The following is a 72,089-nucleotide window of genomic DNA, read 5'->3' as shown; positions in this document are numbered from 1 at the left end:
TGACATCTGCAAATGTGTTTCTGTTTCTGTCAGTGAATGTTTGAAATCATAATGTGGGAAAAATATGAAGTCTTATGTAATTCGGATTTGCAGAACTACGAAAGCACATTCTGAGGAAATTCGGGATGTAAAACTGTAAGTGTATTTTTTGTCATTCTTATTACAAGTTAAAGAAGACAGTTTAGGTTAACACTTGTATGTTATTTGTAAGGACCCAAGTAATCCAAGTAATTTGAAATAACTCCAAACCATGTAATTTGAAATAACTCCAAACAGCGCAACATACAACGAACACTTTAACAACCCAACTTCTACTGATATTAATTCTCCAAAGTATGGGTTATATGGGCTTTCTAAAACGTAAACTAGGGTCATCTTCTGGTAGTTTATAGAAGCAAGTACGTGTTACAGATCACGTTTACCCATAGTGACGCTGACGAAAACCAATCCTTTTTACTCTAAGAAATAATTACAAAAATGTTGATATATTAAATACAAAGTCCCATCATGACCTTGGAAACAACCATTCATTTAAAAATGAAATATAACTTGTTTACGAAGGTTGCTACAAATTCTGAGAAAAGGTCTGGATTTAGATCAACACCTTGTGTTTATAAACTAAGAGTCGAAGTCAAATTATTTTCTAAAAAAGTATCATCTCTAGTGAATAAATTTTACTTACAATATGATGTAATGAAAATTAAAATGTTTAAAACTGACAAACAAATAAATTGAAATAAATATATATTAAATCAGATATAATTAAATCAAATATACATAACACTTCCCCATAAAGAAAAAGAAAGATTTATACATAAAGCTTTTTTTTTTTTTACCACAGACTAATTATACATGACGTTTAAAGTAACTTACATTATCTATCCCTTGACGTGCCCGATGTCAAGATTATATTTCTGTAACAACAAGCTCAACCTTAGTAATCTTTGATTTTTATTTTTCATCTTGCTGATGAAAGTAAGGGGTTGTTGTCACTAACTACAGAAATCGAGGAAGGAGTTGAACTAAATGCTGTAATGCCAATATCAGAGACAAACATTCTTTCTCGATTGTTGAATAATTCCTTTGGTGCTTATTTAATATTTTGGAAAAATGGCACACTGGATGATCAAGACCACTTTCATCTTCTTGAATCAAAACTGCTCCAACCCCAACATCACTTACATCAACAGACAGTTTAAAAGATTGGCTGAAATTTGGAGCTGTAAGAACTGGTGCGCTTTTAAGTATGGTTTTCAACTTGTCAAAAGTCTCCTGACATTTTTCAGTCCAGACGACTTTTTCTAACTCAATATATTTGTTTAGAATTAAGCAATTATAGAAAAATTGGAACACAATTTTCGATGGTATTCGGCCATACCTAAATATTGCATCAGTTGCTTTTTATTAACAGGCACGGGAAATTCAGAGATAGCCATTCCCTTAGCATCTATATGTTTAACTTGTCCATGTCCCCCGATGTGTCCTAGGAAAGTTACACTAGCACGGCAGAACTAAATTTTTCATAAATTAATTGTCAAACATGCATCTGTGGGTCTGTAAAAGAATTACCGAATTGTTGCTAAATGTTCTTTCCAGGTGTCGTTGTAGATGATGACATCATCGATGTAAGCATCACAATTGTCCAGACCAGAGGTAATCATATTAATGAGGCGCTGAAATGTACTTGGCGACCCTTTCATCCCAAACGGCATTACTTTATATTGGTAAAGTCCATCTTGAGTCACGAATGCCGAAATTTCCTTTGCACTTTCCGTTAGTGGAATCTGCCAAAATCCTTTCAGAAGGTCAAATATGGTGACATACTTGGCATTCCCAATCTTATCAATACAGTCATCGATTCTTGGTAATGGGAATGAATCTGTTTTTGTAACACTATTCACCTTCATATAATCAGAACACATACGGAAAGTTTTATCTGGTTTTGGAACAAGTATGCATGGTGAACTCCAGTCACTTTTACTGGGCTTTATAAAATCATTCTCCAGCAAATATTGAATTTCCTTTTTCAAGTATTCATGTTTGAGAGGGTTCATCCTGTACGGGTGTTGTGTGACAGGTCTGGAATTTACAATTTCATCGTCATGGAAAATATTGTTTGTCCTTGTGGGAACATCTGGAAATAAGTGCTCATATTCAAATAATAAATGTTTAAGTTCATTTCTTTCTTGCTCTTGCAAATGTGAAAGTTTCTGGTCCAGATCTTTCATAATTTCTGAATTCCGAAGACTTGTCACTCCTATGTCAGTAGAATCCGATGATATTCCTTCACTTATATCCTCAATGAATGAAACAGGTACAACTAAATTAATTGCATGTTTAACCTGGCTATCTCTTTTACTATAATTGTACTCGTGTAATTTATTTAGATCCCAGGAGCACTAACATTATAATTTAACTAATTAATTTTCTTCCTAACCTTGTAAGGGTTGTAATATCTAAACTGAATAACAATTTTAAGAATGAGCAAGAGAGACAGAACTCCATTATTACCAAAATCAAACGTTCTCTCCATTAAAGTTCTGTCAAACCATACTTTCACTTTTGACTTGAAAAGTTGAATGCCAAATTCAAACATAATAGGCTGCAAAGTTCCAGACCTAAAATTTAACCCTTGACCCGACTGGATAGAGTTAGAATGGCCAAATTGAGTAAAAGACATTATTAAACCTCTTAGTATTATTTTAGATTTTATATTCTTCAAGGGAATCGATTCTCAAAACCTTGTTGACGCACAAATAATGGTCAACATGTATTGGTCACCTGACTTGGTCTTTGGTAAGGGATCAACACAATCTACCATAATTCTACTGAATGGTTCATGAAAGGCAGGAATATGTTGTAGATGAGCCTTTGGAGTTTTCTGATTTGGTTTTCCTTCCATTTGACAGGTATGACAAGATCTACAGTATTTACCAACATCACCTTTGAGTTTTGGCCAATAGAAGTGAGTTAAGATCTTGTGATAAGTTTTACTGATCCCTAAATGACCAGCCAATGGAGTTTCATGGGCCAGACTAAGCATTTCCTGTCTGTAAACAACAATTTGATAATTCACTGACCATTCGTCATCAGCAGGTACCTCGCTAGGTATTCGTTTTCTCATACGAATTCCATTTTTAATGAAATAACAGACAGGAACTTCAGTAGCTTCAGATTCAATAATGGCTTTCTGAAATAAACAGAAGATCTCAGGATCTTTTTCATATTCGACGAAAGTGATTGTCGTTTATCACCCTGATTAGAATAAAGAGAATGAGTCGTTAAAAGAGGATCACTGTGATCAATAACGTGATTGATCCAAACAAGGATTGAAAGAAACCTCATCAAACGCTTGACCAGTACATGTGTCAGCTAAAGGAATACTTTCATTATCAACATCATTCTCAAGAGCTTTCTTTGCCATAGCTCTGGTAACTGCACAAGCTGGAAATACTTCAGGGAATTTATTTTCAATTGGATCGACTTTCTAATCCAAGCAAGGCTTGTCAGTTACAAGTGGATTAACCACAACCTTGTTTCCAGCTAGTTCGTTGCCTAGTAATAAATGAATGCCCTCAACGGGTATAACAGAGATCGTTCCGACTGTCACTGGACCTGAGACTAAGTCTGATGACAAATTTAGATAATTGAGAGGAAGATTAACAAAGCCGAACTCTACTCCCTGATTCAGAACACTCTCATTAGAAGAAGACTTCTCAGAAAACGGCAAAGTACCTGACAATAAAATACTCTGAGAAGCTCCGGTGTCCCTTAAAATTTTATTAGGGGTGTTATTGGCTGAATCACCCAAGACTGATATAGAAACCTTCGATATGAATGGTGACCTTGACCTCTTAGAAATAAGAGCACATGAAATAGGTCTGTCTTGATTCTGATGCCTATTTTGCAGTTTGTAGCAATCAGAAATAACGTGTCCTTTTTCTTGCAATGGGTACACGTAGGAAGAAGCAATGATATTGAATCAAACTTATCCAAAGTTTGATTTTTAGAAGTTGTGCCAGTTTGGGTTTCAGAAGGGCTTGTTTTAGGCTGAAAAACTTTTCTGCCAAAAGACTGTTGAGAAGAAGTCTTATTTACAAAAAGGAATGTTATGAGTTCAAGAATACTCATCAGCAGCACGAGCAGTTTTCCAAGGTTTCAATCGGATGCTCATAAAGATAAGACTTAATGTCACTATATACAGTTTTTGTTTAACTCTTTAAGTAATACAAGTTAAGACTTTCATAATCTTGTTCAACTTTATTGGCTAATCACCGTCTATCAAATAACTGCTCTTTTTCTCTAGCAAATTCGATATGAGTTTCTCCAACTTCTTTTCTGTAGTTTCTGAATGTTTGCAGATAAGGTTCAGGGACTAAATCATAACCCCTTAAGATGCATTCTTTGACCGTATCATAGTCACCACTTTGTTGAACTGACAGTGGACGGTAAATATCACTAGATTTACCAGTGAGTACACATTGTAAAAATTGAGTCCAATGCTCCCTTGGCAATATCATATTTTCAGCAACATTTTCAAAATAAGGAAAATATTTGTCTACTTCTTTTTCTCTGAGAGGGGGCACTAATCTAATATTCTTTTCCAAATCGAAACTTAAATTTGAATTTGAAGTATGAATGTGTTTGACACTTGCCAGTTCCATTTCTTTCATTCTACATTGATATTCCCTCTCTTCCTTCTCTCTTTGCATTTGCATTTGTTCTTTTTGTAACTGCATTCGTCCTTCTTTCTCATTTTCATCTGCTTGTAAATGCATTTGTTTTTCTTTATCTCTTTCCTGTTTCTCTCTCATCTTTTTCATAATGTAACTGCATTTGTACTTTTTGTAATAGCATTAGTTCTTTTTCTTTTTCCAATTTCATTTGTTCTTTCTCTTTCTCCAATTTCATTTGTTCTTTCTCTTTCTCCAATTTCATTTGTTCTTTTTGTAATAATATGTGTTCTTTTTCTTTCTCCAATTTCATTTTCTCTTTCTCTTTTTCTAACTGTAACTGATTTGCATTTGTTTTTCCACTTTATTTTTCGGAAGTTCTAGCTTCCTCAACTCCAATTCCATTTTGTATTTTAATTCTAATTCCTTCAATTTTGAGTCTGATACAGACTTACTGACTGAAATCAAAGCACTTTTATCCAAAACATTCTTTTCTACCAAATACTGAACCAAAATATTTCTTTTTTCCTGTTTCGTTAAGGAAGCCTTCACTTAAGATCGTATTTTCTGGCAAGTTGAACCAAATCATCTTTTTTGAAAAGATCTAATTGTTTCTGGGTAGGATTTGGAAGAAAGATTTCTACTTTTGATGACATTTTAGAAAAAGTATGCCGATTTCACTCAGATTTCAAAAACTAGGGGAATTCAAATTCCAAAAAATAAAGTTTTCTGAAATATTCTATCAAAACTTCAAAATTATCCTGGAGGAGCCCCCAATTTCTCATGTCACTTGTTTAGTTTCGAATAAACAGTAACACAAGAAAGAGTGAAAACGACAAGCTTGTAAAATACAATAATTTATTTCCCTGGAAAAATTCTGTACAAATGAAAAAAATATGAACTTACGGTTTTATAGAATCATATCCAAAAATAATCTGTTAATAAAATTTTAGTAGTCATAATAACAAAATGTTCTAATAATTTCACGTTCGAATCCCGACAAAAACCCAAGATGGAAGACGATGAAGTATGCTGCAATCCGTAGTGTTGAAGTCTACAGTTCCTTGTAGAAATAAGAATTATCACTCCGGTTTCTGATAGCTGAATACATTTTTATTAAAGAAATGTTCTTGTTCCACAATATTACATGAGCACACGTATTTTCCAGAAAAATAACAGAATTAATCCTTTTGAATCCAGTAATTTGAAATAACTCCAAACCAAGTAATTGGAAATAACTCCAAACAGCACAACATACAACGAACACTTTAACGACCTAACTTCAACTGATATTAATTCTCCAAACATGGGTTATATGGGCTTTCTAAAACGTAAACAAGGGTCACGTGATCATCTTCTGGTAGTTTATAGAAGCAAGTACGTGTTACAGATCACGTATACCCAGTGTGACCCTGACGAAAACCAATCAGTTTTACTCTAAGAAATAAAAAATAAAAACAATTGTTTATATCTTAAAGACAAGGACCCATCATGACCTTGGAAACAACCAATCATTTTAAAATAAAATTATGAGACAAGGTCAGGAGTTAGATCAACACCTGGTGTTTATAAACTAAAAGTCAAGGTCAAATTATTTTCTAAAAAAATGTATCATTTCTAGTGAATAAATTTACATTACAATATCATGTAATCAAAAATATAAAAAATTAAAACTGACAAACAAATAAATTGAAATAAATATATAAGATATAATTAAATCAAATATAAATAACGCTATCATATTTAATAAAATCTGGTTTGTTGTCCGCATATTAGTTCAAATCAAGCACAATTATGTCTTAATAGCCAGCATATTTAGCTTTAAAGTAATCTATTTGATTTTCATGGGGGTGAAATATTATTGACGAGGTGAGGGGAAGGAGGGATAAACAAGTAGGCGACCGAAAATCACGGAAGCGAGTCTAACTGTTCAAAATAAAATTTATTTTAGGAAACTTTCTGGCTGTTTCGCGCTAATTTTTTAAGAGAGAAGGTTGCCTGCTTCTCCTCTTTTCTTCCGCCCTTGATTTTCTAGGGCTGTAGCTACATTTTTCTCAGAGCGAACAGAACAGTATTCAGATGAAATATATATAAAAACCAAAATGTAAGTTAACTTTGTCTCGGATGTTCTTACCAAATAACATTTTTTTGCATTACTTGTTTCTCTGAATATATTAATATGCAGTTTATATAATCTTCCAATTGAAACTAATCCGCATTGTCTTCCCATTTTTCAATAAAACCTATCAGATAAATATTTTCAACGTTGTTAAGAAAACGAGACTTATTTTCTCTTGAAAGTTTCCCACCTATTCCAAATATATTCTTTACTAAACAGAATTATAAAAGTTCTCATCATGTATATTTTGTAGGCCTCGACTGGGATCCTAGATTTTGTGTACATGAACAACATCATTTCTAATCTCATCAAAAACACACGTGTAACCGTTTATCATTAACTTGTCATATTTGTGAAAGGTTTTGTTTCCTTGTTATATAACTTTTCCATAGTTGGGTACACGTTGATACGATACTGTCTCACTCTCAATGGAACAATCCTCTGCTATGAGCACATAAACGTTAGGAAAGTAAGCTGTATTGCCATTCTTAGTGGCCAATCCGTCAGCTAATTCACAATATTCCTCCCTGAGCTCTCTATATCGTCTCAAAACTCTCTCTTTGCCCTTATATCTGGAAAATGGACTCTTTCAACTTCGATTTACTCCGTATCCAACCCAAGCGCATGTTTCATATAATCCTTAATCTCCCATTTCTCTCGATTTTCATGCGAACCATAAACACTAGGTTCTCTTGACTGGAAGGGGTCTCCTGTATATATTAGAGGTGCGAATAAATCGCACTTTTACCAAAACTTACCCACGTGTTTAATAAAGAAATAACATCAAATTAGGAAATTCTAGTGACATAAATTACCGTGATTCAAACCATTGCAGAAAACTGCTTCACACTTCTGGTACTCGAGAGACGCAGAGAGTCAATCTGATCATCGCTTTGGCATTTCCATCAAGTTAAGAAATTACCTGTTGATGTTCAAATAGAAATACATACAAATTTGATGGATTTGGCGATTCGCCTATCGCGCAGTGCACGACATGTGTAGCGACAGGAAAGGCCGACATTATTTTATTACGACGATATGGTCTTAAAGTTAGTAATAGAAAAGAGCGAAAACCAACAGGTTTTGTAAAATTCAACAAATAATATAGTTCCCTGTAATACAAAGTGAAAATGTAAAGAGAACTTACGGTAGTACGAGTTAAATCCTAAATAATTCTAGAATTACTCACATAAGTCCTAATGAATAGAGTTCTGAATAAATTTTAGTGGTATTCCAAATAATTTCCAATCCTGAAGGTGTTGATGTGCCCGAAGTGGCCGATAGTCTCTAATTTACTAATGTAACAAATGGTCAGTACTGTAATGATGTTCCAACAGTAGTATAATCCAATGTTTTCTTTTTTGAATTCACTATAATCCCAAGTTAATGTCTCTTTCCAAGAATGTTATTGAAAACGTTCTATTTACAGAGAATAATAATTTGAATGAAATAATAACATATATATGAACACAACAATGATTTTGCCTTAAAGGTTACAGCCAGAGTGAATAATTCTTCCAGTAAACAAGATTATAAAATCCTCTACTTGACCTATGTCACAACTAACATTTTCTGTAAAGACTATATCAATAGAATTTTCCATTGTAGAACGTTCTTTGTTAATAATATCATCATATAACATGATAACATAATGTCTTTGACTCATGACAAAATAATGATCTTAATATTTAACCAACACTAACAAAGAAATATAAACAATGTACAAGCTGTGTATAGAATTAAAAACAAATAAATGATTTTGATCAAGTAGAAAATGAACTTGATTTTGGACAGGGTCAGTGCAAAGTAAAACTTGACATAACCCAATGAATATAATGAATACAAAAACTTACAAACAATGCAAATTGTATACGTATAACAATTCTGATTGTGATTTTGGCTCCTCCCATTACTATACTGTACCGTTTTGAATAAAAGTAGTCCAGAACATAGTTCTCAACGGCGGCGAATTGCGTCCGATGTGTTTTTCTGGACTTGACGGTATAGGCTGAGAACGAGCATTTCCAGCAAAGTAATATTAATAAATCTCTGTACTTTTTGATCATAATGCACAGCGCCCATTAATCTGGTTCCCTGATTTGTATGCTCTCTGCTACCCATTCGGCTACACAACTAAATAACAGGGAAACATAGATTTTACTAGTTACCGGCCTATGATATTGGCTTGCCAATTGGACATAGGACACAATTTATTTTACTATATGTTCTCTACATTTGTTTCTCAGTACTGACCTTTCCACTGTGTGACAATCAATACAAATCATATGTTAATCTAAAATACCTTCAAAGATGACTTCACGGTGAAGTTCTTGTCAAAGGTTGACCTGCTCCTTTTTTAGATGCTGAACTGTCAACATAGCAGCATGTAAACAGAACACAGATTTCACTTCCGGATCATCACCAAGGCCTTATTACTCACTGTGCACTGTCGCCGAAATACACACAGACAACAACACCCTGAGCTCATATTATCAATAATAAACAGTTACCTTTAAATCCCTACCAAAAATGCATAAATAAAATTCTTCTATCACCACCAAAATGAGAGAGGAAAAAATGTTCTAAAAATAGACTAGAACTACATTCGTGGGTACTGAACTGGAAGTATTAATTGTGAACCGATTCCAATTATGGCCCGACTCTACCGTAAACTCAGGCTTCGTATTTCTCGAGCTGATAAATTAGCCTTACTTTTCTTATCTTAGTCTGTTTGTCTCAGCCAAGTTGTCTCACTAATGTTGTACACGTGATAGGAACTACATTTCAAAGGAGGCAACAATTGTTGTCTACTCCACTGCCTGACGAAATTGTTTTTAAAAAATCAAACGATAATAATAACAAGAACAGCAACAACAAGAGAGATATAACAAAAAGACCTTCACTCATAAATCAACTTAAGGTCTCTCCAATTTTGATAACCCACAATACAAAACATTTTGACACACACACACACACACACACACACACGAGCTACTTTAAACTGTTCACGGATTGTTGAATCTGTACTTCCATCGGCGAGTACAGAAATAAACTTACTCTTTGATAAGCCTTTGATAGCATCACTCTTGATAGTATCAGATAGACTCTACAAAACGTTTCTTAAATCATGGGATATGATAGGGTCTTTTCAGTAATTGTCATTCCCTACGGAAAATTGATTTGCTATCCCGTTTCTGCCTTGAGCAGCTTTGTGATATTTTCTGCAGTGGCTGTTGAACATTAATTCATTTGCTGATTCGCGTTCTAACCATGGACACACATTAATCCACGATGACTGAAACTTCTTGCACTGATAGCAGCATTATAATGCTTATTTGTCTGTAAACGGGTTCATTAGAGCTAGAAACTTCGTCAAGTTTCCTTTTCTTGCCTACATACGTTACTACAGCTACATGAAAACTAGTGACTCTTGATAAGGATTAATTTTTATCATCGCAATCGAAAGATTTATTACCACTGATTTTATCAATATACTTCACAGTTATCATTTAGTCACCTTGAAATCACCAACATGGTTCAAAATATTTGATAAGCAGATTTTCTATATCGAGAATACGTACTTTTATCCATTTAATTGTTTGCCAGGTAGTATTTACGTACTGGTCTTCTCTTAATTACCACATAAACAACAGATCATAAACACCGCGTGTGGGTGTTATATTTTTTGTTCATAGATCATGCTTTGAATGAAATCCAAGTGGTTAATCGTTAATGACGATTCCCTGTTATTTCCAAACACATATGTCAATGAAATCTCACAAGTTATATTCTTAACAATTGCATCAATTACTCACATAAAGAGGGCGACATGCATGAAAACAATCTTTATACTCAACCAGCAGACAAACTTGGAGAGTGAAGGTTAGCACCTGAACATGGCTAATTCCAGATACGTACAAATATTACGATTAAAATGTAATTGATAAGTGTGTGTGTGTGTGTGTGTGTGTGTGTGTGTGTGATTTGGATTTTTAACATAGCTTTAACAATCTTTCAGTCATATCTCTACGATGTCTGCAGTCGGGTAGTTTATAATGATGTCTAGATCTGGGACATCTTTTGGGCACACATGTAGCATCGTGTTCCACCCAGACACATTATCAGGCCAACCAGCCGTAGAACTAACCTCTTAATGTTGAGCGCCAAGCGAGGCACCCGCTAGTACACGCAACCTGCAACATCCGATACGGATGCTGTAACCATTTACACCACCGGAGCGGTGTAAATGATAAGTTCGAATAAAAATATTTAATCCTTATTTGCCAAAACTGGCTTCAATTAGTAAAGAACACTGACAAACATCAACGCAGTTGTTTTAATTGGTAACTTGATCTTGCCCGAGCGGAATCTGAGCTCGTCTCGGGAGTCGGGCAAGTCGATTTACAAATCCTTATATATAGTGTCTCATTTCCTTGTAATGAAAAATTTATACAACGAGTTATCACAATTTGATACACCAGCAGTATTGGTATATCAATTTGTTTTTACCAACACTTTAAAAGGCGTGTTTTTTTAAAGGTATGTGATATATATATATATATATATATATATATATATATATATATATATATATATATATATATATATATATATATATATATGAACTCGTGTATAAAACATCCAGCGATATCAGTACGCGTAAACGCGCCGACGTGGACATTATCCAGACTTGAATGCATTCGCGGTACTAGCTGTTGAAGAATCGCCATATGTATTATCAAGAAGACAGGAAGTTCATACGGCTAATTTATTTCATTAGAGTTAAAGAACATTGATATATGTTGTTGTTGTTATGAGTTTAACGCCATCGTTTAGCACATAATAGGCTATACATGGCGTCTAGTATATATGTATGAGGTTAAACCAGGAAAAACTCTGGAAAAACCCTCGACGTATGGGAAGCTTCTGATACGTTTTCTCACATACCCACGTTGGTCGAGCCCGTGAATCGAACCCACATTGACAGAGTTGAGATGTAAGTGATCTGTAAAGGCAAGCACCTTGGATTCTTGGCCTCCAGGGGCTCTGCCACATTGATATAATAAACAAGGATGAGAACTTAGCCACCTCATACAATAGTCTACGCAGTTATTGGAAGGACATAGCAGCCGTTGAAAAGTTACTTAAAACCTCGCCAGAGCATGGATGGCCAACAAGCGTTGTGACAGATTTACTTACACGCGTCAAGGAAAATTTCCAGTGGGTGGTTTGATGTGAGGACCCCAAGGAAGTTCCCCAGGCTAACTTTGTGTGTCCCAGGTATTGGGGTACACATACCAATACGCGTCAACTGTCATAGATGTTGCCTGCAGATAGAAAGAAGCCGAGCTGTTGACGTCTAAAGAACCGCTTAACAAGCACCCGTGTTAGACTAACGCGGAACAATTTGGTTCGGTAAATGTATGCCCCGGAGGAGTTAGAAGGTGGACAACGTTGTGCTATTTACCGTGTGTGTAACGTTGATATGTTTACCATCACAGACCGAATCGATATTCTGGCACCAGCGTGGATAAAGTCACTGATACGAGTTGGCAAGCCACTGAATAGAGCATCTGTGCGAGAGGAATTACAAGTCGTCGTGTGCGCAAGTGCATATGCTGGTATGCGTACGTGGTGATTCCATTAGAGAAAATCCATCGCTTGGTATCCCGCTAGGACAAACGTACCGTTGTGCAAAGATCGACACCCATGCAATGTTTCTTAAAATAAAATAAAGATTCCGCTCGTACGAACTCATGTCGTTGCAAAAGACACTTCACGGACATCTTGTGATTGATCAGTTTTGCGACCACAACCATGAGAACTCCATTGCTCTTCCTGATATTTTTGCAACTATAGAGTACATTATGGGTCACAGTCCCACGTATTCCTTGATGGACTTGTCCGCACACTCCCCTTTGGATTTTGCCGCAACTTTCTTGTTGAAGTTGCTAAGCAGCGGATGGTCCTTAGGGTACTCGCACTCGAGTTTTGTCACTCCCATATCCGCCCAGACATCGTTGGTGGTAATATGCATCAGCAACGAGTTCGTATCCGTAAAGCATCTTGATATTGTCATCGTACTGCGGCTTGATCGAACCGTAGTTGAATTCGTACATGAGCAGCTTTGACAAATCAAACATAGACACGCAAAAGTAAATGGATTTCGTCAACTTCAGAGTGAATATTTTCCTGTGTCCTGCAACGAGTCCATTATCAACTATCTTACGTCACTCGAATGCCAAGTCGGCAGCCAACCTGTGAAGTTTTCGTTCAATCACTGTTCAGGACAAAGTCGACGCGAATTCGACTTCGTAAATTTGTCATGTGTTTCCCGAACACGGAATTGTTCATCAGCACGTAGAATTCTTTTTAAAATTTGCTCGTGGATCCGTTCGTAGATCCTTTTTCTTGTGGGTGTAAGAGCAAACAATGCGTTTTGATGAAATCGTAGCACCCGATGGATTCACGACACACGCATTCCCAATGGCAGATACAACTGCAAGTTTCGTACTTGGTTGTTATTGTCGAGCTTCGGGCGGTGAATTACACCGGGAATAAATCACAGATCCACAATAGTATGGTGACTATCTCTCGGCGGAAACTGACAATGCTTACTGTGCTAGGGATAACCATTGTAAGCATGCATTGAAGCTTATCCGAGTATTCCAAGTCGACTTGCAAAGAAGTATCCGTGGTTGCTGTTGCTGTCCTACTTGCGAACGTGTTTGTGGACATCCACGTAAACTAGCCTACATTCATCGGTATCATCAGCGCCCAATCCTACAGCTTGTATGCGTCAAGGTACATGGTGTAACTGTTTGGAACGACAGGATCGTGTATGTCCACGTTGGGGTTCATTATGGAAATACCGCCGTGAATACAACGTTCGATAAATAAACTGTAATCGATGCCAGTAAACAGTTCCAGCTTGATCTTGGTTTTCAATAGCAGTTCATCCCAAGCCATTTGTGGCAATGAGAAGTAATGTGTTGGACCCAGCTTGAACAAGCGCATTGCATTAACTTGGAACATTTCAAACACATCAACAAACAGAACACATTTGTACTCACGTATAGATTGTGGAAGGGACCACAATTTCGACAAACAAATGCAAAGCAAAACTGTACGCGTGCTCGTAGTCGTCGGCAGAAATGCGTTCATGGGGCAACGGCGAACAGAAGATCTAAATCGGCGGCGATCGAGTCGCATACACTTCTTATTGCTCACTTAATTCGTAGTGGTGGATTCCTTTGCGCGTTAGCAACTTGAACCTTTAAGGTGGAGCGCCACCGTATCGACGATTGATTGTAAAGCGATCGTCGCCTCTTGTCTTTGGGTAATTGACGAGTTTGTTCCGGCTGGAACTGAGAAACTGCAGTGAATCAGTAAACTGCAGATGGCCTCGCCGAAACGACATGCTCTTTAAAACTATGCCAGTAATGCACCAATAAAATCCCCTTGAAATATTTCCCAATACATGCAACAAGAATTAGTAATATTTGTTAAAGCCTTTGACAGGAGTTTTTACATTTTCAATATCCCAAACAATTTGAATAGAAATAGTTCATGTCAACGGCAGCTTTATACTTCCTAATGCTAATACAAATAATTATACATTGTTTAAGATCTGAAAGTAGAAATTAATACGACTCATTTCAATTAATGTCTTTCGTTACCATTGACGTTATTCTCATGTCATTTATGCTATATACATGGGTACCAACGATCTCTCTCCAAAATGCCTTTGTAACATATTCACTGTAAATTTTATAAATATTTGCCAATAATCAACAACAACAAAAGTAATAATAAGAATAGCGCCAATAATAATAAGTATGAATAATAATAATAATAATAATAATAATAATAACAATATTATTATTATTATCATTTTAACTACCACAACTATTATTGTTACTTGTATTATTATCATTATTATTGTTATTATTATTAAATAAGAATTCATGGGGTCGGCATATGTAATAAGTACAATAAAAAATACTATTATGAATACATTTTAAAATATTCGTTAATTGTGGAACGAGTTTCTCTGAAGAAAAAAAATCACAAGTGATAAACGAGAAAGAATGAAAGATAATCATTTGTACACATCTTGTATAAGTCTGAGAGAATATCGCCAAGAAAAGTACCCCAAAATTGTTTCACGGTTTTCGTAGAAAAGGGGATGAAGGCATTAAATTAGACTGTAATACCTTCTTTATATCCGTCCGTCCCACTTTCTTTTCCGCACAATAACTCCATTGATTATTATATTATAGACAACTTGGGTATGCTGCTTCATAGTGATGAGGCTTTAGCCGAGTTCAGTTCTCAGCACTCTGCGTCATTATTTAATGGAGGTATAGCCCCTTATTGTCGAGTCTACCAGTTTTAGTTTCCACACACTAACTCCCTGATTTATTATTGCATTTTAATTTCTTTACAGACAGCATGCTATTGAGAAGGCCAACGAAAAGCGGAAATATCATTTCTGGAATTACTTCTTTCTGTTTGAATTTGAATACTAAAGACTTAATTTTTCGACTGGTGTAAAGTCCTTGTCTTTGTAAACTTTTATTTTAGAATATATTATTTGAGTATTGAAAAAGTTCCTTTTTGTAAAATGGATATTTAGTCTACATGAAATATTGTAATGACAAAATGACTGTATCGATATAGAAGGCATAACAAAAACAAAGGCACGGAATTTATATTTAAAAAAATCTTGTTGGAACGTGTCTTCTAGTGTGCCACATACTAAATTCCAGGGAAGTAACACAGCCTGGACATTCAGAATAAAAGGGTGATCTTTTCTTTACTGGCAACATACCAGCGTTCCTTGGATATCCGTTGTTTGTCTATCTTTGTGTGATATTCACTTCCTCGTCTATTAATAATATTCATGGAACAAATTATATCGCAACCTCCTCCAAAGTTTACTCAGGAAAACAATGGGAATTATCCATTTAAGATACTGAAATGGTACGTAGAAATTTATTGTCATTTGAAAACCATAACGTTCCACCTTTTTCATACGGAAGAGGAAGGGTCTCAAAGAGGGGCAGGTCAAAATAATCTCTTGAACGTTGTCATGCTAGAACTTACATATTGATAGAGATTTCCAACACGAGTGTTGACAGTAATTTATAGCGATATCATTTTGGATTTTGCTCAAGGTAAGGTTTCTTGCATGTCACTTGCTGAGATGCACGTGAATACCAATTGCAATGATTGCACATATGAATCTGAATATGGTACATAGAGAAGGGGTGGATCAAAGGATGAGAAGGGCTACGCTTGTCAATCTATCCCCTGACACAGTCATATTATTTTTTTAGATGTTTATTTTGCATTGCTTTCTGTTTCTACACTGATCTTCCACTTTTATTTTTTGTTTAGATCAGGCAAACTCACAAGCCAGACATTACATTAGTTGCTGGATTTTGATGATAAAATGTCTTTTTCTAGTTTGTTCAATGATCATACCAATTATATTGATGATGATACAAGACGGGTATGAAATAATTAGCTTAATGTCATTAAATCTGGGACCATCAGTATTTTCTCTCTGGTCTATTAAAATTAGCATCATTACCACTGTTGATAGAACAAATCATTAATGTAGAATTGTATTCATAAATAGATAGGTAACACACACACACAGATATATATATATATATATATATATATATATATATATATATATATATATATATATATATATATATATATATATATATATATATATATATATACGTGTGTGTGTGTGTGTGTGTGTGTGTCTTACCGAAGACTCCCTTACACTATCAAGTATCGCTTTTACAAGCGATATTGGTGTCCCAAACCTTCAGGTTTAGCTTTCTTTTTTCTCTCAAAAATAACTAGAAAAATGACTGATACAAGTTCATTAGATTATCAGAACTTAATACACGAAAAGTATTTTACTTGTAATTGAATACCTAAATGTTTCGTGCGCAATCTAGATCCCACTCTTGTAGCAATGAAGGGTCCCAATCAGAATGTTCTCGTCGTAAATAGGATTGTGCAGTGCACGAGTTGGAATTTTGCAATCGAGGTCGGCCGAAAAGTAATGTTAGTCCCATTATTAAAATTGAGAGAGAGAGAGAGAGAGAGAGAGGGTCTCCTTATACCACCGGAAGGAACTGGAATACTCTTTAACCCATTATAGTAAGTTTCGTTGAAATGCAAATGATTCCTAGTGGTGCAAGTAGATATTAACTCTTACTGGTGCCTTACCGACATCATCCATCCAGGTCATTCCGGTACGGCCGTGCCGTTTAAATTCTTAATAGTACGGCGCAATGTACCTTAGGTGGCATGTTCCAGTTTCGTAATTTGGCCCCTGTCAAATTTCTTAACTAAGGCTATGGTGCGACTTTTTCAGATAGTATTGTTTACTATTTAAAGATATGGATATATTTGTGAATTAGGTGTTTCGGGCTTTTATTGTTTTTGAAATTGATATCAGGCATGTACACCTTCCATAGCTGCTCTGCAGTATGTTGATAGTGAAATACCAATAGTTGGCTAGAAAGAAGAGCTAGCCTCCCATAACAGTAAACACATGGGTTTGGGGCAAGTAGAATATATCAAAAACGGCTTGGATGACAACTATTTTCAATTGCATCAGCCTGTTTAGTACACACTGTTTTGCAGAATTGTCATCTAGGAAAAGGGCTTGTGTTTGCACTATCACATTGTGTCAAAAATGACCTTCGGGCATGAAAATTACTGGTAGAAATTCTTCTTCTGTTATTAACTGCCATTGACTTCTCTGGTTAAGGAGATAGTATTATTAAGGCTTTGTTTTAATATAGGTATCTAAAATTATGGACCTTTGTGTTCTCACTCGTGTATTTGATTTTTTAAGATTTTTTTTATACTAGGTTGCGGATTGCGGCATTAAATTTGTACATAAAAAATGTCCCCTGCCCCCTTATTGTACATGCTTACTTGCACCATTAATGCTTCCCATCATGCACTTTCAATATACGTGTAGATGTCTCATTCCATCTACTGTTCTTCTGAAAACATTCACCATGTTATCTCTACAGTTATTTGATAACTAGACAGGCATTAAGCTTGCGCTTCTATGCAGTGAATAGGCATTTAACTAAAACTCTTGAAGCATTCTATTTTGTATACTTTATAATGACATCATACACACAATGTACATGTGTGATGAAAAAGGTGTTGATATTGCTTCATGTAATGCAGTGGTTCCCAATCTCCAGGTCGCGACCGTGTAGTAGAGTACTCTTCTCTCTGGCGGCGAAAAGAAAAAAAAAATGAAAAGAAATAAATCAACGCGAAGGAGGGGCAATAAAATATCGTTTGCATGTGTGTGCCTCTGTGTGCATGCGTGCGTGCGCGCACGTGAGAGAGAGAGAGAGAGAGAGAGAGAGAGGAACTGTCAGGTCACTAAAAGATCATTTAGATAAGGTCATTAAAATTATCGAAAGTTAATCAAATCGTGCAACGGACATACAAACCATGTATAGAATAAGAAGTACTCGAAAGAATGTAATCTTGAAAGTACCCTTTGACATTCTGCAACACTATACCAAGTTTAACTCTGAGCACGCAACTTGTCCATTTATCAAGCAGTTTGTAATGAACTGTTCAAATTTCGCTTTTTTTTTTAAAGGCAGTTTTCCTCTATAACACAGATTTATCCAGCTGGTTATGCTTGTCTTATGCCGCAAATGAGTTGAGATTCGGTGGTTGGAGAATATTGGAAATATTCCGCAGCAATTTTTATCTGACGAGTTTATTAGTTTAAGTACACGCGCAATGGTAGTCCTATAAATCAAACCCCAAAATCTTTGTTGAAAGAGATAGGCGATATGTGGGTCTGTTTATTAAAATGTGCAATTTTACCTCATTCAAATCATTCCGGAAAACACCTGCTTAGAAAATTATACACTTACCGTCATTTCGTACTTGGCATATCTAGCGCGAAATTCAAAATGGCAACAGTACAGTCGGTTGTGTTATTTATTCTTCGTGGATTTACAGGTCGCCGAACACCGGATTTTATCTGGAAATAGTATGTACATATCGCCAAAAGAACCCTTCAGCCGGCGGTAGCTCAATAGCCTCAGAAATGCACGTAAATGTATCAAATGAACACTGTTGTATTCAGACAAGATGAGCTGCAGTTTTTGCGGGTTTTAATTAATAAGCAATATCATCCCCTAGGGCTGATTTATCGGCCTGCAACAATTTATGTATTGACAGTTTTAACTACGATGTTGTAGCTCCGTTTTAGAGAACATACCCCACACATGTTTAATATTGAGAAGAAAAAAATCAATAGCCTGAAGGAATAAAATCATATCAAGTGACAATTTTCTTCAGATTATTACTATGATCTGTTCTGACACCGGGCACCGTCATACATATATTATATAGTAAGATACACAAAGTCCGATGTCATCAAGGATTTGGTGAACCTTTTGTCACTCGATATGATTTTCTTTCCTTTCATTGTATTGCCTATTTTCAACATATAACTCGTGTCATGCACCCGTGATATCCCGTATGAAAGAACATATATTGTTTCTTTCGACGAAATAATAGCGGTCGCATAAATTTTCGCCCTCTAAAATAAACATTGGAACTTGATAAATTTTCAAAGTATATCTGAGAGAATTATTTCTGAAATCAAACCTTTCAACAAGATAAATAACTTGAGATAATATAACTTTATCATCATTCTCAACCTTTCCTTCGAAAAGTTCCAACACTTGAGAGAAAAAATGAGTTCTTCGTCTTCTGAGAACGGATCTGCGCTGACAGTTTTATTGTCTAATAAATGTTGAAGAGTTCGGTAACCAATTGTCATTATCACGTGAGTAATTAAATTTGAGTGGATGCCTTCAGGTAATCATTTGGACAATGCAATAATATTTTATTGCTGAGCGACTCCAACGGTATGTTCAGAGAAAACTCGGACGCAAAAACAACCCTTTACGTCGACCCATACTACAATGTTTCTTGTATTTCACACAATGCAATATCTTATGTATTGTACATGGGCATATCGTCTAGCATAAATGTATAGATAAAGAAAGGATAGTCATAACAGGAAAATCTATGAATTAATTAAAATGTTTTCCATTTTCTCTGTTAACACCATAGGATTTTGCATTTTTCGGTTTTAATTCGAGATATACTACTTTTTCAGATTTACTCGGCGCATAGTAAATTACTTCAACACAATACGGAAATTATTTGTTTAGTTAATCTCGTGTTGATTGATCTGAGAAAAAAATACACTATTAGAATGTGCTTGAGCGTTTTGTTTTATTTTTATTGTTCAGGATTCTGTCAGACATTCTGTTCAATTAGGGACAATCTACCTCAACTTCTATGATACTATCAAAATTGCAATAAGTAACATACGGAGCTTTTTGACTGGTGTCGATATATCATGCGTGCTACAATATATGTCTTTCTGATGTTATATTTATTGAATGATTGAGCTTGCATCCATTTTTGTGTTCTGAAAATATTTATGGTGCATTGAAAACATTGAAGAATTTCTTTTAGAGATATTTCAATGGGCACTCTTTAATTAACTTTGATGACACCAATTAAAAAAAGTCTTGTATTTCAACATATCAATTCCTTGTATCAGTGTAATCATTAAGACTACCTTATTGAAATACAATTAACATATCTCCATGTATTATTCTCTATAGTCATCTTATTTCTGAAAGAACCTATGTGGTTTATCTCCATTCCAGTGTGTTCCGATTCCAGTATTTCATCAACGGATATATCAAGTTAACTTTTATATCTCCTAGCCGCGTCTTTTCTCATCGGATTTTTGTAAAACCAAAAAATAATTGCATTTATCTAAGTTGTATTTTGATGGCCTATAGGACTCACGGTACTAATTCCACTCCAATGGTAAACATATGGAAACACTATCATATTCAAAATTCAATAACTTAAAATTTATGGGTGCTGATAATGACACCTATAATTTTTCGTGCACATCTAACCTTGGTGCAAGCTTATGTGTGGAGAACACCATATGACCCGCGGCAATTTGTTTACATACATGTGCATGAAACACGTGTTATTGATTCTGCACCAAATGAATCAGGTGCTACTTTCAGTATTGAGTACTCCTGAGTCAAGCCTGTAAAAATGCTAAAATTGCATCAGTAGAAATTTGTCAATATTTTTTTTACATTACATATAGGATAAGCTCTCAAAAGATATTTTTCCTAAAATTTTAATTTTCATTATTTTCCAATTATGGACCACCAAACCTGTAAATACTCTATTATTTCTTCACCCATTTCTAGACTGCTTCACAGTTCTTCCGTATAATTAGTACCGTGTGTCCTATATACGCGATCATCTGATGTATTTGATGCATTCTCTAGCGCATAAAATAAACATTTGCATTCTTTTTGACATATTTTACAAGCCACTCAGGCAGGTCAATGTATTTATAGGTTACTGCATTTGTATGGGAAAATATGAACGAGTTTTTTTGGATGGAATACTGCACGACCTTGGGAGTGCATTATATCCATCCGACAAAACGAGTTCATATTTCCCATACAAATGCAGTAACCTTTTTATTATATGCTCATTTTCTTTTTACCTAAGGCTTAAGTATATAAACAAAATACACTACAAGAAACAACGTAAATGAATGTATGCCGTATTCCAAACTAAATACACAAGCGCAGATTCATCACTACACGACAGCAACATTATTAATGCGCACATAACTCCGCCCAGATAAATTTGAACTTAGTCGCGCGCTCGGCATAACTTTCGAAAGAAAATGGTGTATCTATTTAAAATTGAAATTTGCAATCATATTGTGAATGAATGAGCATTGCAACAACTTTTCCATTTGTTCTGGAATGAATAGATTTTGGTATTTTGTTTCGATTCATCTGGATTCATCTGTGCAAATTGCACATGAAATACATCGGATTGAAGCAGTGTGGGAGAAGCGTGTTTACATCTGCAAGTGCGTTTGTTCTGTCATTGACTATTTGAAATCATAATGTGGAAAAATATGAAGTATTTCAATTGCAATTATTACAAAGACGCTATTGAATTTAATGTTTATTTCATTCTGAGTGCAGTAAGGAAGACGTAATTGTACTTGGGATATAGTGGAAATTACAGGACAATTTTGAAATGTGTAACCAAGCTTGAGAACTCATGATATGGCTCATGTAATTCGGATTTGCAGAACTAAAAGGAAATTCTGGATGTAAAACTGTAAGTATATTTATTTGCCATTCTTAATACCAGCTAAAGAAGACAGTTTATGGCTTTATAGCTTGCATGTTATTTGTAGGTAACAAGCATTTTTATGAAATCTGGTGTCTATTGCAAAATCTGAAACAATGTATCAAAAAGTTAATGTGTAATGTAGCAAAGCAGTTGGTATGTTGCAGTCCACGAGACATCTGCTTTAGTTCATTCAGAAACAAAGTAGTTCCTAATACAATATTGGGCACACGTGTCCTGCGCGTGGGTGCAATATGAAGGTGTGCATTATCGTAAAATATTGAACGATTCTGATAATGTCAAGTTAACGGAGAAAAAATGAGCATATAATAAGAGCGGTTACTATCTTTCTATGTTCAGTGTTAAATATTCAATGTTGTCAAACATTGCTTATTATCTGTCTACATTTGCTATTTTAAACGTCAAATAATCATTCATTGATATTATCCATTTCTCCTCTGTTCAGTATCTTTATAAATCATATCATGTAGTCAACTTGCTCTGCCCCTGGTTTGGTAATTATCTATGTCTGATAGTTAAGTCTAACTGAATTTTACTGAACAAATTTTCCAGTGAATCTCTTCTTCAAATGAGGTTCCGTTTCACTGAATATTTGATACAAATATTTTTTGTACCGCCTCAAGTTCTATACTCTTTTAAATTTCTATAGCATCAATCAGAAAGTATTGTAGTGATAATCTGGTTAAAGTTTGTTTGTTTATACGTTTAAATTCTTATCTACTTTGAAGACCTATCAAAGTTTCCTGTCATTTCTCTAACCTGCTTTTTTTCAAAGAAGTCCTAATTTTCATCTGTTTAAATAAGAAACTAATCACTGTACATTTCATTAATTTCAAACATTTAACTAGATATTCCAAGTATGTTTAATTATTTTGTATTTTATTTAACTATACTATTTCAAAATATATTTAACTACTAATTGTTTATGGTGTATTAAAAATTAAAGTGACCTTCAAATATGTAAAACAATATAATAGATTTACCATACATTTTAGCAAAAGCCCAAGCTCAGTGACTGGGTGCTTGGTTCTGCAGTTCACTGTAATTCAGCAGTTTAAGGAGAACCTCTCTTTCTTCTTTCTGATATTTGTTTCCCAACACCAAGGAACTCGCACTATGTCACTGCTGTCACCAGTCCAAAGTGGGGGCGGAAGGGTAAAGGTACCCGGTCTTTTAACCTGTGATTATCAAGTTATTGGCAATAATGTAGGTTATGCATTATCTCTCATTGCTTGCAGATTCTATAGCGTGTCTAAGCCCATTAAACCGACATGTGGGTACAAGAGGTATTCTCACAGCTACTTATCTTTTACGTTAACGATTGAAATATGAAACATGACCTGCGCCGCTGATAACGCATTAATGCTATAAATAGCTGTAATCCTTACACCTTATGCATGACAGTTCCTGACGCTATAAAAAAGTACCTGTTTCCTAGCAGACGACAAGGCCTGTTGCTTCGGGACAACGGCATTTAAATAGCACAATAGTAGCGATCTGTGCACATTCGCTGTAGCGATACAGAGTACTATTCTTAAATTAATCCTGATTTGCGGATATTTATCTCTGTGCAATATAATTTGAAACAACATGGAGAATCATTAACCCATAATGCAACTATATTGTCTACAACTAAAGTAGAAATCAGAAACATTTTTTACATCTTGCTTATTTTTCAGACCAGAGTCTTTAGCAAACTATTTATTTGAGCAACTAATTTTAGTGCAAAACAGTTTCAAAGTGTTGTTAACTGTGAAGACCAGAGCCTATTGTAAAATATTTACTTAGGTAATAATGCCTTGCTGCGGCCATCAACAATGAATAGGTCATTGAAAGTGACTTTCATGACTTTTAATTGCTTGGACTGGTCTTGATGTGGAGTCAAGACCTAAAAGCATGTATATACCTGAAGAAATATGGCAGACGACAGTGTATGTACGTATTGTATGGTCTATTCATTTTCAGTTTTGATTCACAAAGTTATCCTGTCTGAAGATGAGATATTCCTATGGAATATCACATTACTATTTCGATTTCAAAATGCAATGAAAACATTTAGTCTAAAAATGTCGTATATGAAGGCGATGTAGTCCAATTCAACGTCTTGTCCTCACCTGGGATGATAGTACAAAAAAACAACCTATTTCCTTACTACTATACTGGATCTTCTCTTGGTATTGTGAATAGAGTAAATCTGACTCGAGTACCGACACTGCTGGAAAAAGAAAACACTGGTAAAATTTATACTATACCCCTGTATCGAAAGAGAACTGGTCTCTTGTATTGAACAATAATTGTTGAAACATTCATTTATCTAAAGAAGCTAAATTTTTTAAACAAAATATACAATATGGGGTCGTGATGCTTGAATTTTGGCACCGATCGAAAGTTCAGTTGCAAGGAAATAGGTTCGAGGGGTAACGTATCTAGAAATAACGATTTATGATTCTCTTTATAGGTTTCCAGGAAATCCAATAAGCTTCTGGTGGCGGCTATTGACTTTGGAACAACATTTTCAAGTTGGGCGTGCTCTTTCAGGCATGATTACGAGAGAGAACCAACAAAAATACTTGTTAAAGAATGGAACAGCGGAGTAGGCATATCTTCCAAAGCACCCACAACAGCTCTCATAAGACCAGATGGCAAAACTTTGGGTGCCTTTGGTTATGATGCTGAAGACAAGTATGCAAGGTTGGCAGAGAATGACGAGCATAAAGACTGGTATTATTTTACAAGATTCAAGATGTCCCTTTTCAAAGACAAGGTAATTTGAAATTTATATATGTCTGAATGGAAACTTTCTCTTGGGTACAAAATCTTTTCTCAGAAAATAGTTTACGTCCACCACAAATATGTAAATACGATTCAAATCTGATTAAATGATGACAGAAATTTTTAGATGGAAAAGATTTTGACAAAAGTGAGTATACAATTTTGCTCAACGCTCTCTAAATGTATATTGCAGTTTAAAGTCGTAAAGGTAACACTAAATAACCAATATTATCATCATAGCTGATGAAATAATGTCGAAAATATCGATATTGCTACATAGCAGAGCTTTTTACGCCAAGTAGAAGAGATATCTGATTTTGTACGTAGTGTCGGTGGTAGAATACATAAATGGTACAACCTACAGATGCAAAGAGAAGATGAATTAAAAAAAACTATTAAGATGAAAATAGGAAAGTGCCTAAAATATTCTCAAAGGTTACTATAAGCTACTATGTATTTTATGCTAAATTATCTTTGTTACAAAAGCTACAGTTAAAGATGAATACTCAGAAAAGGACATTCAAGATACCTTTGTAGGGAATATGTGAGAAGAATACATTCCTTCAATCATGATTAATGCGCGGGTAAATATCATTTTACTGTCTATCAGAAAAGCTGTAATCTTAACTCCTTTCAGGGTCTTACTCGTCAGACCATCATCTACGATGAAATGGGGAAGAAGATGGCTGCAATCAAGGTGATAAGCCTTGTTATTCGTTACATGAAAGACGATCTCTGTGAGCAAATCAAGTCGAAGATGGGAGGTAAGCTTTTGCCTGAGGATATTCAGTGGGTTCTGACTGCTCCATCCATATGGAATGACAAAGCTAGACAGTTTATGCGTGAGGCAGCAGTGCAGGTAGATTTCTGAGTTTCCTTTTTAAAACATTTTTTGTTTGTTTGTTTTGTTGTTGTTTTGTTTATTTTTCTTTCATGGAAGCATTTTATACTAAGAATTCTCATTTATATATGAATATACAAAGGCTAAGTAATGAAGTATTCTCATTTAACGTGTGCCTTGAGGAAATGATTGAAAGCATATAAATAGGTATTTTCTTTAATTTAAATGTTTATTATAGGTCTGTTAAACATGTTGAAGACATAACATATGTATAAGTAAAGAATAGTTTCAAATACGTTTTGCACTAAAACCAACAGCATGTACAGGAAAAATAGACACCTTGTGACAAGGCTATATAACAGCGTACATATTATGCAATTTGTGCATTCCTCATATCTAACTCAGAAGAAGCTATTTTTCATGATGGTATCAAAACATTGAAAACATATTTAAATGACTTTTTTCCAATACATATTCTAGCTGATTATAAACAATGTAAAAGGAAAGGACAAATATGTTCAGCAATATAGGACATTATGAGGACAGATGGGGTATGATACGAACAATGGGAAGTAACATTTAGGTCACCATTTTGAAATGGGCCTTTAAACGTACATTTGGAATAAAATGTGTAAGCGACCATTGTATGAACATTGAAGGCGGTTATACCGACAAAGGAAAGTATAATGTTAAAACAATGATCACATGATGGACATAATGCGTGTATCGTTTTGAAATTGGCCGTTATATTGACATGACACGTACATGAATAATGGGAAACGTTATGTTAAAAATGTCCATAGGATCAATATTGTATTGGATGGGATGGGGGAGGTGGTTTTATAAAATAAAACGGAAATGAAATTTTATAAATGTTGATACAATGAAGACATATAGGTGACTGTTGAAATGGGACAAAAAGAAATTATAAGAGCAAAGGGAAATGTAATGCCAAAACGATATCTACTAAGCAACACGACACATACTAACCAACATGCCGTATGACTGACCAGCACCATATCATCTAGTAACCAATGTCCACATTTACTAGCTAAAACATGGTGTGATGTAAAACAAAGTGGATGAAATAGAAGTCATCTCCTTTATGAGCAAAATTAAAATTCCACATACTACCCGACTCACATATGGCCGACCGAAGAATCGATGCTCAAACAAAGAAACATATCGTCTGGAAATCATGTGTAAATGGACCATCATGTAATGTGATTTTTCTTTAGCTTCTAAGAATAGATCTATGATACCACAGCTAAAGCTTAAAAAGCAAATTCGACCCAAAACCTGAAATTCAAAATAATAGAGAAAAGAAAGAGAGGTGCAGTGAGTTGACACTCCAAAATATCTCTTAAGAAGATAAAATGAATACCCTTTCAAGAAAGAATGGCACTGCAGTTAGGAAACCTCCATCTGTCTCCCCTTCCCCACCTCATACTCCTTTGTAATTGATCATGCAAAACCGATTTAAGACAAATGTTCAACAAACTAATGAAAATAAGGAAACCCATCTCTATGGGAACTTCCACTTTTTCTTAGTCGACATATTATTCTGTTGCTCTAATCGATGCTGCTGTGGCCTTTCCTGTCGCATTTCTAAGAGAAAAAGCAATACAGAACATTCATGTTAAAGCGATTACAGGAGTTGTTGAAACAAAACGTTGCACGGTTTTAGCAGTTAGCAACACCTCTTCCTCGAGTTCTACCCATAGGCACGTTAGTAATACGTCCAGACAACCATTGGAGACGAATTCCAGTACAACAGACAAAGTGTTGGACAAGGTTCACTTCAGTTTCCTTCAAACAAGATGTCTTTTTCTTTCATTTCACACCAGGGTTGACGTATAATAATGTCTTTTAAAAAGGAAGTCCGGTTATCCCTTTGCAATTGCATACGTTATTTACCTCCAAATCATAAATTCGCATATATGGCACATGTACAAGTGTACAATCGTTAATGGCTGAAACAGATTCGTCAGAAACGGAAAAATTACAAACAGTATGGTCAGTTGTTGCACTATCTTTAACTGTTTCGTCAGGAAGTTTAACGAGGTAACTAAGCCAACTCAGAAATTTCAAGACTGTCATGAAAACCGAAGAAAGAAACAAAAACAGCAGCTCCAAAGACAATGACAGACATAGTTACGGGGACGGAAGAGACGTAAACAATATTAGTTTTTAAAGCACTTTCTCCTCAAACAGCTTTTGCTCCTAGTGTGGCAGCCCTGTTGACGCCGTTCTTTATTTTGAGGATAAAGAAACGCATGCCTGGATAGGATAGATGATGTGGATACCTTTTTCAGCAGAAGACAAGAAGAAAGAACGGAAGAGAGAAGTTAAACACGAAATGAAGAAGTAAAGAACAAAGTGAGGAAAAAAACTGGTGACTTCTGTGAAAAGAACCTTTCCTACTCCTACTGATTGTCAAACACGCCAATCATCGCAATCTAAATTTTACTTTGACAGTCCGAAGATGAGTATAAAAATGAAACAACCATTTCTAATACGATTCTCGACTGAATTGTATTCGTGTAGCCTATGTATCGAGGAGTAGCTGATTATGAGGGAATAGTTTGGGATATATGTTTAAATCGGCCATTCGTATGGTGGTACCCATTTTGAAACCTATGATGAGTTGCATGTTTTATACGATGCGGCCTTGACGCAATTCAAATAATTTCTCCAATATGTGCTCATCGACAAAGTACCAAACAAAAAGCTTAACCAAGGCAGGAAGAAATGTGTTGATTCAGACAAGAAAAGAACTCCTTGGTCTCTGATCCACCCCTATAAATTCACTTCAGACACCTGTCGAAGGCATTGATTCATCCTCTACCCTACAGCAAGGACAAGGCAAAAGCCACGTCAAAGACCATTACGACCTCATAGACACGCCGAGAAAAAGAATAAATAAAGAAGAACTGACAGAGATTTTGACGTTTTTTATTACTAAAAATAATGATCTGAGATTCTTAAGAATGTTTCTAGACACAACTCGATGATTTTGCTACGACTCCGATAATGATGAGGATGCAGGTATCCCATTGGACATAATATCATCTTGCGTCTTTTGATGCCACTTCATCTCCTGTTGAGTTTGAAATCGAATGCGTGTGTACTCTCGAAACTTGACAAGAGGGGCAGGTTCAATGACACAGCTTTGATTGTAGATGAAGATGAAGACTACATCTAGTATTTAAAGACCGACAAAGGTAATTACACATGGGCGTATTCTGGAAGTAATGGAGTGTTTAGACTTGGACATGTGGTTGAAAGACACTTATTTGTTGAATGGTGTGGATGTACGTATGAAACTGACTCGAAGTAGTACCGTGTTCCATTTCATGAGAAATGATAACGTTTACAAAACTAACATTGAAGAACCTAGACTGTTCATGCGTTGTATGCGAGTTTTACCTAAAGCGAGGTTCTGACCAGAACCTTACCTAAAGTGGGAAACAACATCAGTGATGCTCTGACTAGAACAACATCAAAGCGTTTACTACGACGAGTGGACGTTAAACATTCACCACTGCCTGTGGACTCCAATCCAAAGTGGGAGATCACATCTTGCAGAGTCAACTACCACAATGTTTGTTCACTGGCACTGTTAGCAATGTGCCTATATACCCTCAACATAACTACTGATAAAACTCTTTCCAGTTCCAAGTCTTCAATATATTCAATAAAGAAGTCACCCGTAACGACATTTCGTTGTGTATCAGATTATTTGAACCAAATGTTGCCAAGAAAAAATACTTGAGATTGTGCATGACTCATTTTTAAACCACAGAACAATTAGGACCCAACCCTATCAACTGAATTTCTAAAGACGAATATGCCGGAGTATATACATTGTGGGGATTTGATTTCACTCCAGGTCGAGGAAGCAGCGAGGGACATTTCAACAACATAACATAATGGCAACTCGATGTAGAACTTCAGTTTGCACTTTTCCTCGAATTTGATAATACTGTGGAAATTTGCAGTCTGAAAGAAGTGATCCTATGTCATTAAAAACTGAACGGAACACGATACCATGGAATAATCGAAGACGTTTTCACTCCATAACAAAAATTACAGGAGTCACACAATCAAAGTAGAAGAAGAGAAAGACACAATCACGATGTTACGAGTTCCAGAATACGGACAACAGTTAGTGTCTTGTTTTTTTCTCGCCACTTAACGTAAATAACCACACTCTGGACCAGAGAACATTAGTTTGGCTGTCAGATCGATCATCCTAGTCAAGAGCGAAACTATGTTTGATGATGAGTCAAGAAGAAAATTTGGAATAGTATCTGGAAGAAACATGGACACTTAACACAGAAAAGACGATCGTAAAAGAGTGACATAAAAACATGAGTGAATATTTCCGGCCTCCACAGACTTCATTGGAGACGAAACGGTCAAATTCTCTTGCAAGAAATATCGAGACTTTCCGTCCATTTCTGTTCATTACCTGCGAAGAATTAATGCTTGGAACTTTATTAGTTTCTGAGCCACATCTAGATTCATGTAGTGTAGCACCCAATACTGGGTTGAAGGAAGCTATATACGAACTGTGAGTCTCTCAAAGATAGAACTTCCACATCGAAAACATATTAACTACGGAACTTATGTCATCAATACGTACACAACAGCCGTCGCCTAGGAAATCATTGGGTGGACGTCTACTTTCCCAATGACCACGGGATGGAATATTTTGATTCGGCAGAATTCTCTCATATGGATGAGACTATATCACAGACTTTATGAGAAGCAATGCTGTATCCACTAGTTTAATAATGTGAGAATTTTAGGATTGGAATCGATGCTGTGTTTTGAACGTGATTTCTCTTCATTCAATAGAAAAATAAAAATCTAGTTTGGTGATCATTATGGCTGTCTCCTTTCTTTAGCTCAAAAACGTAGTGTTTATCGACTATTCTAGATCATTGGAAATCTTGTCTTACTCCTCAACGTTGTCAATGTTGTTAATACGTTGAAAATACATTCTTGTCTAACACCGTTTGGGTACTTGTCAGATGTACATGAAGAGAGCGCATCTGGCCATAGTCCTCCGAAATCGTTTCGTGCTGCTTGACTTTTAATTAAAAGAGACATATAAAAGGAAAGTTGATTTAGACAACGAAATCGTATCGATTGACTTTTGGAAAAACAATTGTACATGATTTCTCTCTTTCTCTCTCTCTCTCTCTCTCTCTCTCTCTCTCTCTCTCTCTCTCAATCATTCAGTTTCTCAAAAAGTATGTTCCCTTTACTTCCGAATCTCAAGTATTGCCATTAATCGTCGACCACGAGGAAATAGAAATGAATGAGCCAGGAAGAATATGGAAATTACGTGAGCCTATATGATTCATAAACAAAGTAGATCACCTCCTGGGCCAGGTAATAAATATATTCTTACAAGTTTCACCTGAAGAAGGAGATGATAACCGTTATAACGGTTAAGCAGCTATAAGAGAAGTGATGGAGGAGGAAACACGTAAGATTAAGAGGACCTGGGCGGAGGAGAAATGCTAAACAGAGCGACAAAAGAGGGAGGGGGCATCAGAACCTCAACGAAAGATGAGAAAGCGCCCTACAGTGTAGTAGGCTAAGGGAAGGACAGCAAGAGGACTTGGTATGGAGCTGGAACTAGAGCTACAACAACAACAATAATATTAGCAGCCAGAACAGTCCCTAGTCCCGCAAAACAAAGAGTTGTAGATGGCAAGTAGAGGCTTCTAATTTGTTTGATTATCCGTCTCTGTTCAGAGATGGGGCAATTATGTGTCCGTGTTGCAGAGCCATGACAATAATCAATGTCCCTTTACATGGCCACACATGTTTCTCAGAAAGAGATATACTGCTAAATTATTGCCAAAATAATGTATGTTTTGTGTTTGTATATTTTTGTCTCCGTTTTGTCTTTCAGACATAAATATTAAACCCTATATACACTCTTCTGTCTGGGCCCCGGGTAGCCAAGTGGTCTAAGTCGCTCGCCCTTATAGATCACTGACATCTCAAATCTGGGGTATGAGGAATGTAGGGTTTTTAGTTTTGTTTATAAGAAAATAATATGGTGGTTATGCGGGATATTGATGGTAAAGGAAATTTTAGCTTTGTTTAAAAATGGTTTGAGTTATATTTGATCCCCTTCTGTAACAGCCTATCAAGGGTTGGTTCGTGTGGGTGTTAACTAGTAGATGAGTCAGTGCTGGTCAGTAGGATGGCGTATTAGTTAGTACGTTTGGGTTTTGATTAGTAGGTATATGGATACTGGTTAGTGGGTGGGTGATGGTCTGTTAAACGGGATATTAGTTAGTAGATGTAGTTATAACATTACATTTCTCTTTGTCCTTAACGCTTTTTCCTTATACTAATTTTACCTGGTCGATATCATGGTTCTTAATGATAATCCATATGACTCCTTAACATTAAATTCCTATTGTCTGTGAAAAGGAATCGTGACAAAATAACTACTGTAATGTTAATTCCCATTGTCTGTTTATCATTTCATAGTATTGTTTACCAGGTTACCGAGGAAGCTTGTGACAGAATTATGCTAATAACTGACGATCATTTTTTTGGTAGTTTTACAACATTAATAAAATGGAGAACAAAATACTTGATAACTTTTGCGTTCATGGCAGAATATAATTACATATAGAAGCAAAAACATAAATAAATGGAGATTTATATATATATATATATATATATATATATATATATATATATATATATATATATATATATATATATATATATATATATTAAATGCTAACAATAAATCAGTTTCACGGCATGCAGTGTCATTTACAGCATACCGTAAAATGTATGGTGAACGTAACTTTTGGACTAACCTTATCTTGATATAAAAATATGGTTCTTCCCGATCAGATTTAGGTAAATCGTAGATTTGTATGGGTCGCTCTGCAAATATTTTGTACTTCTGAGAGAGTGGCGGGTGTAAGGTGAAAAGTTGTTTATATTTGCAACATGCACAATGGAGATAATGCTGATATACCTTTATGTTCCTTTGCTCTACTGTGGTTGAAATTCCTTAGGATACTTGTGGACATTAAACATGATCTAAGCACACAGAAAACTAAAATGACTGCGCCCTTGTGCTAACAAAATTCAACCTGAATTAGCTTAAAGTACACTATCTTTAGCAGTTATTAAAAAAGGGAAACATTATTTTGCCAGACAAGACAATACCACTTCTGAAAGTGCAATGAATGAATTACCAAATATATAAAATGCAAAAAAAGTTATCAGCATTTCTACATTTTACTTCTCAAGTCCAGGAAGTGAAAGTGACCACATGCATACTGAAGTATGACCAAGCGGTATAATATATAACCCATATTACTCACACCAAAATAAAGGGAATTAAACGTTTCTTGAATAATACGTAAGATATAGATGTTTTATTTTTTGAATAGCCAGTATAATCAGTGAGGAATACCAGGGGAAATGTTATTTCTTTACAAATCTAACCTTATGCAAAATGCAAAACTGTAGAGCGCCACCTTACTAAAATGAATACTTTTGAAAATGAAATCGTCAGTCGAATGGCAAGTACCAGGAAAGGTTGTAAAACATTTTATTAATTATTCCGACGAAGTCTTGGTAACCCATTGTTAAATTTAATACACGTTCTGCATAAAATATGTTACTTTAAGTTTAGTTCAAGCTCAGTCACCTGTGTGCTGTATTTCCCTTTACCAGTTCAGGTTGTCTCTGCAAAGTGATAATATTTTGAAAAAAGATCAGTATAATAAATACATGTTATAAAAGTACTATCCAGAGAAAATCTAATTAAACGTTCTCCAAAATCCCTCAGAGAGGGTCATGTGACAAGTATGATCTAATTCGGTGAACTGCTACTCCCATGTTGATTATGGTGTTATTAGCAAACACTTCATTTTATTTCATTTTAAATGATTTCTGTATGTTAAGAATTCTACTATCCTTTTGATTTAATACAGTTATCTTATTGCTGCTTTTCTTCTTCTCGTATGTCTTATTTTCAATAGTCTGGTATACGTGATAACCAGCTACTTATAGCCCTGGAACCGGAAGTAGCATCAGTGTACTGCAGAAACATTCCTCTGGAGCTAAAAGCATCTGATGGTACATCGTCCATTGTGCCTTTGTCTCCCGGAACTCGATATATAGTTGTTGATGCAGGAGGTAATGTATGTATGTATGTATGTATGTATGTATGTATGTATGTATATATGTATGTACGGCGAGAGAGGGGGAATGGTTCATTTACAAGACAGTCTTCCAACGTTTCGAGCTAATTATGCACTTCGTCAGAGTAAGAAACCACTTACATAAACAAACACCTAAATGTGGATCCGATAGCAGATTAGAATTATTCATAAGATAAACTACAGGAGTAAGCGAACAAGATTGAAATAATGTCCAAAAATACAATGATGTCACAAATGAACAAAGGATGATCTGAGTAATTGCTTCTTTTTGTACGCAGAAACAAATCGTTTAGCAATAATTTCAGTCGAAGGACGGGGCACGAAAACCATGCGTAGCGAAAAAGAATGCCATCTGAGTCCAGATACTACAATATGTATTCAAAATAATATCCCGGTATAGTTGTGCGTCGAGAAGGTATTAAAGAAAATGTGACATGTTAATTATGTAGCTAGATACCAAGAAAGAAAACATAACAATGACAGTGTGTCTATTTGTAATACAGACCACATGCTCATAATAAAAATAAATACATCATATGACACACAAAGGTGTTATGTGTGTAACAGTTGAACATCGTGTGTCTATTGAGAATATTATATATATAATTAATAATGCCTGTAATTGTTTCTAATTAGGTAAAATACAAATATACGATGCACTAAAACCTAATAGCTGTTAAGCATACGTTTTGCGATATTAATATATCTAAAAACTTGCTAAATTGAGTTGATAATACAAGTTTTTCTAATTTTTTAGGTCAGTGTTAAATTATTCATTATAATTTTCTATTATAATTTTGTGTAAAAGTAAATAAAATGGATGTAAAAGTTTCCCTCCATGATGATTTATCTCCCTTGTGTCTGGATTAGTCGGACCCTACATATCTTCATCATGTATAATGTATATAATTAAATTATTGGGGGAAAAAACTCTACAGCACTATCATATTTAATAAATGAATTGTTACCCGTGAAATCACGCGTGATTTTAATGTTATAGAGTGCATACTTCGTTTCTAAGTTTCCAATTGGAGACCATGGTAACGAAGCCTCTGGAAGTTCCTGCAGTTCAAGCGTTTCCAGAGCATACTTTTAACAATGCAACCTTTTTGTTTATAAAAAAAATACTCTTGGAAACGCTTACTTTTTTAAGGGTGGGATAGCTTGATCCTTTCCCTTTCATTGGTTCTTGATTTTCTAACATTAGCCGCTTGCGATTTCGATCTTACCATACCATATCAAAGTTTATATAACCATTAAATTTTAAATGACCTGCAATTTCTGCCCGTGTTTCATTAAAACCTGTCATTCAAATATTGTCAACGCAGTTAATAAAACCAGATGTATTTTCTCTCGAAAGATTCCCACCCAATCCAAATATATTCGATTCTAAACAGCATAATATAGAATTATACAAGTTCTCATCATGCACGTTTTATAGACCTCGGCCGGGATCCTATCTTTGTGGAACAAGAACAGCATCATTTGTAATATTTTTGAAAGGTTTTATTTGCTTTTCCTATAGCTTATCCAAAGTTGGGTAAACGTTGATACGATACAGTCTTACTCTAAGTGGAATAATCCTATCCTATACGCACATTAACATCAAGCCTGGAAGATGTATTTATATCGCCATTATCAGTAGTCGCTCCGTCGACTACATCACAGGCTTCCGCCATAGCTTACCACATCGTCTCAAAACCCTCTTTGCCCTCATATATGAAACCAAAAATAGAAAAAGGGATCGCGAGACTTGGTTTTTCTTTCGACTTAAGTCGTTGTGCTGTTTCAACAGTTATTTTGTCCGTATCCAACCAAGCGCATGTCTCGTATAATTTTAATGGATTGCTCCATATCCCCCCGTTTCTCTACTCGATTTTCCTAACAATAAAACACTAGTTTCTTTTGACACGTGTTTTCAATAAACCATAAACCATAAATTTAAGAAATTCAAACCACAACAATTGCTGAGACAAACTTTCGCAGACAACTGCGCCACAGTTCCAGAGCTCGTGAGACCGCAGAGAACCATTGGGAACAATGCTCTGGTATTTCCATCAAATCCAGAAATTACCTCAGATGTTGCTGTAGAATACGTACAAATTTGACAGGCTTGGTGATTCGCCAGTCGTGCAGTGCATGCCATGTGTAGCGACAGAAAAGGACAATAATATTCTGATTGTGACTTTGTATCCTTCCGCCACTATATTACGCATTTGAACAAAAGTAGTCTTGAATATAGTTCTCAACAATGATGAATTGCATCGGACGTGTCTTTCTCGGCTTGACGAAAAAAGCCGAGAACGAGAAAAATTAATATCACTTTCTACACGGTTCTTCTGAAACAGAGCGTGCTACTTTGTCGACATGAAATTTTTAATCTAGCAATTATTTCTAAAATCCCGTGCTTGTTTTGAAATAAATGTAACTGGCACACAGTTGTGAGAAATAAAATACATTTCAAGTATCCTTTTATTGTGTAAAATGTGGGCTATGAATGTTTATTCTTGACCTGTAATAAGCACTTCAAAGTTGAGTCGACACCAATATACCTATCGCGAAGAAGACGTTATGTATCATTTTGAATAGATAAATGAATGTAAATTATGCTTGAATATACGATGAGGAAAACAAATCCCAGTCAGTTCAGGATCTATACATTTTAAATTGGTTATATTTCCTTCATAAAGTATTCCCATCTGTTATTTTAAACGGTTCATTTAACTTTGCTTGTCAGAGGTAACTCTTTTTGGGTTTAAGCATAAAACAACAATAATAATAACTGTATTAATAGGCACTTTCCTATGAGATCCAGTTTTCACGTATTAAATAGCATATTTTGTCTCTTTTTTACAACTGAAAAGAAAAATATTTTGGCTGATACAGACACTTTTCTACAATATCCCGTTTTTGTAGCAGAACGTTTTAAATAATACATTTTATAGTTTTCCTGGCTGATATGAGACATTGGCCTGCTACACGAAAATCATTCTTTTTTCTGCACTGAAGGTGGCACAGTGGACATAACGATCCATGAAGTCTTGGAGGATGGAAACTTAAAAGAGATTGAGAAGGCAACAGGCGGCGCATGGGGTGGGCGAGAAGTCGACGAGGCTTTCAAGCAGTTTCTGATCAAAATATTTGGAAATCCTGTTCTACAAAAATTCAAAGTGGAAGAGATGGAAGATTACTTTGGACTATTTCGGGATTTTGAAATAAAAAAGAGGAAAGTTGACCCAACAAGAAAAGAGGACTTAACATTTTCCATACCTGCATCTTTGCTAGAAATCTTTAAAGAAAAATCCGGAGAAACCCTGATAGAAGCAATCAATCAATCTCCGTTTGCAAAAGAAGTCCGAGTCGCTAAAGGGAATAAACTGAGACTGGATCATTCCATTATGAGCGGTTTCTTTGATAGATCCGTCAAAAGTGCCTGTGATCATCTGAAGACATTTCATGAAGATCATGAAAAATACGGAATATCCATGGCCATTTTGGTAGGTGGTTTTTCCGAATCTTCGATGCTAAGTACAGCGATTCGAGCCATGTGTTCTACCTGGAAAGTCTTAGTACCGGACGGTGCTGGTCTTGTTGTGCTTAAAGGAGCTGTACTATATGGCCACGATCAATCAGCCATCGTTTATAGAGTCGCTAGACATACATATGGGGTTGGTGTAACGGTCAAGTTCATTGACGGTGTGCATCCAGTACAAAACATGGTAAAGGATGATGAGGGAAGAAGGAGATGCAGAAATTATTTCCGAAAAATTCTAGAGGAGGGCTCATTAGTAAGATATGATCAAATCGTGTTCGAATACAAAGGGTTTGTGCCAACGGACGGCAAAAGTGATAACATGAATATTCCGATTTATGCGAGTACTGATAAAGATGCAAAGTTCACAACTGATGATTCATGCTTCCTCCTAGGGAAACTCGTTGTTAATTGCCTCGACATGAGTATAGCAAAAACCCAGCGAAAGGTAGATGTTACCATTACACATAAAGGCACCGATCTACAAATACATGCAATAGATACACGGTCTGGCAGAAAACTCGACGCATGCATTGATCTTCTAGATTAGGCCGCTATTTCGAAATTTGTTTTCACTTTACTGTACGATAAAAAGGTCACAATGATATGATAATACATTTTGCAATATAAATTACAAATTCAACCACGAGATCAATGTAGAATTCTCTCTTTTGAATCATCAAATATATATATATATATATATATATATATATATATATATATATATATATATATATATATATATATATATATGTGTGTGTGTGTGTGTGTGTGTGTGTGTATGACAGCTCCAGTGGCTTTGTAATTAGAGCGTCCGCCTCGGATGCGAGAGGTCGTGGGTTCGATCCCCGGTCGACCCATACCAAAGACTTACAAAAATGGTACTAACAGCTTCCACGCTTGGCGCTCAGCATTACGAGGTTAGTGTTAGGACTGGTTGGCCCCGTGTCAGGATAATGTAACTGGGTGGGACATCACGCTACATGTCTGCGACATGATGCCCCAGTGCTAGACATCACTAAAAACTGCCACACTGCAGACATCGTAGCAATATCAGTGAAAAATTGTTGAAGCTACGTTCAAAATACAAATCACACACACACACACACACACACACACACATATATATATATATATATATTAGGTGGGGTCATTATGTATGAACATTTAGGTGGAATTTATTGGTCTTAAATGATGCGATTCATGATATCTTCTTCAGTAGTCTCTTGAAGTATACGTCGCGGTTTCCATCCAACGATAATATTGGCCACAAAGTAAATTCTTGCTTCTTTGTGATTGTTTATTTAAAACTTAAGCACTTTTATAGATATATTTCTGTCGGTGATGAACAGTTTAAAATTGTTCAAACGGTTTATGGGGGACGTTAAGGGGGCATTGATGATATACATAAATTTAGAATAACTCCTGTATCATGAGAACAACATGTCTGAAAATTGGTTAGTGTGATTGTCAACATAGATCAGATAGTAATTTTAAATGAAACGCATTTGTCCTGCTTTGGGGACATCAAGTTTTGTACCTGGGATCAATACTAAGAAACTATTGAGATTCCCACAGTATAAAATTGTAGGGTTTAACGCCATTTTTCAGCGCACGATATGCTATACATGGCGGCCAGTATTAATGGTGGAGGAAGAACCGGGAAAACCCCCGGAAAGAACCACCGACCCTCGAGAAGCTACTGGCAAGCTTTCTCACATACCCACATTGGCCGAATCCGAGACTCGAACCTACGCAGTGATCCGTAACGGAGAGCGCTTTAGACCACTCGGCCACTCGGGGCCCCCACAGTATAAAATATATTTGTCAGAATCAGTTTGACACAGCGGCGATACGTAGAAATATGTGCATTGTAATATAATTGAAACACCGCTACAGTGCTAACGCAAATCTCTATGCTCTTACAAGCATATTCCAAAGTCAATTCCCCTTCAGACAATCGCCCCCACCTCCAGACAGTGATATAGGGGACATAATACGAATCTTCTTACTATGAATGTACTTATACTTCAAAATGTCATTGCAAATGATTTTTTGGGTTCCTTTGACCTTTGGCTCAGTTTCCCAGGGACATAAGGGAGGGAAATAATTACGCCATCCATTGGCAGATGGTTACTCTGGGGGCACTATGACTACAACGTTGTGTCGATTTCCTTGCAGTGGTTTAGGAGAAGTGATATGACCGTGACACGAAGAGACACTATGGAGGTAAGGAAATATTCCCGGGGGTGGGGTATTATATTTTTTAAATGAGTATTTTGATTTTAATTAAAAAGTATTTTGCAATCTAAATTTATATAGAAATTAGTATTTTGCGTGCCCCTTCTCCCTGTCTTAGCAGCGCAAAAGACATCTAAGAATATGGTAGTAACTTATGATTCACGATAAAACAAGATGTGAAAGTTCCTGGAAGAGAATTTGACAGTTTTTGTATGAATGTGATATACTCGTATTCACATTGAACGCTTTCAAGAAAAGGAAGTATACTTCCTTCTAATCAAACACACTAGGATTGTCTTGAGCAAAAGTGAATCACAGAACATTCGAATCGAAATAGGGTTTTGCCAATATTCTAATAGAAACTTGGTATTCAAATATTTGTTTGTTTACCTATCGAGTTAGGCAGCATTTTGCAAGAATGCAAGGCGGGAAGAGAAAATCTGCTAAATTCCTATAAATAAAGATCTTATTAACATGGAAATTGTACTATTTCTTGACAACATTATGCTGCTGAAGTAAAACTGGCATTATTTCATCTATTGAAGGAAGATTATCTTGAAGAAAATGCAATACGTTCTTATAGTGCAACCTAAATGTACCTAGAAATGTTACATTTTTTTTTATTCCGAACATATTCACATTGTCTTTAAAAGAGTTTTATGCTGAAATTATACGTGCAAAATATTGCCCAAATATGTCAACCAGTCGACGGACGACAATCTTATGGTATTTTTGGGGGTTTTTTTAAGTGCAGGATGTGGGGGTGGGGGGCATCGTTGAATTCCCCCTGCCTTGTGTTAACAGGTCGAAGTTTTCTTTCGTTTTTCCTTTACATGATGGCACAACAAATAAATATTTTAAATGTCACTGTTTCATGGTATTATATGCATTGATTTAGAAAATCTCTTTCTCAGTGTCATCTAGAATTTTCCTCGGTTTGATTGATTTTACTACTTCTTGCAGTATATTGGTTTGTTTCATTTTTCATATATAGTGTAGCACTCGTACAGCAGATAAAAGCGAGCAGATTTTAATGTTCACATTTTATTTTACTTGCTAAATTATTCGATTTCGAAAATTTGGTCTCAAACTCTCTGTCGGTCTCAGTGTGACATATATGTACCTACTTGACCAGGGACGAGAGACAACATCTGACAACAGTCCATCTGTGAAATAGCAGATACTGATATCTGACGACTCAGCCTTGGGTTTCCACGATTTCGAACACGGGCAAAATCTGACGAGAAAGTCTCCGTGATGCAATAATGTCTACAAAAGCCATAAAGGCACTTAAAACTGATTGTAAAAGACATCTTATATATAAGACGAGATCAATATCCGTGTAAGTGTTTCAATTAAAATAAGCATCAATATATATATATATATATATATATATATATATATATATATATATATATATATATATATATATATATATATATATATATATATATATATATATATATATATAAAGAGAGAGAGAGAGAGGGGTTGGTTGGTTGTGAACATGGAAGGATATGTTGTTTTAGTAAATCGCTGCATTTAAGTTTCTGGCCTGCTTTACCGTCTGCCTTCTTCAACAAAGGTACGTGTATGGTCATACTGAGCTTAAATATAAGCAGGGAAAATAACACGTAAATTCAACTGAGTTTTAGTTTGAGTCATAAAAGAAAAACACTCAAGACCCCTAAAATGTCATTTAATTAGATTTTTATGACTGGTTAAACATTATTCTTAAATCAGTGTGTGTGTGTGTGTGTGTGTGTGTATGTGTGTGTGTGTGTGTGTGTGATTATCAAACTGGACAAAGAAAGAGGATTGATTTGATATCTGTACTAGCATGTTCTAATTTTATCAAATACATTCAACGAATATTAGAATCTTTTATAATACATTCAACGAATATTTGAATGTTATCCAATACAGTCAACTAATATTGAAATCTTATCTAATATGTTCAATGAATATTCGAATTGTAAAACTTCGTATTCATTCGTTTCAACTGTATCATTTTCAGACTTTTAATGAATGTTTTAATTTAGTTCATAAACGTGACTTTAGATAAACTCCTTAACTTAGTTGTTCAATTATTATAATGTATTAGCGGAATGGATCAGAAAGGAAAGATATCTGCGTCGATCATTGTGATAAGAAAAGTAAAAACAAAAACAAAACCCCAAATACAACTGAAGTTTTGACACACCTAGAGTGGAAGTATATTGGACCAAAGTGGGAAGACTAGTTCTAACGGTTTGCATTGTACTTTAAAGGACTTTCGTCTGAAAGACCAACTTAAAATTAGATATTTGGAGTAGAATTAAACGTAAATAGGTTGCTACAAGGAACATGATTTATTTATACTTATAAAATCGACATGTTATTCACTTAGTATGAAGTTTGTCTATTTATTTTAAAATTATATATGTCTGCTTTTAACAGGCTGCCAGATGTCCAGATTTTACTGGACTTGGCACTAAATATTTAACTGTTTTGAGAGTAAAAAATTATAAAAATGTTTTTGACAGATAAATGAAATTCATGCCGATTTCAGTTTTAATCAGGCGGCACAATTTACGTAAAGGATATGTCCTTTTCATTATGTGCCAAACTTGCTTCTGAAACAAAGCATTGAATGTACTCTAAAATCATTAAATGCACTCTTCAGTACACTACTCCCATCCTTCTTTCTTAAGTTCACCTCTGTTTTAAGAGCATTCTAGTATTTATTCGATAGTGCTAAAATAAAAATAAAAAATAAATATCAGCTATTTGAGAACACGGTAGGTCAGGGATGAAATAATAATTTACAATAAGTTAAGGTATTGACGTATTATAACGTATTTTACCCTTTCTGGTTGCAAAACAAATCAGACTGAGTTATGCTGCACATTAGATATTTTATATTGAACATCGTTAAGAGGGTATAACATGCATAACTTTGTAAAAGAAGCAAACAGAATGGAGTCAGACATCTTCGTAAAATATAAAATCCATGTCGGAAAGTTAAGGCAGTTTATATTGGTATGTTTATCTATATCATGTGTATTTTTTCATGAATATAGTTTGTACGGGTTATTTAGCTAATAATATTTTAAATACTAATTCTCTTGATAATCTTAAGTTCGCACTTTAAAGATGAGTAATTCTTGTGTTGATTCATAAAGTTCCAAGGTTGAGTTGAACAATAAATCCAATGAAAATATCACGTGATCTAACTTAATGACACGTGTTCTGCAAATCTATGTATGACTTTATTCTTGATTAGTTAGTGTAATCCACATGACCTTGTTGACAGTGAACATAATCTGTTGCGAAGTTTTCTATCTTGCATATTAACTTTATATATAATAGATTTTTACTGGAGAATTAGACATTCTAAGTGGTAAACATTAGACGTGGAAGTTATTCAGCTATATTGAGAAGATTTATTTACTAATTTAATCATTCGTTGGTATTACAGTACTCGAATTATGTAGACTATTGGATATATAATAACTGATACGTAATTACGGAATTTATTGTGCATTCATTTAAAAGACATCCTGGGGTTGTATTATAGTGATTCATCTGTACTGTTAGCACATAAGTAAAATACAGAACATCAATCGGATTAACACTGGAAGTCATTCATATTACTGGATACTTTTGGAATTGATGGAACATTTAGGACTGTTTAGGATTTCATTCACCATACTGTAAGTTATTTTTACCTTTTCTCCGTGTATTTTTGGCAAGTAAATTATATTTTCAATTTTACAAAACTTGTTGGTTTTCTTTTTTGTTACTAATTTTAAAATCACAAAGTCATAATTACATCTGATGTAATTAACTGTGAAATGATCATTACATGTACATCTTTGAAAAACAGTTCTTGGGAAAATTCGATGACGATTCATCAGATGAGAGTATTAGGTTTGCACTGAATAACATGCATGACAAAATTAAGTGTCAAATTTACACATACATTTTTATCTCTCAGTTTAATATAAGTATTTTTTAATGTTTATGTTGAAGATGTGATTTGTTATTTATATAAGTTATACACTTTCAAAAGTACATACAAATGTATTCTTTTCTATATCCATCCGTCCGTTCATCGCACTTTCGTTTCCGCATAATCGGAGTTATTGTTACATTTCTTGACATAAACCACGTTTGTTGCGTAGCTTGAGATTTATAAGAATTTTTACTAAGTTTCGTTATCACAACATCGGTGTCCTAAGTGGTTAGAGGTTCCGCCTCGAACGCGTAAGATCAAGTGTTCGAACCCCGGCCGAGTCATACCAAAGACTTACAAAAGTGGTACTAGTAGCAGCCTCGCTTGGCGCTCAGCGTTAAGAGGTCTGTGTTAGCGCTGGTCGGTCTGGTGTCAGGATTATGTGACTGGGTGGGACATGATACTACATGTCAATGGCATTGCATAAAACGCCAACTCAGGTCTTGGTCGGAACTTTGATTTAAACTTGTTGATGCTCACTTCGGCATATGACATACATTATTGTCAGTAACTAATAAACCATGTTTCTTTGCAAGATTTGTTGTTTTTTTAAATATGGTTATTTGAACATGTGAGTATGTGAATAACCATTAATTGAACATTCAGTCTGGTTTCCACGTTTTATTTAATACTGCAATTATTATCATTTTAACATGATTTGATTATCACAACGCTGTCAAATACATCACTATATTCATATGTCAACAATTGATCCCTTGGAGTATTAGTAGGCCAAGGAAGAGCAGGAAAACATTACTTTTGACTTTACATGTTACAAATAGAGTAACTATTTGAAAGCTGTCGACGAAACTAATGCAACAATTGTTAAACGTTTCTTTCTGAATAAGATCTTTAGTCTCTCTCTCTCTCTCTCTCTCTGTCTCTCTCTGTCTCTCTCTCTCTCTCTCTGAGAGGAAGCTTACTCATAAACATTTTCCCATTTTCATGTAAATAGTAAATTCACAATATATTTTTCACTGTGTTGTTCCGGAAGGCACCATACTGAAAGCTTGACCTAATTGTTTAAAATAAATTACTCAAATGAGTATTTTCTTCTTTAATTCCCCAGTTCAATCCGTTCGATGTAGTTTTTGAAGTTGAGCAAGTGTAGATTTTAGTGGGAAACTAGCTTGTGTTGTTGGACTTTGTCCATATCCATGTCCTGCCCTTATACTTTCTTAAGTCATCAACGCTTCTGCATTATATCAAATTTCACTCCTATCTTGAAATGTTTCTGTTATGGTGGCAGGAGCAAACGTTTGTCTCTCTCCTAAATCATCAGCATTTGGACCACTAATTTCGATGATCTTAAAATGAATTCCCCTAAAATGTTCTAAAATTAAAATACAAAAGTATAATGTTAAACATCTACAGAATCGGTGAAATCAGTTACCATTCTCCTTCATATATATAAATGAGCGGAAAGAAATCCATTACTGCATCGTTATATCCTACACTGTCAACTAACCAGACTGCGTTGTTCTACGTCTTAAATTTAGAATGGAAAATATAAAAATATTAAATATTATTTAAGAAAAAACAGAATAGGATATAATGTTTGAAATTGTGTAGACGTTACCGTGGTAACTGTTTAAGTTGGCATGTGTATAACAGCATCCGAATAGGTTTTGTAAGAATAGCTACCAGGGTAGTTGTTCCATTTGCTCTAACTGGCGTTTGATGCAGCATTGTTGGGATTTATTGTAAAATCTGTCACTGATAAATTGGTCAGCAAGAAGATTTAATACCTGATGAAATATTAAGGTCTGCTATCGGTGAGATGAAACGTATTTATGGATAGGACATGATGATCACGCCAATATGTGACAAAAAGATCAACAATTGACAATGTATTTTGATCCTAAACGAGTACAACAGATGCAAAGAAATGAAAACTAATGTAGTCAGGAAGAAAATAAACAACACAGATAACGAAAACATTAAATAAAACATTTTTTTAAACTTCAGGAGGGAAGAAATTGAAAGACCAAAATAATTTCGAACATTCGAGCTAAAATGGCTAATCGTTTGAAAAGCAGAACAGGAAATCGTTATTGCAAAGGATACACATCGAAGAGAAAACATTATTACCTTCCTGCTTAATATTTCCTTTACAAACAGAAACAAATAATATACTCGACGAACGCCCTGTGAAGAAAAGCTATCTCAACAATCTAATTGCCAACAAACATGAGTGTTGATGTTGTTTACTACAACATTTCCAATACATTAAACTACGGTGAATAGTTTCAATAATATATCAAAAATAGCATGGCTTTAAAGTGATGGTATAAAGAAATTTGATAGACTTATAATATTGGTATATAAAATTGTGACCCGCCCTTGGCGCATTAATACTCATTTGTAAATATTATTTCAACAGTAGATTGTGATGAATTTCCACTGATCAATTATCAGCATTGTAAATCCTTAAGTATAAACATCATGCATAATAATGAAATATAACCTCATCGAAATGCCTAATATACTTTCATACCTAATTCTAAATACATTTATTTTAAAAGTAATGTCAGCGAATTGAAACTGTTGGTGCAATTTGTTTGTTGTCGTCTGTCACATGAATACAATCAGGTAATTTCTTATCTCCGCAAACTTCTCATTTTGGTTTCCCAATAAAAGCTCATTAATTAAATATTTATTAATTTTGCTGTTGAATCTAATGCCATTTTCTTTTTCCTATATTTCCTTATGTCCAGTTCTGAATGAAGAAAAACGTTATCTAACATATTGGAATCAATATTAATCACATATTCGGTATAGTTTTTCTCTAGTATGTGTAGTTTTATAATTTTGATATTAAGAACGTTAACATGTCACATTATGTGATTCTGATTAGTCCAAATAAGCCATTGAAATTATTATGCAGTATTCTTTTCCTGGTTGCCTGCGATCGTGGGAACACTTTTCCACCCCTCCTTCTGGATTTTTTGTTTTTACTGAACATTTTGGCCGCCATTTTTGTATTCTATTCACGAAAGGAAATAGTGAAAAATGGTTTCGCATTTTTCAATATGGCCAATTTACCCCATAGTGGTTTGTTATGTCATTTAGAATATATTATAGCATAATTGCAATGCCAGTTGCTGGTACAGGAAAGTAACATTTCCATTGGTCAGAATGTTACCACGTGATCAAAACGAATTGCATTCATTTCTGTATAAACTGTAAGGAGAACTACTTTTCCACTTCTATAAATAGTGTCAAGTATACAGCATAAGATAAACACCGCCAGTTAAGGCAGACATGAAGTAAGCATTAAAGAAAAACAACATTCTAACAAACAAACAAAAATAATTGAAAAAAATTTGGCTTCCATTGGCTGAAGGACTGGTATTATGATGACCTTATTGCGATCAAGCTGGACATCCCAAGTGCTATAAATAGCTACGTAACAGAAAAACTACGTTCAGTTAAGATTTCTGTTTTTTAATGATGCAAACAAAATAACATAACAAATAATTAAAATTTCAATTATAAGAGTTTAACGTTGTTTTTTCTGAGTTCATCGTGGTATAAACTGTCAGTTGCCGACTCACACAGCTTACATAACGCCCTTCGGGCGTTATTTGCCGTGTGAGTCGGCAACTGACAGTTTATACCACGATGAACTCAGAAAAAACAACGTTAAACTCTTACATGAAAAATGACTAAAATCCAAAGACAAGAACAATAACAAAAACCAGTAAAACTACATGTATTGCAAAGTTAATAGCGGGCGTTGGGTGGGGGTGGATAGGGGCGGTATATTTGTAGATGATATCCACCCTATATACAAGTGTAGTTTAAATGTTGACTTACAGAAGTAAATAAACTTACCTCTGTTCACAGAAGAATGTGGGCATAAACCAGTCTCCAAACTGAAAACGTTTATCCATCCAGCAGCAGAGAGGGTGAACAGACCACTTGCTGGAAGGTCTATTTTTGAAAAATAAAGCTTCCTACTAAAATGAAAATAAAAGGTCAATAACGTCAAACTGAAGCCTGCAACAAAAACCTAGAGTTTCTCTAATTGGGTTAATTTTTTGTTACTTTATCCTTGTCGTTCATGATTTTCTAAATATGTATAACGTTTTTGTTTACCCACCATGACACTTATGTTTGGTCGCACCCTCTCTCTGCTGTAAATGTGTAAGTAATTAAATCATTTTTATATCAGTAATGGAATATTACACTAGTAGATTAGCTAGAGAAAGATTAGAAATAATCAAGAAGATATCTTCCAGTTCGTGATGCTCTTAAACAAAAATTGCAAACACGTCAAGAAGCACAAGTTAAATATGCAGAAGATAAAGAACAATTTTTTAAAATCCCGTTACAAAAGTTACTGAAAGAGTTGCAGAAACTACTGAAGGTCTATTCCCGGAATTAAAACAAACTGCTGAGCAAACTGAAAAGAAAGCAAGAAGAACCAAACATTCAAAAAAGAATTTTAAGAGATCTTCCGGGCGAAAAGAAAATTGCCGCTCATTCTCCTCCACAACCACTACCTCAACCTCCATCTGCACCTCACCCACAAATAGAAGAAGAAGAACTTGAAGGCGCTGTTGGAGGAGAATCAGAACCTAAATTTAAACAAAAGTTGATATGAGAAATAAATTAACCCCAAACGCTATTGAAAAGATAAAAGGGACCAAAGAATTATTTAAAATTGATGTAGATATTTATGAAGAACGAGACGAATCCTTAAAATCTGAATATGTTAAAGGTGTGACATATGACCGATGACTTAGATGGGTATTGCGAGTACATGATGGAAAATATCAAGAACGAGATATAAAAAAATGAAAAATATATGCAGCAAGTAATAACGTATGCAAATGTTAAGCAAATACAAGAAATTAAAATAAAAAACAATTACTTTCTATACACAACAACCTCCTAAACATATTCACAAATTTAATCACAACAACTTCCACCACAAAAACAAACAAAAACTGAAGTTACTTTTAAAAATAAATTTACAATTAAGGGTTTTAATGCTATTCAGCATGCAAAAGCAGAACAAATTTATGATATTGCTGCAAATCATGATAATACAGGGAAATGTGTAAACACCCAACATGCTAAATCCTGGACAAAACATGATTGGTTTAGAGATGTATATATTATCTTTACTAATCAAAGTTTTCTCAGGGATAATGACACTAATTTTCCAACATTTCAAGATGAAGTAAGAAAAAAGAGCAACATGATTCTGACCAATATCTAGAACAAGAACAAGAAATAAAACGGAAAAAAAAAATAATACCAACAATATAATGAAGTTAAACATAAGTCTACACATGAGGGTTTTGAGGCTATTAAAGAAGCGAATACTTATGCTAAATTAGCAGATATTATTATACATTATGAAGAATGAGATAGATATATAAAACCTGAATATAGATCTTTGACAAAAGACGATTGGTCTAAAAATGTATATTTTATTCATACTGGTGTTAATCCTGTTGATAAACAGGGTGAAGAAAAAAGTATTTTGGTTTCAAGAAAAAGTAATAGAAAGAAAACAACAATTACAAGAAGATGGAGAGGAAGGAGATCTTATACTCCATTGCTTGAATAAGAATCTTATGAACCATAAACTGAAAGTGGTTTAGGAATTTTTCCTGACAGTATTCTTGCCGATGTTAATCGATTAGAAATTCTGATCGGAGGAAAACGTGCAGAAAATAATTCTCCAGAAATTATTAATGAAGTATCTGATATTTGTCGAAGATTATTTACAGGCGGTGTTATGGACAGTAATGTTTATCATTCTCTGATTAATGAAATTGTCGATGATTATTACAGTTTGCTCAATCAATTAATCAACTTGTAATTTAAAAACATAATCATACATAGTGCTCAACTTGGGCCTGTAATAGTTAGGGTGGTAAATTCACAATGACCAGTGTACAAAGCGATTTACGGAGATGGACTTGGTGATGTTGTTATTAATTTTTAGAAAGATGGCTCCAAAAGCAGTATCGATTGCAAAACAATTAGGGATGAAAGTAGTCAGAGTTTGCTCTGACCCTTGCCACCCCATTTGTTAAATTTGGACATTTATGTTGGGGTTTAGGGTCAGAGCGCATTCCCTATCGAAAAGTTGGATTTTCTCAAAATTCGTGAGCATAGCATTTGTCATGTCTTTAATCCGCTGACAGACGAGACGAAAGTAAGTCGTGGCTGAAATTTGACCTGGATCTGGCCATTTGCATTCCGAGTCACATGACTATACAAATCTCGGAACCTACATGCCAATAACAGCAGAGGTCATATAGTCATGTGATATCGACAATGAACAAATTTCCCAAGTTATTGTACATATAATTTCGACATATATTGAAGTCACTTTATGTTTGTAAATAAATATAATGCACACTTAATTCTCAACATATTTTTTCCGCGAACAAAGAACAGAAACCTGTCGGTATCGCAGCAGGGTGGAGTAAACCATTTTCAAGAAGTACCGAGCGCGTGTCAGCAATGTTTTTTTGTTGGTGTCACGTGACTACCACATTGACACGTGCTCTTTGTAGTGAATCTGGTTTTCTTTAAATTTCTGCAACATTTACAGATTTTCGTCGTTGTTTTCACAATAAATATTTTGAGAAGTTTATGTTTTTCATTTTTCTATAAAAATTAAATGACTTATTTATATGTTAGAAATGGTCTGTTGTTGATATCACGTGACTGTATGACCTCTGATATCATTGAGATGTAGGTTGCGAGAGTTGTGTAGTCACGTGACTAGGAATACAAATGGCCAGATCCAGGTCAAATTTTAGCAACGATGTACTTTTGTCTCGTGTATCAGCGGATTAAAGATATAACGAAGGCTATGCTCACAATTTCTGAGAAAATGAATCATATTCCTATCGATTTCATGCAGGCATATCTCAATAAAAGGTGGTTCAAATGTGCTGGGTCGGCTAGAAAGCGGATACCCCATGCCGACACCAAATGGTGTCGGCGAATTCCAACTTTTCGATAAGGAATGCGCTCTGACCCTACACCCCAACATAAATGTCCAAATATCAAAATGGGGTGGCAAGGGTCAGAGGAAACTCGGACTAGGATGAAAGCTATTCATGCTGTTCGAGATAAAGCACTACGTTCTGTTGGTAATCTTGCTGGTAAAGAAGTTTCATCAATCAAAGAAAGATTAGCTCGATTAGTACTCAGACCGCAAAAACCAGAGCCATTAATATTACCAATCCCTGAAGTTATGCCTGCAAATGTTAGTAAAATAATAAATAAAGCTGCAAATCAAAAACTAGCAGAGTTGCCTGTTAATGAAGTTATACCTCAGTCAGAAGCAGAAAGTGGCCTTCGTGTTAGACGATAATAATTATAATAAAAATGTTTAAGAGTATATCCCATCTAGCATATGACATGGACACACCAGTTCTTAAAGATTAATCTATAAGTGATCACGAATATTATTTTTACGCTGCACGTGTACCAACTCAACGTGGTAGAATTGAACATCAAGTTTAGGATACAAGCGGATACCTTTTACCTGCTGAAGCATTTATTGAAGTAAGTGGGGAAATTATAAAAGCAGATGATACAGTAAATGGTGCTGCGGTTAGCGTTGGTTTTGTTAACAATGGTATTATGGCGTTGTTTGACAGCGCTACGTACATGATTGACGGAAGAAATATTGAAGCAATTGAAACAGACGTTGATTTTGCACAAACGATATTAAATCTTGCAAGATATTCAGATGATTATACAACACCAGCTGGTTCGTCAATGATGTATATTAAAGATAATACTAACAATCCTCAATACATTAAGGAAGTTGAGGGTAATGTAAGAAACGCTAAAGGAGATGGAAATACAGCTGCAATTGTATCGATAAACAACGAAACTTACAACTTGGAATTTGTCACACGTAGATCAATGTTAAAAGGTGATCGTAGAAGGTTGTCATGCGCAATTCTACTGTCTCATATATTTGGATTTTGTAGAAATGTCAGAAAAGTTATATTTGGAGCAAATCATAAAGTTATACTTGTAAGAAAACCTAATGATGATGATGATGCACTTCGGCGCCCTATCGGCGATGCTGGTAAAGTAATATTAACAAAACTTTCACTGTGGATGCCAGTAATGACTCCATACATTGCTGAAGAAGAAAGATTAATTATTTTTATGAATTCAGGTAGAAAATCATTGTCATCATCGTTAACAATGACCACAGATAGCATTCAAAGTGATGTTGATGGGTTATTTACATGGCAAATTGCACCGCAAGAAAGAGTTTCTGCACCAAGACAATTACAGTTATTCTTTCAGACAAAGGAATTATACTTGAAGACACTGGTGGACGAATGCGATTTATTGACGAACCGATAGAAAACGTGCAAACCGCTTTACAATTGTAAATAACATATTACTTATAAAAATGTCATATCATCATGCTAGTGTTATTCTGACTCCTGGTCAGGTAAAAAATATTCAAGCAACAGCAAATAAAAATTTTGGATTAAATATTTCACTAAAAAGAACAACTCAAAGGCAGTCAAAATAAACTATCATTAAGTTAAAGTCTCGATTAAAACCGGTGGAATATTTCCTTTCCTTGCAGCTTTAGCAGCTTTATTAGCCGATGCAGTCCCAGCTGTTGCAAACGCCGCTGCACTTGTTGGTGCTGGAACTGCTGGTGGATTAGCAGCAAAAATAATAAAGGAAAAGGAATTTTTTTAAAAAGGAGGAGAGGCCTAATACAACCAGGAACTCTTCATCGATACGACCGAGGACTGAAACTTCCAGGAACACCTCGTTAATCTTTCCAGTGTCAAGTTTTGATTTACTTGATGCTGCTAAAAAAAAAAATATAAAAAATTTCAGATGTGTTTTTATGTGTGATCAATTATCAAAACAACCAAACAATTTTGAAACCGATATCACTGATCTCGATAAAAGTTCTTGTCCTGGTTTTCATTGGGTTGCATACGCAAATTGATCCACGTTGAATTATTTATTTTGATTCGTATGGGTTGGCTGCGCTAAAATAATTTTTAAACTTCGTAAACGCAATAAAAGCTCCAATTTGGTATTTAACGTCACCAACACAAATAATAACCGATCCGCCAATATGTGGCTGTGAAGTAATTTCTGTACTTGACTCTGTGTCATCATCAACATTACCACCTCATAAAGTCGTGCACAATTATACAGGTAGATTGAAACAGATTTCACAGTATAATGATAGATATTTACGGAAGATCTTCCTCTAAACAAAAACAAAATCATTGACGCAATAACTCATGAGAATATAAGTAAACAGATTAGAGATGAAATATCTGAATTATTAAATCTTGCAAACGTAGATCCTTACGAATTGGTTGTATTTCAAGATAAGCAAGGAAAATTAAAAACAAACAATCGTTCATTGAAAGATATTATCGTAAAAATTATTGGAGTAACTGAAAAAAGAATACCTGTGTTTGATAGTAATGGACAAATTAAGCCTGGTGTTATTATGTCAACGACATTAGATAATATTTGTGGTCGAGTACAAAAATCCGGTGATACAATAACTGGTTCTCTCAATATGTCTAACAATAAAATTACTGATATTGGAGAATGATAATCAGACAATGACTTTATAAAGAAAAAATATATCCTTCTAATGATGAATTTGTTAGTTTCAGTTAATAATAAATGACCTCATTTAGAACTGATTATTCCAATCATGTACAATTATTTATGAATTTTCGTAGAAACATAAATAGAATCATTAATCGATATTAAGCTCTCCGACATAAATTTTTTTACCGACAGTGTAGTATATAGAGCAGTGTCTGGACAAGCATCAGGGTCACCACTTAATAGATCTATCAAACATGGCGCTGAGGTTACCGGTATATACAGGCTCTCAGTACTTGGCGTTACAACATAAACAATATCTACCACAATTTTACCGCGTTATCCACTCATGACTCCATCGGGTAGATCTCCTGGATTTATGTTATTGATGTTGGAGCAAAACGACGAGAAAACATTTATTGTGGAACCAGAAGAAGAAAAAAACTTAGCTAGATTTACTATTGGTGTCTTGAATAAGTAGCTAAATTTAAACCAAATTAAAATATAATGAGCATCCCGATCACCATTCGACGTTTTAGATAATCAATTAATGGCAAAAAAACTAATAAATATCGCTGATAAATATACAGTAAGAGTAATTTAAAAAATCACAAACGTGTAGTTGTTGTTGACAGAATTGTGTTTTTGACGTCTGCTGTAATTGCTGAAACCGGCGTATTATTATCAACAATAACAATGACATCACCAGCAGTTGTAACAATTTGTGTTTCAGCTCCAACAACAATTGCTGGCCTTCTTAATATTATTGCAAAAAAATATGTACATCCAGAAATGCAAAATTGCATGATTATATATAATAAAATAACACACAGTGACGCTAGCCTACTCCAAATTATTCTCGTTAATATCAAGTCTTAGTGATGGAAAAATATCAGATTTTTAGTTCACGGAGATGATTAATATTTACAAGGAAGTAATGACTGTGATAGAATCCACGCCTGATTTAGAAAGTCAGGATTTAGAAAATAATAATAATAATGTCAAGTTCGGACGAGCTACTTCAGCAAATTGTCGTTAATACAAATCCGTCAAAAACTACAATGATAACACTAAGCTCAACTAATCCTGAATTTAGTGTTAATTCTCCAACTACAATTCCAGCGAAAGAAATAGCGCAGGCACACTTACTAGTATATTACAGCTGGCCAAACATCAGATCAAAATCATTTGGTGGATTACTAGCAACTAATTCACTTGAATTTTCATATAAAAATAAAGATGATGGAACTCCTGATTGGCAAATTGTAGAAATTACCACAGGTAATAATCAAAAATAGCTATGCCATCACTGTTCATGAACCAACTTTATCAGCTTCAATAGAAATAAATTCGCAAGATTATGTTGTGGATATTTATCAGTCATCAATCAGATCCGTATTAGGATGGTCTGACATAGCACCAGAGTATAAAGGAACGCCAGAAAAAAAAGTTAAATGAATTTCTCACAGATAAAAATATATTCATAACAACTCAAGGATATCGAAAAAGAAGACCATGGCGTAAGATAGGAAAACCAACATCAAATTCTTTATCTTCACCTGGAGTGCGTAGCTATACTATATATGATGGTACAAAATCTGCTGAATTATTAACGTCAGTTTCTAGAAGAGATGATAGAACGTTTCGGAGCCTGTAACTTCAGTTTGGTACAACACAGAAAAGTCAATGATGGCTTGAAGAATACTGTGGTTCCAACTCGATATTAGTTTCAATAGCGGTGCATCCCAAGTCAGCCCCGGTCACGAGAAGCAATGTGAGGGAGGGGGGTTAAGCTTGTACACGCGCAGGGCAGTATCGCGGAACGCTTCAAAACATCCGCGAGCAGTAAAACGTCTTTGAGCTGGTATAGATTGCGGTAGTAAGTGATATATTGACAACCACATCAGCCCGAACACTGTACTCATGCGCATAATCTTTGGCGAAAAATCCTTTGTGGGAAAACAACGAATAGATGGTCTCAATCGGTGTCAATTTAGTTTCAGAAACGTTTCCAAAATTGCGTATGTACTTCAAGGGTAGATTCCTTTGAGCGTTGGCAACTCGAATCTTTCAGGTTATGCTCCAGCATATAGACGAGTGATCGTTTAGCGATTGTAGCCTTTTGCAAAGGTAACTGACGATTTTATCCAGGCTGAAACTGAGAAACTGCAGCGAGTCAATAAATTTCAACTGGCCTAAGCCGAAACGTCATGTTACTTTAAAATCTTCAAATAATGCACCAAAAAGGTTCAAATTATATATATATATATATATATATATATATATATATATATATATATATATATATATATATATATATATATATATATACCAACACATGTACCAAGAATGAATAATATTTGTTGAAACCCTTGACAGGAATGTTTTCATTTTAAATATGCCAAACGATTTCAATATAAATAGTTCATGTCGACGGCAGCATAGTACTTCCAAACGTAAATACAAATAATTGCAAATGTTTAAGATCTAAAAGAAGAAGAAAAAACACCACAAAAAGGACCCCAACACAACTCGTTTCAAATAATGTCTTTCGCCACCAATGACGTTGTTCTTCTGTCAATACTACATATATGGGCACCAACGACCTCTCTCACACATGCCTTTGTAACATATTCACCATAAATATTGAAAATATGTGCCAATACTACTACTACTACTACTACTACTAATAATAATAATAATAATAATAAGAAGAAGAAGAAGAAGAAGGAGAAGAAGAAGAAGAAGAAGAAGTATTATCATTATTATGGAATGGGTCTGTATAAAAATAAATGACAAATAATAAACGAGAACGAAATAAAGATAAATCATTCGTACATACCTTATATGAGAATTTTGCCAAGAAATGTAACCGTAAACTGCTTCACGGCTTTCCGAAAAGGGGAAGGATGCATTAAATTGTAACGTACTGCGTTCCTTAGAAACAACTATGATATGCTTTTTGATAATGACGACACCTTAGCCGAGTTCGTTTGTCAGCACTCTGCGTCATTAGTTAATGAAGGTATGGCCCCTGATTGTCGGATCCATCTACTTTGGTTTCCGCACACTAACTTCCTCAATTGTTATAAAGTTTTAATTTGTTTTTACAGACATCTTGTTAATGATAAAGCCAATGATAAGCAGAGAAATTAATTCTGGAATTTACATCTTTTGTCTCTGAATTAAAAAAGGGACTTCATTATTGGACTCATGTAGAATCAATGTCTTTGTAAACTTTTAGTTTAAAATGTATTATATACGTATTGAATTAGTTCGTGTTTGAAAAAAGAATATTTTTTTGCAGGGAAAATCTTGCAATGACAAAACGGCTGTATCGGCAAAGAACGCACAACATAAGGCACATTTTTATTTTTTTTTAAAAAGAAGAAGAAAAAAACATTTTTCTTCTGGTGTGACTCCTACGCAATTCCAGCTAAGTAACGCAGCTCGATCCCGCAGACTAAATGGGTGTGGGGTGATCTTTCCTTTACAGCTACCATAGCTACCTTCGTTTGAAATGCGTTATCTTTGTCTCTCTACCTCGTTTAGCAATATTTAGCAATAACATTACTAGAACAAAATCACCGCAGCCTACTGCAACGTTTAATCTGGAAAACAAGGAGAATTCTCTACTTAAGATTTTTAAATGTTTCGTAGAAGTTTATTGTCATTTAAAGTCATATTTCCCCGTTTTCATGGGGAAGGGGTGGGGTTAGGCAAAAATGCTGGCTAGACAGTTAGACATTATTTTGTATAGTTGGATTTTCATGATAAGACGGCTGTTTCTAGTTCGGCCAATGATCATACAAATTATATTGACGACAATAAAGGGCGGATATGAATTAATCAGTTTATTGTGATTATATAGTTGCCTGCCTCTGAGAGCATTAATGCTTTCTCTCTGTCGCTCAGGTCTATTAAGATTAATATAACCACAGTTGATATAGAAACTTACTCAGAATTAGAGACGTAACACACACACACACACACACACACACACACACACACACACGTGGAAAGCAGCATCACCCCAAGGCAAGATTAACGCGTGGAGCTTCTAGTGAAATAGTCCTTTTCAGATGGTCTTCACGTGTACTCTTGCCTTGGGGTGTTTCTAGTTTCCACGCAGCAATTTGATAAGTAAATAATGTTGGTATATCAAATCATGGTGAATGCATACGCATATATTTATTACTTCAACAGTAGATTATTGCTTTAACACTCTGGATCAGTGGTGAATTATTGCTTTAACACTCTGGATCAGTGGTGAATTTCTACTAGTCATGAATGTAATAAGAAAATGAGAAGCAAATAATACTTATAAACCCTGTTTGTAAAATGAATTAAACATCTCTCTCTTTCTCTCTCTCTCTCTCTCTCTCTCTCTCTCTCACGGACATAAGACACAGAAATCTGTGAAGTCAGAGCGAATAAATAATTTAAGCTGGAGGAAGACAATGAACGTGAATATGCACCAAGTAATTTACAAAAACCGGAAACGTTATAATGGTTCGCGTACACTTCTTTGGAATTTTTCTACTGTTCCACGATACCAATTAAATAACGAGAACAAATATTCATATTTTTCATTTACTGTATTACTGAGATTTAGCCTCTGGTGATTCCCGTATTAGACATTTTGGTAACGCAACGTAACAGATGGACGTCCTCAAGTTATATATTGATTAAAGATTTCAGTGGTGCTGGGCGGACCGTGTAGTAGAGTACCCCTCTCGCTGGCGGCGAGATTACAAACAAAAAATAATCATCATTAGCTCAGTGGGTGACAATGAGATTATAGTGTGTGTGTGTTATAATGATTGGGTCTGTTACGCGAAATCATTATTTTTTCTACACTGCAGGTGGCACGATCGACATAACGATTCATCAAATCTTGGAGAATGAAAACTTAAAAGAGATTTATATGGCAACTGGAGGAGCATGGGGTGGGCAAGAAGTCGACGAGGCTTTCAATCAGTTTCTGATCAAAATATTTGGAGATGGTATTCTGCAATCAAACTGGAAGCTATGGAACACTATTTCGGGATTTTGAACTCAAGAAGAGGAAGATTAACCCAACCGGAAAAGAGGACGTAACTTTTCCATACCCATATCTTTGCTGGAAAACACCGGACAAACCCTGACAGAAGCATTATCAAACTTCGTTTGCAGCAGAAGTCCGAATCGTTAAAGGCAATAACTTGAGATTGGATAATTCCATTTTAGGGGCATCTTTGATAGATCCATCTGAAGTGTAAGTGATCATATGCAGGCATTTCATGACGATCATGAAAAGTATGAAATATCCATGGCCGTTTTGGTAGGTGGTTTTTCCGAATCTCCTATGTTAAGTACCGCGATTCGAGCTAAGTGTTCTACCTGGAAAGTCTTAGTACCCGACGGTGCAGGTCTTGTTGTGCTTAAAGGAACAGGACTATATGCCAACGATCAATCAGCCATCGTTTATAGCGTCGCTAGATATACATATGGGTTTAGTATTCTTATACCCTTTGTTGACGGTGTGCATCCAGTAGACAAACTGGTCGAGTATGATGGCGGAAGAAGACGATGCAGAAGTAATGTTACAAAATTTCTAGAGGATGGCTCATTAGTAAGATGTGATCAAATCGTGTTAGAGAATCTAGGGTTTTATCTGTTAGAAGACAGAGATGATTTCGTAAATATTTCCATTGATGCGAGTACTGATAAAGATACGAAGCTCACAACAGATGATTGCTGCTTCTACCTAGGGAAACTCAGTGTTATTGGCCTCGATACGAATATAGCCCGCATGGAACGAAAGGTACTTGTTACCATACATAAAGGCACCCGATCTGTATGTGCAAGTAACAGATACACGGTCAGGCAGAAAACTAGACGAATTTTCCACAATCTTATGGTTGATGAATACGTTTTAAAGTAGACAATACGCAAAATGTATATATTAATGTACGCATTTTCATTAAAGCTCACCTTGTGAGAGCGAACCTTCTGACCCACTCCCACTGCGCTTATGATGCAATAACATTCACGGGCTTGATGGCCATTCGGAATGATAATTTGGTTTTACATTCTACGTTGTTTTTAATTTCTTTACCATACGAAGGAAAATGCATGTTACGTTCCACTTGAGATCACCTTTGCCAACATTAAGAACATCCGTGTCTCTTTCCAACTTACGTTTTCTGGCATATATTCGGAGGCAATCGTAGTGATACTTTCTCAAATTGTACGTTTTCGGAGGACGAGTATCCGAAAGGATATGCGAAGAACAGATCTTCATAACTAAAGTTATGCATTAAATAAAATATTCGATAACATTTCAGCAAGCAATGAAATCCGGGCACTTTTAATTTTTAATTGGTACATGTAACTTATCAGTACTATATTTATTGTTTTTGTAATAAAACGTACAACGATTTTAAGCTGCAACTTTTATCGAAGTTTCATGACTAAACTATGAATTACTATTAGTCTTAGTATTAATATAGTTTAGCGAAAGATGAAATGTGTTTGTCTTTCGAAATTGTTAAAGAAACACTATACCTTAAGAATAAATATTTTACTTTGTCATGGTGACGGGTGGAGAGGAGGTTATGGGGTTACATAATTGTCGGTCTGGTTGTACGAGGTTCGGCAGATCGTCCCCTGATGTTTTAAAAGATTTAATGCTTTATTAGATTAGAGGAAACAGAGAAAAGGGAACCATTCTAGGACTCGGAACCTACGATGTGGCGTTGAGACCCATTTGTTGAACTTTCCTGTTCAACAGGACTTACAAAAGAAAATAGTTACTCAAGGATTCAAGAAAGACTTTTGAAATCTTGACGATATAGAAAAAAGTATGTGGATACTTTAAAAGAGAACAAAAGAACAAGCTTGTAATACTTCTCAAATATTGTATTTAGACTAGAGAGCGCTTACCTATCCATGAGGTAATGTGCTTATCTTGTCAATCATGTTTTCCAACAAAAGAACTAAATGTTGCTTGACTAATGCTGATGCTGCACATTATCATGAATGTATCATCTGAGTAAATTCATTTCCTGCTATTTTTTTTAGTGTGATCAATACAACAAATTGTACGTATCAAATTGTAAACTCTTTTTAGTCACGCATTTCTTTATTCACTTGCAGAATTTGTTTTTCTTCTTTATCCTTTTCGAAATAACGAAGATATAAATATACCTATACATTATTGCGAAAACTACTCAATTCATAGGTGAAAGGTCATTTGTTGAAATCAACATGATTACCTAACTAACCTGCATCAGGCATAGACAAACTCATTTCATTACCCTATTTGTTCAACTTACTCAAGTACATGTTACAACTCTGTGATCTTAAACTAGCCAATAGAAAAGAGTGAAAAACAACAAAGTTTGAATGTAAAGCTAAATAGTCCTAAAAATTATATCACAAGTCTATATAAATCTAGTATTCGAAATGAATTCGAGTGGTAATCCTAATTAAGTTTAATCTATTGGGCTGATGTGCCAATAGTCTGAAATAGTTTGATATACTAACAGTTGTGATGTATCAGAATGATATAATCCAAAATGTCTCTAAATGAATCCACAATAACACCAACAACTGATACTAAATCATAACGTCCGTGCACGTTACAATTCCAATAAATAATTTAAATAAATGAATATATCCACTCAAATCATCACAACTGTTTGTCTTTTCTAGACTGGTCTTTAAGCATAGGAATCACTAATTTCCAGTAAATCATCCCTAATATCAGAAACGGAGAAGCAGTACAGAAAGTCGAACGAGGGTCAATTAAACATATCAAAATCACTAACTGTCAACATGGTCAAGTACTTCAGCAGCTATCCAATCAAGAATTTGGTCTGCATGGTTTTTCCAGAATACCCATGACCTGAACTGAACTCATCAACATGTTTATGTTAATTAAAATACATCCCACTTATCTTTTAAATGTGTACATTGTACACTATGTGTACACAAAAACGAAATTACCTCCTCCTAGATCGCTAGTAGTAAATGGGGGCACCCTAGCGTCAAGGGGAATTAGCATTACAAGACCCCTTGGGCAACTCTAGCGTCAAGGGAAAATTAACATGGAGAAAAATCGTGGGTCAGATTAGCGTCAAGGGAAATTAACATGGAGAAAAATCGTGGGTCACTCTAGCGACAAAGGGAATTTAACATGGAACTATAGTGTGGTTCTGTCTAGCGACAAGGGGAAATTAACATGGGAATAGAGTTTGGGTTTGTCTAGGGACAAGGGGAATTGAATATGGGATTTTTTTTTAAATTTAAATTTAAATTTAAATTTAAAAAAAATGGGGTAGGCAATGGAAAGGCTATCTCTTTTCGACAAATATGGCTGGCCCTGAAAAGGGCCTTTGGGTTTTCTTCTTCTTCTGCTTCTAATTTCTTCTTTTTCTCCACCAAGTTCTTATTTTATCTCCAACACTCTTTCTCTTCTTCTCTTTCTTTTTCTCCTGCTCTTCTTTCTTCTTCTCTTCCTCCTCTTCTTTCTTCCTCTTCTCATTTTCTTCTTCTTTTTCAATCTTTTCGTTCCATTTGCTTATTCTTATTCTTTCCTCTTCATCCTCCTTCTCCTCCTTTATCTCTTTCATGACACCACTAATCTTGTCCTTTACCTTTTTTAAGTTATTAATTTCCATCTTTACACGATGGGGACTATAGGAATAATGGTCTTCAACCAGTCTTATTAACATCTGCTCCATCATTCCTAAGTTGTCTAAAACGTCTTGTAATGTTTGTATTTTGTCCATTTGGTTAGAAGCCATATTTTTTTTTATTCTTTGCAGAATGGTTTGAACGACGAATACTATGGGTTCTTATACATAAAGCGCGTACGTGAAGGAAAACATCCCCCTAAAACGTAAAATTGATCTTACCTAGATGATGACCAAACAACGCGCGAACGTGAAGGAAAACATCCCCCTACTTTTTCATTTCATATAATAAAACCCAAACTATACTTTCTCATTTCATATAATAAAAACCCAAACTATACTCTCCACATACGCTAAGAAACAATAAACAAAATCCATAATCTACTATCCACACAATCTTACGTGAGCGCTTACAAAACCCAAACTATACTCTTCACATACGCTAAGAACAATAAACAAATCCATAATCTACTATTCACACAATCGTACGTGAGCGGGTACAAACACAAACACAAACACACAAACACAAACACACAAACACAAACACACAAACACATACGCTAAGAACAATAAACTAATCCATAATCTACTATCCACACAATCGTACGTGAGCGCTTACAGAACCCTAACTATACTCTTCACCTACGCTAAGAAACAATAAAGAAACCCATAATCTACTATTCCCACAAACATACCTGAGCTCTTACAAGCACCAACACACAAACACATACCCTCACACTATCTTAAAAAAGAATTAGTGTTTATAATCACCCTACTCTACCTACGTACATTGGCAAATCGATCGTTATTTCTTTTCTAGAGTATTGGGTAGCCCTGAAAAGGGCTGTTTTTTTTTGTTTTTTTTTTTGAACTTCATGGACACCTGGTTAATGGTGGCACCTTCCAGGCCTAGCGCCACATACACATCTTGTCCCCCAGTTACTTTTTACCTTTTTGGGGGAGAGAGCAGAGGCAGGATATGTCGCTTCAGAATCCCAATTTTCGCTCTCTGGGATTCTGAAATTTCTTCTTCTTCTCTCCTTTTCCTCCTCCTTCTCTTCTTTGTATCTTCTCTCCTCCTCTTTGTATCTTCTTTCCTCTTCTTCTTTATATCTTCTCTCCTCCTCTTCTTTGTTTCTTCTTTCCTCCTCCTCTCTTATCCTTCCCTCCTCCACAATGGCTTCCGCGGCCAGTTCATTTAATATGCGCCTGGCATATTCCAGATGCACATGAAGTTCCAACAGTTTCTCCAGTCTCGTGTTCATTTTTGGTGTTGATCAATCAACAAGGGTAGCTGGACTGCCGAACGAGTTTCAATTTATAGTGAAAGCGCGGACGTGAACGAAAACATCCCCTAAAAACATAAAATTGATCTTACCTAGATCATGACCATAAAACAACGCGCCGACCTAAAAGAAACACTCACTCACTTTTTATGCTACCCATCACTATTTTAAAATTTTTTATAAATCACTTCAATAGACTATCCACATACGCAAAGCAATCCAATCTAACCCCAAATTTACACCTCAAACACCAAAAAAAAAAAAAAGACATCATTTTAATCTACTATCCATACCAACTTACTTAACCACTTACAAACACAAACACACAAACACATACCCTCACAATTTTTTTTAGAAAAGAGTTAGTGTTTATTTTCACACTACTCTACCTACACACATTGGCAAATCGATTGTTATTTCTTTTCTAGAGTATTGGGTAGCCCTGAAAAGGGCTGTTTTTTTTTTTTTGTTTGCTATGGCATTCTTTTTTAGTTTCTAAGAATGCGATGTCCTCTGAGGATAGACTTTCTGGCGATAGGTCTGCTTCTTCGGAAAGAGAAGAAGAACTCTTTGGTGTCGATACGACAATCGACAAAGCCTCTGTCAGCTTCAGGCTGCTGCTGCTGCTCTTGTTGTTGTTGTTGCTGCTGTCTCTGAAGTCTGTACTTCTCTGTCCATTCTTCTTTTTCCCTGTTCATTTCTTCTCTGAAGAGCTCTTCTATCAGGTCTTCAGTGATTTTTAACATTCTCACATTCTCTATTTCTTCTGGCTTCGGTATCAGACTGTGTCTGACCCTATGCAAATTCACGTAGGCTTCGTTGAGTTTAGCTAGTTTGGAGCACATATTCTTAGGAGGATGAGTCGACAATGGATGGTTAGACTGGAAACAACCCGGTTCTTAAAGTCAAAGCGCGGACGTGAAGGAAAACATCCCCCACACGGTTTTTGAGTCGCAACGTTTAGTGAGTGTCATGAGAGGGATAGTAAGAAATGAAAGAGCATCAATCCAACATTCTTATAGCTAAACAAAAGACAAAGGCATTTTTTTTCAAAACACAACATTTTTTATTCAAAAATCACTTAACACTAAACAACAACTCTAACATTTTTAACAATAATCCAACAATATAACATCAAACAATTTTTTCAAAACACAACATTTTTTATTCAAAAATCACTTAACACTAAACAACAACTGTAACATTTTTTAACAACAATGCAACACTAAAAGTTTCTCCACTAGGTAAAGAGGGATAACAGTCTTCCATGGTTTCTAGTAATCTAGGATGACTTCTCTCAAACTGTTGATTTCTATGGTATTATCGAATTCTGCATACAGGATGACGTTCACCGTTTCATCAGGGTCTCGGTCTTTAAACTGAATTTCCACACGAATCTGGCCGGATTTTATAGGGTGGAAATGTCCCTCGTCGCTGCCTTGGTCTGGAGTGAAATCGAAAGCCCACAAAGCGTAGCCTCCTGCATAATCCTCGTACGTAATACCGTGACTGGTATTGGTTCCTAACTGTCCGGTGGCTTCGTACAGGGACAAGTACGATCTCAAGTAATTCTTCTTGGTAAAGTCAGGTTCGAAAGGTCGGGTACACAAGGTCTTGCCATCGCGACTGACTTCGATTTTGGACACGCCAAAGTGTTGAAAGTAGAAAGGATTTTTTTCGGCAGCTCCGTTGAAGGCTGTATTCTCGACGATACCAACGATCAAACGTTTGGGTAACTGTCCTTGGAACAGATGATCTTCGATCATGGATCGCTGTCCCTTGGGAATGGTGAAGGTTTTCACTTCCACCCGTCGTATGGGATACTTGGCGGTCGTTCTGCTCAACGTCTGACTGATGTCGTTTCCCACTTTAGGTAACACTTCCACACGGCGTACGTAGAGTCTGGCTTCTAGGATTTTGGTTTTGTAACCGTCACTATCAGCCATCAAATGGAAAGCGGCACTGCTACGATTCAGTCTCAGGCGGACATCCACCCCGTTCAGCAAATACTTTTCTTGCAACCACATGTCCAAATGCAAACGATCCATCAGTTCTAAACTTGTGTCGGCTCCCGTGATTCTCTTTCTTCGTTCTACAAATCCATCATTGTTGTCTTTCTTTTCATCAGTTTCCAATATTTCAAACTTGGTAGGTTCGTCAGCTTCCCATACCATACAGGCATTGAGATGAGTGTTCTTGGCATCTATTCCGTACGTCAAGAGATTTTCCAGGTAGGCACGATAAGGGTAAGTATCCATGCTGCTACTGACCAGTTTGTTATTCAAATACAAGTCCACTCCACTGAACAAGGAATGCATGAAATTGTTGACGGGAGCTACTGCTTCATCGTCTATAGCACCTCCAGTCTTATCTAGAATTTTGACTTTCAGGTACAAGTAACTGCTATTCAGATCGATGTAATCTTCGGGCTGTCCTTTGATTTCAAACTCGATGGGAGCGGAATCGGTCAGTGAGGAGACGGGGTGAAATTCCACCCACTGGGATTCTTGCATCGTCATCATCGTGGGGGGCATGGCAAACAGATCCAGTTCCGTCTTGGAACAAGCGCAAGATTCTCGGTGCATCATTTTTTTGTCTCTTTTCTCAATAATCGAAAACGTCTAAGTCTCGAACGGTTCTTCTTTTCTTGGCCTTTCTCGCTTGAAGTCTGGTGAAAGGGTGTTTTCTTCGTCGTCTCTTTCTGCCTTGTCCTTGCTGAATGCCTGACTCGGTAGCGTGCAGGGCATTTATAGGTGTTTCTCGTTGGCCTAAAATGTCTTTGCCCGTTTGCAGCAAGACATTTTTGCCTGCCCTCATGAAGGCTTCTTTAGGGTTTTGTTTGTCGATGATGACATTTTGGAGAAATTCTTTGCCTTGCGTCAGTGCCGCATCTTTCAAGGCGTGCAATCCGCGTGTCACCATCGGTTTCAACACTGGGGCCACCGAAGGAAAGGCCGATTTTAACATATCTCCTAAGCCGTGTCCTCGCTGTTGAGCAACCCCTCGGTACACTGGATACATGACTTAAGAGTCGTGAGAGAACCGTTTTCGAAAATGGAGTTTCACCGTGACTTTTCCTTTGGTGAATGGAATATTTTGTCCCAGATCTCCTTTTATAGCAATGTTGACCGTGTCCAAATACGACTTACTGACAGGCAAATAGTGAGGATGGACAAATTCGCGGTGGACGTGGTAAGTGTTTCCACCTTCCTCGTCAGTGTTCGTGGCAGAATCAACTTTGAAAGGAATGACACGCAGTAACGGTACGGAGGTGTGTCCCACCACGTTGTACTCCACCACATCGGAATACACGAACATCAAATTCAGTCCTTGGTTCAGTTCTACCGGGGCACGAAATAACTTGCTAAAAGACTCGTTGTCGTAAACGATGGGTAATTCGTTTTTCTTGATCATGGTCTTTCTCATGTCCATGTCTCCGCCCAACATGTCATACAATTCAGGACAAAATAAAATGGACAGGATTTTACTCCGTTCAAATTTCATCAAGAAGCGACGAGCTGCTTTGTGGTACTCCATGGTGACATTTTTGTTGACATGCTCCAAAGCTTTCAGAAACACGATATTAAACCTGGAGGTTATGGTGCTTACCAAATGTTGACCACTAAAATAATAGCCTGGGGGAATGAACAAGTGATAGGTGGTGTACTTTTGTGTACGGGTTTTCTTGTCATATTTGACATTGCTATCCATCCACTGTTGCATTTGCTCGTCATGAACTTCCATATCAAAAACATTTTGATTGGGAAGGACATTGAGGACTTGGGTCGGGTGAATCATTTCTACTAAAGCCACTTCCCAATGGGCTTCGTGATCTAACTGGATGGCCTGAGGTAATTTGGCCGTGTAACAGCACAACGTGTTCTTGGGAAACACCTCCATGGAACTGTCACTGGGTAAAGTTAAGTAAAATTGGTTTTGGTGACTCATAATTCCAGAGTTCTGTGGCTGTCCGAGGGGTTACTGGACGTCAGAGGCGTGTCTCCGTCTAAAATGGGGTTCTGGTTGTGATTGAAGTGGCGACTGGCACTGGCACTGGACACAAGGTTCCCGGGGTTCCCGTTCGAGGTGAATTTCAGGGAGGGATTAGGAAGCAGGTAACCGATGCAACTGCTCAATAAAATGGTCCACAATTGTTTGTCTCCTTGTTGCAAACTCAAATTGGCGATGACTGCCCCGATGAAGATTTGGCAGAAAAAGACGATTTGCGTTTTAGGCACACGTTCTCCACACCACACCCACAAGGGTTGTTTTTGTAAATCTTGCACAGAAGAACTAGGTGAAGGAGGAGTGGTCGACGTAGCTGCGTCTGCTGTGTGAAAGGGCATGATGGTCACTTCTTTTTATAGTCGATGACTTGCGAAGCGTAGATCCAAGAATCAAAACTGGGGGGATATCCTTTCCAACGTACTTTGACTTCTTTGACACGTCGTTTGCCCACTTTACGGGTTCTGCGTTCGAGAATGCTTTCGATGTCGTACACGTCGTCTTCTTTTTTGGTGACACGTTGTAACTCGGGCAAATAAAACGTTCCTTTGAGCACTTCTCCGTTCATGTCTTCCAATTTATAGACGGCAGGATGACGGCCATGCACTCGTCCAGTGACGCGAAACAATTCGGTCGTCCAGTTAGGTAAGTAACCTTTGTCGAAAGTGCGTTTGGTTTTGCCAATGCGCACCCAATCTCCTACGGCCAACTCTCCACTTTTCTTGGGGACAGCCCTCGTCGGGGACGTACCAAACAGGCGCTCAAACACCAACACTTCGTTGTCGGGAGTCACGTCTTGCGGGGCACGTCCGATGCTTCGATGGTAAGATTGGTTGTACGCTTGCACCAGGTGCGGTAAGATGTCGATGTACTTCAGAGTGTGGTGATGCGTAAAATATTTCCACATGCGTTCTTTCAAAGTGCGTTGAAAACGTTCCACGATGCTGGCTTTGGTTTCGGGATTCTCGGTGGTAAAAAAATGAATGTCACGTTTCTTTAATTCTTTTTGGAAAGCTTGGTTCAGAAATTCGGTGCCTTTGTCCGTTTGCCATCGAAGAGGGTGACGACCACTTTGTTTCAACACCCGTTGCAGGGCTCGCACTAACTCGCTGCTCGATTTGGAAGTCAAGGGCACGACCCAGGCAAATTTGGAAAAGACGTCGATGACACAAAACAAATATTTGTAGCCACGATTGTAGCTGGCCAAATGAGAGACATCGGCTAAATCGGCTTGCCATTGATGATCAATGCCTTCCACTCGGGTGCGACTTCTGGCAAACTTGCGTCGAATGGGTTTGTGTAAAGTGTAGGTAGCTTGTTCTTGTAACCATCGTTGCACTTGAGGTAAACGGAGACTTTTCAGTCGCGTTTTGGCAGCACGATACAATTTTTGAACTCCTGCGTAACCTGCAGGATGGGAGGGATCGTAGTAAATGTTGGCTAAGACTTTTTCCATTTTTTTGTGTTGGTTGGTGTGTTAATAAGACACCCACTCTTGGAGGATGCTACTCTTTTTCTCTTGGGGTACTTTCTTGGATTGCAATGCTTTGCGTGTGCGGCCAGCAATAGGTGTCGAAGTGGAGAAGGATGTCTGAGTGGGGGATATCGGTTCTTGTTTCACTTCTGTCTTCACTTCTGTCTTCACTTTCTTTTTCTCTTGTGAGGAAGAAGGGGTGGCCATCATCTTTTTAATCCATCCAATTCTGGAGGTAGGTGGTGTTGTTAACTTGCGTACTTTTTCTGGTGGAGTTTGAAACCCTTCCTCTTCTTCTCCTTTTTCTGTCTTGGTCACGGGTACTGGTGGTACTGGTACTGGTACTGGTGATGGTGCTGGACTTTTCATCAAGGTCTTAAAATCTTTCAGAGTGGGTAGAGCTGTTTCGTCTAAAGCTTTCTGGTGAAAGAGTTGCAGTCGTTGCAAGAGTTGACCGTACTTTTGCGAGTTTTCTGTTTCGGACAAATCTTGGCGATCCATCAAGGACTGCAATTCGTGTTGTAACTGGGACATCTCGCTCAAATGGGGATTGGGAGGTAAATGCGGGGTGTGTTGTTCTTGCCACCGATGGTATTCCATCCATCGTTTGTAAGGCACTAAAGCTAGTTTTCGTCCTTCCATGGGGTTGTCAGGGGTCGATTCTGAGATCTTGGAACTTCCGAGGCCTTTTTATCTTGCTCCCACCAGTCCTCCCAACATGGTTCCCAAGACTCCTTTCAGTATGGGGCCTAACAAGAGAGATAAAATACCTCCACGTTGCACTAACATCTTCTTTTTTTGACGAATGGGAATTTTCTTTCGAACCATTTGGCGAAGAACGTGACGATGCTTGCTTAAGCATTGTTTCTGGTGTTTGGACAAAGGGATCGTGCCTTTCAAAACGTTCAAACAACATTCGCACACGGTATCGATGACCTCTTTGGAGGCTGTTTGAATGAGTTTTTTTCGTAGGGGTGGAGAAGCTTTGGACAGGACAGATAACATGTCCCCATGTTTGGCTAAACGTGGTGGCAGTCCTTTCCTTTTCTTTCCTTGGGGTTTTCTGGAGGGTGACATCTTTGAGTCTTCAGGAGCACCAAAAAACACTGATACCCGACTTGGTCACAGGCCTTTTTATACTTTAACGCGTCGCCACTGATTGTCTTTACGTCGTATTAGTTTGAGGACAGGCATGACACGTCGTGCAGGGGTACGTAACGGACTAAATCGAGCCAGTTCTTGCTTGGACAAATCCAGTAAACTTTGTAACATGCCCGATCTTTCTTGAACTTTGATTTTGGGAGAAGGTACTTTGTGAGCAGCAGCCACTGCCACTAAATTGGAAGGTCCTGCCACTGGGGAAGTTCTTTTGGGGGTCATCAACGGAGAAGTTCTTGGTGTGATCAACGTTTCCAAGTACTCTTCAGTTCTGGGTGTCGTTAACGGAGAAGTGGACAAACGTGAATCTGCCGGAGACGCAGTCACCGCCGTGGCAGGTCGTGGTTTGCGAGTGTAAGGTTGCGTCCTGACCGAAGTGCCTCTCTTGCGACTAGTTTTCTGTGGACTTTTCTTTTTCTGGGGGCTTCTTTTCTTTTTCCGGGGTGGTGGTGGTGTCTGGTCAGAGGAGGGTCCTGCCACTGGAGAAGTTCTCCTTGGGGACCTGGTCTTTTTCTTCTTGGGGCTTCGTTGGACTTTTGTCTTGGGTATAACTTTGGGGGCATTAGGATCCCATCTTAAGAGTGAGCGAATGATGACCCCTCCTAGAGTACCGCTCCCTCCAGGTTTCAAAATGATTTGTTTTTTGGTTTGAGTGTCGATGCGGGGATCGGCCAGTTGGACCAAAGCGACTTTGTTTCGATCGAAAAAGCGTTTGGTTTGATGAGGAATCTGAATGATTCCTTGGAGTAATTGACGTGCCGTCACCGTGAACCATCGTAAGACTTCTTTGAGACTAGCTTCTAAGACACGAGCTCGTGTTTGTGGATTTTTTTCTCGACTGATGCCATACAAGGCACGAATCAATTTGACGGGAAGATGCGACTGAAGGGACGTCATGTTCGCACTGTGTGAGACAGACGAAAAAGGGTCTGAGGTTTTTATAGATTTTTTTATGGGGAGTGAAATGAAGTCGAGGACGGAGACGTGTACAGGACAGGCCCTCCGTCTTGGCACCAGTGGTGAAACAAGTGGGTACGAAATCGCAAATCCTCGGGAGTCGTAGGTTTCAAATCGACGAGTAAATAGGCATGTGGCGTTTGAGTGGCATCGTCGTACGCCTGAGTCAGCCAAGGCGTTCCTAACTGTTTGGCTAAGACTTGCACTTGCGATTTATCTCGAGGGCTTTTAAACAAGACCACGTAATGCGCATTGAGACTGATGGTGCGATGGGCTTTACTTTGTTGAAACAAATTTTGGGTGATGTAAACGACACTGGCATTACGGTGATGCCCTTTGCGCGTGAACCACAGTTTAATTTCTTCTTCGTCTTCTCCTAACATGTCGTCGAAAATGACCAAATGGGTTTGACGGGAGTCAGAGACGATGCCGTCGTCTTCTTTAGGAATGCCTTCCACAAACACGATGGAATCGCCTTGACTTTCTCGCAAGAGGCTGTACGCCGATTGCCACTCTTTGTAACACCACACGATCCGTTGAGGGGGCCGATCGATCAAATGATGTTTATGTTCGATCAAACGTTTGACGAATTCAGTTTTGCCAGAACCGCTAGGTCCAGCAATGAGCATGTTAAAGGGATGGCGAAGATACAAAGCCTCCCAACTGGCACGATCTAAGTGTTCGTCGATGACTTTGACAGTAGAGGAAGAGGGAGCAGAGACAGTAGAGGTAGCCATGGTGTGAGGAATGTCACTTGTGACACGAAAAAACAAACAAGACAAGAGTTTATATACTTTTTCAGAACACGTTTATTGAATGTTTTTTTCAAACATGAATACTAAAGACAAAAATACATAAAAGCCAAAGGCTTAAGTACAAGAATAAAAGGCACATGAACGTGGAATAAAAAACAAGTGTCTGTACAACAACCACATGTTTTGGGTAAAGTTCTAACCAGTTCTATAGTAGGGGGTAAGGTCACACAAGTGTCCTCCCGAAAGGGTCTTTCAGGCCTGTCCACGACAGTCCTGTCCTGGGTGACGGGTTCTTCTGGCACCGTCACTAACACAGGTTGAAAAGTAACTTTTTTCCTTGAATAACTCTCGTGCATACTGGGCCACCTCTTGTGTCCAAGCCTCAAAACCCTGGTCTCGGTGATGTCCAACATTTGACTCCTAACCAATCTGGTTTCTTCTTCGTCAACGAC

The 72,089-nt window shown here is 36.3% G+C and overlaps 1 protein-coding gene across 1 annotated transcript; it reads left to right on the top strand.

The window, feature by feature from the left end:
* The first annotated feature begins 15,701 nt into the window (after positions 1-15,701).
* On the top strand, positions 15,702-38,147 carry LOC149797714 (heat shock 70 kDa protein 12A-like). Its single transcript, XM_089960468.1, has 5 exons — positions 15,702-15,777; positions 24,569-24,874; positions 25,520-25,741; positions 33,766-33,922; positions 36,958-38,147. The coding sequence occupies exons 1-5, from the start codon at positions 15,775-15,777 to the stop codon at positions 38,028-38,030; spliced, it is 1,761 nt and encodes a 586-aa protein (XP_089816594.1). The 5' UTR covers positions 15,702-15,774; the 3' UTR covers positions 38,031-38,147.
* Positions 38,148-72,089: the final 33,942 nt, after the last annotated feature.

Source organism: Sinohyriopsis cumingii, chromosome 6 (genome assembly GCF_028554795.1).
Source record: "Sinohyriopsis cumingii isolate HCF-2022 chromosome 6, ASM2855479v2, whole genome shotgun sequence".
NCBI lineage: Eukaryota > Metazoa > Mollusca > Bivalvia > Unionida > Unionidae > Sinohyriopsis > Sinohyriopsis cumingii.
Note: the sequence above shows the minus strand (reverse complement) of the source record. Positions and strands in the feature narration are given on the sequence as shown.

Coding starts and splice junctions, on each gene's coding strand:
- LOC149797714 (XM_089960468.1), top strand. Junction 25,742..33,765: donor TGCGTGAGGCAGCAGTGCAG/GTAGATTTCTGA, acceptor TATTTTCAATAG/TCTGGTATACGTGATAACCA. Junction 33,923..36,957: donor TATAGTTGTTGATGCAGGAG/GTAATGTATGTA, acceptor TCTGCACTGAAG/GTGGCACAGTGGACATAACG.